The sequence below is a fragment of the Podarcis cretensis genome (genome assembly GCF_951804945.1).
Source record: "Podarcis cretensis genome assembly, chromosome: 11".
NCBI classification, from domain to species: domain Eukaryota; kingdom Metazoa; phylum Chordata; class Lepidosauria; order Squamata; family Lacertidae; genus Podarcis; species Podarcis cretensis.
The window spans coordinates 58,789,036-58,861,124 of record NC_137180.1 but is presented as its reverse complement, the minus strand read 5'-3'; positions in this window follow the sequence as shown (position 1 = coordinate 58,861,124).

Sequence of the window (72,089 nt, the reverse complement as noted above, 5' to 3'; positions counted from 1 at the left end):
GGGGAAACCCAACCAGATGGGCAGCGTATAAATAATATATTATTATTATTATTATTATTATCATCATCATCATCATCATCATCATCATCATCATAGTGCTGAAAAGGATTTTGGAGATCTCCTAGCCAAACTGTGTGCTCAGTGCAGAATCTTCACTGCAGGATGCAATCACAACATCCTTGCCTGTTGCTTTATTTCATATATACATTCATGGGGTCTCAACTGTTGTGACTGAGCAGGAGAAAGCCCTTGGGGTCATAGAGGATAACTCAATGAATAGAGTCACAAAAGTTGGGTGCCACCCCCACTCTCTGCCGAGTGGTAGCAAGATTCTAGGAGGGTGCGTGGTGCTCACCCAGCCTTTGTGCTCCTTTGGAGAATTGAAGATGTGTCATAGCTTTAAGAAATATGATTTATTCATTTATTTATACCTTCGATATGCATGGAGGGAGTCACAATCCTACAGCATGGTCATTTCAAGAGGGGCTTGTCCCCCACAGCAGTGCAGCCCTGGAGCCAAAGGCATCACTCCTAACCAGCCTTCAGCCAACCTGCCCAAGATGGATCCCAGTGTCTGATCTGAATCAGTTTGGGTTCCATGTTTTGCCCAAAGCTTGTGTACAGCCCTAGATAAACCGTCTTTCCCCTGGTTTCCCCCTCCCCACCAAAAAATGGAGAACAGCCCCATGACTTGGGCAGAGTTTCTAATTCTTAATTGCTCACAATGTTAGAAGTTTCTGTCTTCATTTTCCATCACAAGATTATGCACAAAAGCCTGCTAAATTATACAAAACCTATTATTAGAACCTTCTTTTCGATGTTATGAATGCAGGAAGTATGATCAAATCCTATCTTCTTCTCTCACATTCTCTTTTTTTTATCTGCTTAAATCTTTCACTACCTTGCTTTACAATTCCTCTATAATTACTGCTACTTTGTCATCTCTGAACGTTGAACAGAATACAAAATAGCTTTAACCCAACCCCTGCAAAGTAACTTGCATGCCTTGGGATGGAATTTAAAGCATGATCGACTCCCTTGATGGTGGTGGTGGTGGAGGTGGGGGCAAGTACACCCAATTCAAGATGGCCCACATTTCCCAGATTCGAAACCCTCCGATTCAGATGAACTGTTTTTAGGCAGGGATGTAAGACAGCAGCAATTTCCATTCTGACCTCCCTTCTGTCAGGTGTGCATGCAGGAGCCAAGCCCTATGACCAGTAGGACTTTGCAGGACTGGGGCCTTCCTAAGTTTGTTCTGAAGAGGCAAGGTGCGGCCTCACAGGTGAGGCCGATTGGTAACTCACAGCACCTGGTGGCAAGAGCCGAGAAGGTATATTAGGTCAGCATTTCCCTTCGGCTCTTTGCCACAACAACACGCTTCCTGTCTTGCTGTGTTTGGCTTCTTGCTTCCTGATCCTTGAACCTCGGCTTCTTGACACCTTGTTTCTTGATCCTTGGACCCCTGACTTCATCACTCCTTGCTTCTTGATCCTCGGACCCTTGGCTTCTTGACTCCCGGCTCTCTAACCTTCGGACTCTTGGCTTCCTGACTCTTGGCTTCTGGACCCCCGTTCCTGCTCCCACCCCACCATCTTGCCCCCTGGTCCTCATGTCCACTGCCGAGACTTCAATCGCCCATGAACAGAACCATGACACCTTCATCAGGAGGAAGGTGTGAGGTAAATGAAAACTGGAAAAGTTCATGGAGCTCTAGGCAAAAGACAAGGAGCAGAGCTTGAGACCAACTAGGGGAAGAACATAAGATAAGCCTGTTGGATCAGACCAATGGCCCATCAACACCAGGACCCTGCTCTCACAGCCAGATTCCTGTGGGAAGCCGTCAAACAAGAACTGAGCATAAGAGCACACAATTTGAGTCTGCATATAGTTGATAGCGATGTTGACTTTGCTACATCCATGTCCTCTCTTGGAGAAGCTTCAAGATGGTTTCTCCAAAGGGGTGGGATCATCATCACTTTCATCACTTTTAATTTGCATACCGTCTTTCGATCTTACAATACTCAAGGCGGTTTACAAGCTGAAGAAACAAAGAATGTACACCTTATAACAATACAAAAATGTAATAATAAAACATAACATTTAAAATAAGCAACCTACATCAAAAAAGTAACATTCAACAATCATTAGAATAGTATAGAATAATATCAGCGTATAAAAAATAAACAGAAATTCACTCTTAACAATTTCAATAACTAATTTCTAAACTACAATCAATAAAACAACGGCAAGCCACGGTGCATAAAATACAATACAAATTGAGAAGCAGAGACTAGAGGGTGGGGCAAGGTGGAAGAAGGCCTTGTCTGATGAAGTCTCTCCTCTCACAGTTCTTCCTCCAGGAACAGCTCCCTTATGAGGACTCCTTGGGTCGGAGGGTGGGGCAAGGCAGGTGGAAGGAGGCCTTGTCTGATAAAGTCTCTCCCCTCACAGGAATTTGAGGTATCATGGACCTCTCAAGGAGGGTTGTCCAGCCACCTGCCTGCACCTTGGTAATTTGGCTAGCTGGTTTGCAGATCTTCTATTGATATATTTAATAAATATGCCATTTCTTGGTTTCTCCCTTCATCCTCAGGAGCATGTTGGCAAAACTGATTCCAAGGCAGATATCTGATGGCCTACCCAGCAAGTCCCAGTTTCGGTTGTCATTGAAAGCACATTCATAAATGGATTGCAGCTGTGTTCACGCACCCACCATTCTAATTACAGCAGGGAAGCCCTTCTGTAATGAAAACCGAAATGAGATCAAAATCGTAATCAACAGCAGCAGCAAGAACAACACAGTTTGGGGGGTGAGGGTGGTTTGCAACATGCACATGGAGAGAGTGCCTGCAGCAGGCATTCAGATGAAATGTGAAAGTCGTTAACAAACGAGAAATCCATCTGAGCGCCTTATGGAACCATATATTGTAATGACATTACAATGTGGACAATGTGATCAGCCCAGTTCAAAGCAATTATGGTTTGAGCTGATGGGAAGGGGTTGGTGTGTTACGATGAAGTACAACAAACCTTGGGTGGTGATAAACGTTGTCAGGTCTGATCTGCCTTTCCAAACCAGTTGTACCACTTAGGCTATAGTCTCATTTGCATCTCCACACACCCTCCTGGAACTCATAACAGTAATTTCAGCTCTCCTAATGAAACGATGCAACATACTCAACGGAAATGAACTTTTTCACTCAGTTTATCTTCCTAAGTGTTATTTTCTCATCCCGTTTCCATCAACCTTGGCTGCTACATAATGAATTGCTATAATCTAAAGAGTGTTTTAACCTTCAGGGTAATACGGTGGTATATCTGGAAACATGATCATTGGCCACAATCACACTGGGCCACTGAGGTCTGTCTGACATTGTGCTCAACACACCACTGGCTTGAAATGAAATGTTTAGCAGTGAGACTTGGGCTGCAAGCACACAGTGTTGTATTCTAGAATCTGGGATGAGTGCTCGATTTTTGCTATGCAGCCCACGCACAATCTAGATCAGTGCTTTCCAAACCTTTTGGGGCCACTGCCCCCGTGGTTCCACAAACTCATCTCCTGTACTCCCTACCCTATAAAAAACATTATTCAGAATGGCAGTTTGTGTGAGCCACTAAGGGAGATAACAACACCACAAACCAAAACAGTAGCACTTAGTTGCACCTTTAGTCAAAATCCAGTTAAAACTATTCAGTTTAATTAATTCAACAAAATGGATGAATTTCATCCAGTGGCACCAGCTTTTCAAAGTCTGATAGTCATTTAGGTAAAAAGGTGAAGGTAAAGGACCCCCGGATGGTTAAGTCCAGTCAAAGGCGACTATGGGGTTGTGGCGCTCATCTCGCCTCAGGCCTAGGGAGCCGGCATTCGTCCACAGACAGCTTTCCAGGTCATGTGACCAGCATGACTAAGCCACTTCTGGTTCAACTGGATACTATGATGGAAGCCAGAGTGCATGGAAACACCGTTTACTTTCCTGCCACAGCGGTACCTATTTATCTACTTGCACAGGTTTGCTTTTGAACTGCTAGGTTGGCAGGAGCTGGGACAGAGCAATGGGAGCTCGCCCCATCATGGGCAATCGCCACTTCGGGAATGTGCAGGGAGAAAAAGTCACCTACCCACGGGAAGAGTTTTCAAATGTATATCAAGAAACCAGATCCAACCTTGTGGATGACAGGAACTAGAGTCAATCTAGATTGAAAGGAGAATGTTGAGGATGGCAATGAATGATTACAGGATGAGAAAAAAGAACATATTTTTGTGTTCCCAATGGGTTAGTGGGTATGCAGTCTAGGTATGTAGCAGTAAGTGTGTAAGTTAAGGAGCACTGGAAAGAATGGAGTGGTTTGAAGTCACAGTTTATAATTCTTATAAGGCCAGTACTATGTCCTTTTCAAGGACCTAATCCCACTGCTGGTACTGAAACAAGACTGAACTGCTAGACTAGTCACATACTCTCCAACATTTCTCCAATGAAAATAGGGATGTCCCATTCCATAATGATAGTTTTACTATTTATAACCCACACATCTCACTAGGTTGCCCCAGCCACTCTGGGTAGCTTCCAACATACAGTGGTACCTCTGGTTACATACTTAATTCATTCTGGAGGTCCGTTCTTAACCTGAAAATGTTCTTAACCTGAAGCACCACTATAGCTAATGGGGACTCCCGCTGCCGCCGCGCCGATTTCTGTTCTCATCCTGAAGCAAAGTTCTTAACCTGAAGCACTATTTCTGGGTTAGCGGAGTCTGTAACCTGAAGCGTATGTAACCTGAAGCGAGGTACCACTGTACATAAAAACATAATAAAACATTAAACATTTTAAAAATCCTATACAGGATTGCCTTCAGATGGCTCAAGAGTTGGATAACTCCATACCCTCCAACATTTCTCCAATGAAAATAAGGATATTCTACCATACCCTCCAACATCTCCCCAATGAAAATAGGGACATCCTAAAGAAAAGTGAGGCATACTGGGATCAAATCAGAAACTGGGATGGCTTCTCTAAATCAGGGACTTCCTTGGAAAATAGGGACATTTGTAGAGTTTGTAGTCAGGTTCTGCCAATGGCAAAGTGTGGGCTTCATCTTGTCCTATGCATCAGACAGCAAAAAGTCTTGATCAAGCCCTGGGAGAACAGTTTCAGATTTCTCCCTACAATTTTTGATGTGGAAGGGGTGTAGAAACAACAAGCTCTGTGACCAGAATGCAGAAGCAAAGTGCTTCTTCCTTCTGGCTGCAGTGGTGCATCTTATTTAGGACAGAATGAGGCCTGCAAATCTTGGGAACCTGCTCATGTGCAAGCTCATAATTATTTAGCTCTGTGACCAAAAAGAACGAAGAACCATAGGAGGCAATCTATTTTGTGGAAATGCTTGTTTGCAACGCCAGGAGGGGAACTGTGGGGGGTGGGGGGAGCCCGTTTGGCCTTGAAAACAATATTTCAGGGGCCATGAGGCATTTCGTTCACATCATATTGCAAGGGCACCACATGTTTCGACAGCCCCAGAGAGAGCTAATTTAGTCAGCATCACTCTAATGATATATGATTTAGACAGTTACTTTTTCTGCTTTTGGCCTCTGTGCGAACTCTCTGCCTTTCTGTCTCCCAACACACACACTTCTCCTCACTGTCACCTTAGATTTACTTGCGGGAAGATGTTGAGTCTGCAGCTAGTTGTGAGCCCTTTACAGATCTCAAATGTTACTCTAGCAGAAACTCCCCTCAGTTTTAGGTGCAAAATGTTTTGGGTTCTGTCGAATGCAGCCTTCTTCAGAAATTCTGGTCTTCAGGTGGAGATGGGAGAGAGGGGCTGCCCTTGTTGGCCCCCAAGGCTCCCAGCATGGTTTAGAATGCCACTCTGTGAGGTTCAGAACGACTTATGTTCTCTTTAAAAATGTCAGATGGTAGGGGAAGGGATGTGGCTCTGTGGTAGAACATCTGATGTAAGTGCAGAAGGTCTCAAGTTCAATCCCCAGAATGTCCAGGTCTGAGGCACCCATGTTACAAAGTGTACAGAAATGTATAAAGTAGGCTAAAATGTGCATGAAATGCATATAAAAGAGAAATAACGTAGCAGAGCCTATTGTTGTTGTTGTTGTTGTTGTTGTTGTTATCCTGCCCATCTGGCTGGGTTTCCCCAGCCACTCTGGGTGGCTTACAGCATATATGAAAACATAATAAAACATCAAACATTAAAGAACAGAGTATCTTATACAGACTATAAATAAACCAATAAATCAATAGAAACAGAAGAAGAAGAAGAAGAAGAAGAAGAAGAAGAAGAAGAAGAAGAAGAAGAAGAAGAAGAAGAAGAAGAAGCAAAATCACATATAAAATGTATAATAAGAGAAGTTCAGTTTTTTCATGAGGACTTTTTTTTTAAAAAACACTCATGTAAATGTAGAGAATTGAACACAAGACTGGGAAAAATGAGAAACAGAGAATCTGAAGTGGGCAGATTCTCCCATCCCAAACTAGGAGGTTGGGGCCCTTCCGGAAACCATTTTGCCCTCCTCAAAGCTCACGTTTTAGGCTCAAAATGTTTGCTGGAGAGCTGTCAGCTCATCCTTAGCAAATGGTTGTGTTTGTGTGCTCATAGTCAGCATCCTATCATAGGCTGACAGTTACGGATAGGTTTCTTGTTCATAACTGTCATCCTATGATCTGTTTGGCAATATGCCTAAGCAACTGGAGCTAGACTCAAAAAAGAATGTTCTCATAAATTGTCTAAGGGTGTTCTTTTCTGGGCTCCCTCTGAGACAATTTCATCACCCAACAAACAGGGTGGAGAATTTTGGGAAGATATTTTCACTTGCCACTCCATCTTCATGTTTCTTAATGTAGTATTGATGGTCTTTCCTCCCTCTTTATTGAAACATTATGCCAGAACAAGGAGTCCTTGATCCTTGTGGATGGAATTGCTGTGGATGGAATTGCAATAGAATTACCACTTTCCCATCCTGACCCTTCTATGCCCTCTCTACTAATATTCCACATGCTTGTATCAGTGCAACCACAGCACGACATCCCACCAAAGTGTTAACCAAGGCTGGATCTAGACACATAAAAAAAAGTTTCAGGAAAACGTGTTGTAAATTTCATAATGGGAAATCACATTGGCGAAAGATGGGACTCCACGGTGATATTTGGCGTCACAATGTTATAACCATAGCTGTCAACTTACAGATTTGAAAATAAGGGACCAACAGCCTCAAGAATAAGGGATCAGCAGCCAAAATAAGGGATTTTAGTCAACCAGCAGCCGAACGAAGCCTCAAGCGGTGGTTCCCATAGCACAGCAACCCAGCAAAGGGGATGCAGCAAGGAAAACCACCGCCACCTCTCTGCTGGGAAGCGCTGAGCAAAGGCCAGTCCCCAGGCAACGCGGCCAATTTGATCGGCACAAGGCATGCAAGCTCCACCCCCCCCAGTTGTTCTTAGACTCCTTATTGGGTGAACAACACAGCCAAGCAACACAGTTGGAGCCTCCCTCCTCCCTGGCCGGCAGGGAGGGAGGGAGAGGAGCTGCTTCCTTTGAAACCCGGGAAATTTAAGGGACATCATCAATAAGGGACAGCAGCAGGACATGGCGCTGGGATAAGGGACTGTCCCGCCAAATAAGGGATGCTTGACATCTATGGTTATAACGCATATAAAACACGTTTTCTTTACTAATGTAGCTGAGTCCCCCAGTTTGTACTGCAGTGCAGATCAGAGGATCAACCTCTAAGAGGACAGCAATGTTCAGCAAGCATTTTTTTTTAAAATGATGATGTGCCAATAAGGAAATGTCTTCGTTTGGTTTCATTCATGCATAGACTGGAGAAGTCCAGAAGCCACCATTTTCTCCCCAATCCCTGAAATTTCTGGTTTATATTACACGTGGCACCGCGCATGATCCAGTTGTAAGAAAACGCAGCAGCTGAAGTATAGCACGCCCTTGTCATCATCCGATTTATTGCACAATTACTGAGTGAGCCAAAACCAGTTCCCTAGAGACGTTCATGTAGCTATTAGGGGTTGGAGCCATCCCATACAGAAGGCTACCAAGTCCATCTCAGATGTGTTGTTCAGATGAATTAAGCCAACATTAAACTGAGAAAACGGGCAAAGTCCTCCCCTGTGAGTAACTGGCACAGCATGTAAGATATTAAAGAAGTTAGCAAATGACAGCCACGTCATTGTGAGAAGAGTCAATTCACTTGGCTAGAGATTGGAGCATGGGAGGGGAATTTCAGGCAGCTCTCCTGAAGAAATGTGGCCTTCCAGACCTCTCTATTTGGCTTTTGGGACCCTCTCCAGCCACATCCTTTCTCCCCAGACCACTCCCCTCATTGCCCCATTGCCCTTCATCCATATCCCAAGTGTTTTTGCCTGGCTGGAATGCGTCCTTAATCTCTGAGGATGCTGTTGCTTGCACAGATGGTGGATAGGGAGGGCGGCAAGAGCATGCCTAGAAACAATCCTACTGTGTCCTGGACCACAGGGAGGTTAGGCTGGCCTCAACCAGAGCCAGAGTTTTTTCAGCCATGGCCCCGATCTGGTGGAATGCTCTATCATGAGAGACTAGGGCCCTGCGGGACTTGACATCTTTCCGCAGGGACTGCAAGACAGAGCTGTTCTACCTGGCCTTTGGCCAAGGCACAGTCTGACCCCCTCCTTTGGTAATCCACATAGAACTCTAGCCGAATGGTTGTCATTGATTTGATTTCGAATTGATTTTAGAATGAATTGATTTTAGAATGTATTTCAATTAATTGATTGTGATTTTATGTAAACGGTGTTATTTTTACTGTTGTTAGCCGCTCTGAGCCCGGCTTTGGCTGGGGAGGGTGGGATATAAATAAAATTTTATTATTATTATTCTTAAAATGTGCATGTATCTCTCCACCCACTTTTACCTTTGGCCCCACCCACCACTGGCATGTAGCTCTAGGAAGGTTGCCCAGAATGGAACAACAACAACAATAACAACAACAACAAAAACAACTTATTATTATTTATACCCCACCCATCTGGCTGGGTTTCCCCAGCCACTCTGAGCGGCTCCCAACAGAATATAAAAAATAGAATCAAACATCAAAAACTTCCCTAAACAGGGCTGCCTTCACATGTTTTCTAAAAGTCAGTTAGTTGTTAATTCTAGTTAACAGAGCTTGACACAGACCAGTGGATGAGTACATCTGCAAAAACAGTGCTCCCCAAAGTGGATGGTACCACCCCATGGGGGCAGTGGAATTACCTGGGGGGGGGGTGAAAAGTAAAAAGGGGGCGGCAGTGGGGTGTTGGAGGTATAAATGACTATCAGGCTTTGGAAAGCTGGTATCATTGGATCGAGTTCATACACTTTGCTGAATTAATTATAAGCAATAGTTTGAACTGAATTTAGAATAAGTCTGCAATTATTTGTTACTGTTTTGAATTTAATTGTGATATCCTTGCTGGGACGTACAAGCCATTATTCTGAAGAATGCTTTTTATAGGGGCAGGGGATGGAACCAAGGGGTCAGCGTCCCAAAAAACTTTGGGAACCACTGTGCTAAATCCTAATCCCTTCCAGCAATACTGATCATAGAACCATAGAATTCTAGAGTTGGAACAACAACAACAACAACAACAATAATAATTTATTATTTATACTCCGCCCATCTGGCTGGGTTTCCCCAGCCACTCTGGGCAGCTTCCAACAGAATATTAAAATACAATAATCTATTAAACATTAAAAGCTTCCCTAAACAGGGATGTCTTCTAAAAGTCCGTGAAGGGACCATGAGGATCATCTAGTAACTAGTCCAATTCTCTACAATGCATGAATCTCTCACCCAATGTGTGGATCGAACCCATGACCATGTTATTAAGAGTTTCCTGTTCTACGAACCAAGCTATGAAAGACATCAGCGGCTGAGACTGCAGCTTTAAGAGTTCTATTGGTTTGTCCCTTCCTTCATTCACAATGCAGTAGAAGATTGTGTTTTAAATCTCACGCAGCATTTTAACAGGAGAGAGAGAGAGAGACAATTATGGGGAACTCATTACAGGAGCCGCACCAGGAAAAGCCAAACGACAGGAATCAAAATATGACCCTGCATGTTGAGAGTTCATTCACTGAAGACCGGAGAACTTAATATTTGAGAAAGCGAGACCATTGTGTCAGCACTGTCACTGATAGACAATTTATGTTCTTTTAAGCATTCTGGTGCGGTGGTGACACAAGTCGGCTAATTATAGAGTAATTATAAAGCAATGTGCTGAGAGACTTTGGGAGCGTGGGAGAAGATTAAGAGCAAGCCACAACTACCTACAGGGGAGGAGATTTCCAACAGCTGACAACCAGAGCCCAACAAAAGCGGAACTAGAAATAAGTCATTGTTAACTGAAAGCATTAATTAATTGCTGCCACAAGATACCTAGGCATGAGGTATGCCTGAGTTCAATCTCTCTAATCAAGACGGTGTATCATTTGGCAAAAATAGAATCTGAAAGGCCAGTGATGCCACCAATATTCATATTTTGGTAGGGTAATGGTAGAGCATCTTCTATGCCTTTAGAACGTTCCCGGTTCAATCCTGGCATCTCCAGGTACGTCTGGAAAAAGCTCATGTCTGTAAGCAGGAATATGCAGCTGTCCCATATGGGGATCAAACCTGCAACCTTGGTGTCAACAGCACCATGCTGTAACCAACTGAGCTATCTAGGAAGATCTGAGAAGTATGGAATGTTCCCCTTCTTTTTCTGCTAGCCTTTATGGGCTTTTTCCATGCCTGACTGCTGCCCAGCTTAGTCTTCTGGGAAAGCTCTGTAAGTCCCCTTCAAGCCAGATCAATGCTGGTTCTGGACATTATTAATAGCATCACACAGGACAGCTGTAAGACAGTCCTGACCTCTCTGAAATAAGCACAGTGCTTTTCTTTTAGGTCAAAAAGCAGTTTATATTTATTACAAAGTATTACTTGGTGCATAAACCAAGGCTGGTGCCTCGGTTAATTCCATGGGCAGTAAATCCCTTTCTCAGCCTCGCTTGCCTTCGCTGGGTTTCCCCCAGGTCTCCATTAGGTTTATGGCGCATTATAATCCAGCCCCACAGAGAATGCTGATAAACCTTTCCTTCCCCTCTAGCCTGCTTTCTGTCTTCTCTCAGAGACAGCACGTTCCCAGATGACTCCAGTCCTCATTGATCCAGGACTTCCTCACCCACCCCATTCCAGTTTTTAAATGGGATTCCATACTTTCTCCAGATGGCTTCCTTCGTTTAATTACCCACATCCTAAATACTTATCTAATGAGACCTACACACGGCACTGTGGCTCTGCCATAGCTGTGTAACAGATGGGCAGAGGTGGGCAGATTTCAGGACAGTGGGGAATGACCCATTAAGATGAATGGGGCAGTGCCCCACCAACCTCAATAGACCCTCACCCCCTACTTGGACAACCAGTCCATGTTGGCATTTGGACAGCACTTTATTAAATGTTCCTGATGTTTCCTTATCTGGTAATTTCCACATTGTATATGATCTTTCACATGACATACAAGCCACTTCTGGAAATCTAGTAGAGGTTTAGCACTCATTTCTATGTTAACTGCTTCCAGAAAAAATCCATTTGCAACCTTGTTAACCCAGAAAATCACAAGAGTTTTGCAATGTAATCCTCACCCCCCATTTTCATGTGATGAAATTTCATGGAATCATAGAATTGTGACACACACACCCTGGAGGTCATCTGTAATGCAGAAATCTCAGCCAAAGCATCCATGGCAGATGGCCTTCCAACCTCTGCTTAAAAACCTCCAACGGAGAGTCCACCACCGTCCAAGGGAGTCTATAGGTTTTCTGTATGTTTAGTCAGAGTCTCCTTTCTTGCAACTTGAAGCCATTGGTTTAAGTCTTACCCTCTAGAGCAGGAGGAAACAAGCTTGCTCCCTCTTCCATGTGACAGCCCTTGAGATATTTGAAGATGGCTCTCATATCTCCTCTGTCTCCTCTTTTCCAAGCTAAACATACCCAGCTCCTTCAACCATTCCTAACAAGGCTTGGTTTCCAGACCCTCGGTCAACTTTGTTGCCCTCCTCTGCACACATTCCAGCTTGTCAACATCCTTCTTAAATTGTGGTGCCCGGAACTGGACACAGTTGGGGCAGTATTCTGGCATACAGTTCTTTCCTGCTGTCAGGGAACTGCCATCGGAGAGTCAGGTGGTGGAAGGGCTCAAGGAGGCTAAGAGACCCTCGGATGCTGAGGAAGGAACCGGCAGGGGGAGAGGGAGAGTTCCTGCAGACACTCAGTCAGAGGAATGGCTCCAAGATACTTCCAGTGAGCACAGCGGGGAGGTCTCAGGACCTCCGCTGGGGACGCCTTCTCCGCGCAGGAAACTGTCACGCAGAGAATCCAGAAGGAGAGTTTCCGTAAAGGAACTCTTATGTTGGCGTAAATTCCGGAAGCGCCCACTGACGGATTCTGCCAGCGATTGAGGTAGCCATGCACCCATGGCTCCGCGGACTGGGAGAGTTTAGAAACTGATTGCAGAGCCTTGAGGGCTTAAACGCTTATGCACGAGTAGTCCCCTTATCCCATAACACCTGCCATTTTCATTAGGGAACAGAATCATGCATGCGCATAAAGAGTGGTGACATTTCCAATGACAGCTGCTGTTGCGCCACACCACACCCATTGGTGTGAACAAAAGTTAGCATTACCTGGTGGGTCCATAATGCGTCAGGTAATGTAGTGATAAAGAACATTCGGAACAGGGATAGAAACATAGCATTATAAACAGGAAAAGTAACAGAATAATCCTCACATCTGAATGAAGCCTTCATCTCCTTCATTTTAGTGCTATCCTTGTAGAACTTAGCAGAGAGGAGGATGGGAACAAAACTAGTTCCAATGGGCATCACCTGCTACTTCTTCTGGGTTAAGGTATCTACTCCTTTTCTGAACTACAACCCTAAACTCACCCAACTGGAGCTTTTTGCAAAAGTCCTATACTTGAATTAAATAATTCTGGGTCCAGGACAGTGGTCCCCTCACATCAAATCTTTGGGGCCTAAGCCCAGGGCCCCTTTGGGCAGAATGAGCAGGTAGGTTTCGAAATACTAATACGCAAGAAAGACCCAGAAATATGAAGATATACAATATTGTACTCCAGAGACATTCATAAAAGGGAATCAACAATGATACACATAGGACAATGAGCAATACACACAGGACGGAATGCCAATTATTAGTCTGCTACAACAAATGAGTCTTTTTCAAATATGTTTCCAGTAATTGTGAGTCCTTGGAGGGAAATATTTTCAACAAACCTCTTAGGGGAATGTATCCAAATTCTTCAAAAGAATCCATGGCTGATAAGGGATTTTTAAAATAATAATAATTATTATTGCCTGTGCAGCTTCCTTCCTTTTTAACAGGCTGTTCACCACGACATAAGTAGGGTAGTCTCCCATTATTCCCAGGAAGCTGCTCACCTCGTCAGGTAGAGCAGCAATGCTAGCTTCCCAGGAGTGGGGTCAGAGCCACTTATTAGAAGGGAGAGGGCCAAGTGTCAGGGAGGTGTCAGGAGTTCAGCCTACACTCAAGTAGGACCCTGGCAGAGACACATGCCTGACTGGCATGTTCTCTCCCTCTTGGTCAATCGTTCGGGAGCCTCAGAAGCTTTCTTCATCCCAAACATCACAGCGACCAATGCCAACTGGCACCAGCACACTTAGGGATCCACAGAGTTTGCGCACCTTGTGTGACAGATCTCAGCAACTCAGCATTTTGGCTAATCTACTTTATTTACCTATAAACACACACGGGGCACCGCAACATGGCTCCCTCTCTCTCTAGCATCAGACAGCAAAGAGAAAAAGAACAAAGGACAATAGTCCCACTTCATGGAACACAGTAACACTAACATCCTGTCTCCTGAGTGCTCACTAGAAGGACAGATTGTGAAGCTGAGGCTCCAATACTTTGGCCACCTCATGAGAAGAGAAGACTCCCTGGAAAAGACCCTGATGTTGGGAAAGATGGAGGGCACAAGGAGAAGGGGACGAGAGAGGACAAGATGGTTGGACAGTGTTCACGAAGCTACCACACTCTTGTGATGGGACCACAATCAAAGAAACATTTAAATATTTCAGTAAAGACGGATATGCAATCAGAGACAGTATCCACATCTCTCTTCAAGAGCATTGGCTATTCTTCTACAGTTCTCCATGACTTATTGTTGTGGGTAGTAATTTTCAACTCTGACAAATATTAAAGATCAGGAAAGAGAAAGGCTTCTATGTGTTGGTGAGATGAGAGTTTGTTTGCCTCAAATTACCTGGTAAAATCAAGCTCACACATTTGATTGATTTTGTATACATAATTGACGTACATATGTAAGACGCTCATTTATAATTATATTTGGGGAATGGTTTGTGTTCTTATGTAGCTGAATTGTTTTATACTTTCTGGATGTCCCACGATCATATTCTGAAGTAGTTGTGTTCTGTGTTATGAATCAAGCACTGCTAGGAATTGTGTCTGTTTGTTTTCCAATGTATTTTTTATGAATAAATAATTCAGTGTTGCGCAAGAAAAGTTTTATTCTAAAAGTGTGAGAGATATTGCTTGCATATGGCTCCCAGATGGTCTCCCGTTCTGGTAGCTGAAAGAGCCAGAACTTCAATTTTCCAACAGCATTGTCTATCTTCCAACTATCCCTAGGAACATATTAATATACTGCCTTATACTGAGTTAGATCATTCATCCTTCTAGCTCAATATTGACTACACCAGGATTGGCCCACGTGCTGCCCTCCAGATGTTGCTGAAATACAACTCCCATCAGCCTCAACGAGCATGGACAATGAACAAAGGTGATGGGAATTGTAGTCCAGCAGCATCTTCTGGAGGACATCACGTTGGCAACCCATGGTCCCCATTGACTGGCAGTGGCCCTCTGGGTCTCAGGCAAGAGCAGTGGCGGTTTATGCCTTATGGGACTGGTGAGGTGGAAGGTAGGGAGACCAACACTAAGTGGAACCAGAGCCACTGACAGGCAGAGATCCCTGCTGACTTCTAAGAGAGGAACACTGAGACTAAGGAGGACCATAAGAAGAGCCTGCTGGGTCCAGCAACCTGTTCTCTCAGTGGACAACCAGATGCCTGTGTGAAACCACAAGCAGGATCTGAGCACAAGAACAACTTTTCCCTCCTGTGGCTTCCAGCGATTGGCAATTAGAAGCATCCTGTCTCTGACCATGAAGGCAGAGCACAGCCATCACTCAGGGGTGCCATCTAATAATAATAATAATAATAATAATAATAATAATAATAATAATAATAATAATTTTTATTTATATCCCGCCCTCCCCAGCCAAAGCCGGGTTCAGGGCGGCTAACAACAATAAAATAATGCAACATTCTAAAATCATTTAATTATAAAATTAATTCAAATCAAATCGATAGCAACCATTGGGCTAGAGTTCTGTGAAGGTTGCCAAAGGAGGGAGTCAGGCTGTGCCCTGGCCAAAGGCCTGGTGGAACAGGTCTGTTTTGCAGGCCCTGTGGAAAGATGTCAAGTCCCGCAGGGCCCTAGTCTCTTGTGGCAGAGCGTTCCACCAGATCGGAGCCACAGCTGAAAAGCTCTGGCTCTGGTTGAGGCCAGCCTAACCTATCTGTGGCCTGGGACCTTCAAGATGTTTTTATTTGAAGACTGTAAGTTTCTCTGTGGGACATACCAGGAAAGGCGGTCCCATAGGTACGAGGGTCTTAGGCCGTATAGGGCTTTAAAGGTGGGCTCGAAGGTCCCTCAATTTTTCAAGGAGTATGCCAAGCCTCCTCAATATTCCACGGCGGCATGCTTGTGTCACTCGTTCATGCCAAACAATGTGCTCCCATCACATGCACCAGCAATGCGGTGTGAGCATGTGATGTGAACACATCAGGCGACGGCGCCCCCCTCAATCGTGGGAAAAGCCAGCACACCTACCATCATGGCTAGTAGCCGCTGATAGGCTTCTCCTCCTCCAAGAATTTGTTCAAACCTCTTCTGAAGTAATCCAATAAATTTATTGATATTATTAATTAATTAATTAATCGTTTATTATTTATATCCTGCCCATCTGGATGGGTTTCCCCAACCACTCTGAGCGGCTCCCAACAGAACATTAAAAACACAATACAAGATCAAACATTAACAACTTCCCTAAACAGGGCTGCTTCCAAATGTCTTCTAAAAGTCAGATAGTTATTTATTTCCTTGACATCTGGTGAGAGGGCGTTCCACAGGGCGAACACCACTACCGAGAATGCCCTCTGCCTGTTCCCTGTAGCTTCACTTCTCGCAGTGAGGGAACCGCCGGAAGACCCTCGGAGGTGGAGCTCAGTGTCCAGGCAGAATGATGGGATTGGAGATGCTCCTTCAAGTAGTCTTCACTATCACTTCCGGGTCGGCGCCATCGCCAAATGGCGGACTCCCTCTGAGCTCCGGAGGGAGTCGGCTGGGTAGGGGTCGGGTCCTGCCGTGCCGGCGACGCGGGGACCCTCAAAAACCATGGGCGGAGATGCCCATGGACTTGGTGACTCGGCGGGCACCGTTTGCACCCCCCCGACCCGCGAAGGAGCCTTTTTAAAGGAGCGGGTGACGGGGGGGGGGTGTGGTGCTGTGAGTCCAATGCTTCCCCTGCCCAGCGAAGCCGCATGCCATTCGGCGGAGAGCAACGACTTCTTCTTTGAAAATTTCAGATTTGGACTAAAAGGAACAACCCGTGAGTAAATTGATTGGACTTAAAAGGGAAATTTGATCTTTGAATTTGGAGCGAGCGGGGGGAGTGCAAAAAGGAAGTCCCCCCCCCCCCTGTTGTAGATGGCTCAACGCAAGGATTTGACAACTAAGATCGAGAGATGAACTTGTTTACCTGAAAAAAATTTTTAACTTCACGAAGGGAAATTACAATAATTGTGCTGGAGGAGAAGACTGATTTGTGGGAACTAAAATGCAACCCCCCCGGGAACCGGGAACGATCCGCTATGAGAGACTGGTGAAGAGACACAGAAACTTTGACAGCTGTCAAAGTAGCTGTCAAAGCAGAAAAATAAAAGAGAACTTTGTTACGATGGCTTTGCTGGTTAGATTTGTTACAATTTGGACATAAATTATTGGAAATAAAGGCAACAAGTTATTTGACTTTTGGGTCTGATTTTGAAAGAAATTAAGTTACCATATTCCCTCTAGAGGGAGGCTGGGACATTGCAACAGTAGCAGCAAGTGGAAAAATACTATGAATTTGAGCAGGATCTGTTATCTCTTGGGAAAGCTGCAAAAACGAAGCATTATTTTGTCTACAGAGGTTTCTATACTAAAGGAGACAATGGATTTATCTATTGAAGAAAGGAAGGGACTTGACGCAAGTTATGTTCCTGAATAACAAAAGCCTCTGTGGAGAACAAGAAGTTTCTGAATTAGAAGGTTTCTGCAGCAGAACAGGAAAAAGCAACCTGAGGAATAAGAGCTGGACCAAATTTGAAGCCGGAGTATTTGGAACATCCAGACTTTAAAAGGACCAAGAAATAGAATTTAAGTTAGACTCTTAAACATAGAGGTCTGGATGGAAGAACAATGACTTTTTCTGAGAGTTTTTTCGAGATTGGACTTTCTGAAATTAAAAGCTATCAAAAGACGGCAAAGTGGAGTTGAGATATAGACGTGGATACACCAGGCTGGCAGTAGACAATGGATGAACTTTGGGGATTGGAACTGGGGAATGGGGGGGGGGGGAGAGATTTGGAATCCAAAGGCTGTAAAATTATATATTATTTCTTTCTTTTCTTTTTTCATGTTTGTTGTTTGAAAATAGGGGAATTCGTGGAAGGGAAATGGGGTCAATCTTAGGGAATTATATAAAATATAAGGAGAAATGGTTCATTAAGATAAATAAGATAAACTAATTTGGAATAAATGGGTTATTTAAAATTACAAATAAGGTTTTAAAATTTGGGTAAGAATCTGTGGAATCAATTTAAGGGAAATGGAATACAAGAGGGGGAGGGGGGAAGTCTGGGAAAGATGCCACTGAAACCAAGTGTAAATCATATTTGTTTTTTCTTTTTTTCTTGCTATCTTTCCTTTTTATTCTGGAGAATTTTTAATAAATATTATTTTAAAAAAAACAAGTAGTCATCACTATCACCTGCAGGAGAAAGTTCCATAGTTTGATTATGCACTGTGTGAAGAAAGATGATGATGATGATGAAGAAGAAGAAGAAGAAGAAGAAGAAGAAGAAGAAGAAGAAGAAGAAGGATTTGATATCCCACTTTATCACTACCCTAAGGAGTCTCAAAGTGGCTAACATTCTCCTTTCCCTCCCTCCCCCACAACAAACACTCTGTGAGGTGAGTGAGGATGAGAGACTTCAGAGAAGTGTGACTGGCCCAAGGTCACCCAGCAGCTGCATGTGGAGGAGCGGGGAAGCAAACCCGGTTCACCGGATTACAAGTCCAAAGCTCTTAACCACTACACCACACTGGCTTTCTTTTACCTGCAGTAACCCAGTTCAGCAGTCAGCGCCACCCCTTTGGCTGTAAGAAGGCAGGCAGGTGGGGGCTATCTGAGGGCAGACTGAGGTTGGAGAACCAGTGCCCCATTCTCCCGAACTCTCCAGCCTACACTGAGGAGGGGCCTTTCCTGGACCTGCCTGGAGACGTCAGAGATTGATTCAGTCCTCCCAAGTCTTTTAATCCGAACCTACAGATGCATACGAATATATCTATTGCACTGCCACGGCCCTGTTCTATGAATCAGGCTGCTGCTTCCTCCAGCGGTAATAGATCTTCTTTACTACCCTTTTAAATAATGTCTCCTTTTCCCCCTTTTCCCTTTCTGCACAGATCCTGAACAGATAAGCGATGCTTGGAGTAAAATACCAGAATTTGCCACTCCAATAACTTGACTTATTTCCTCATTATTATACATCAGGACCCATGGAACCCTCAACCATTAATGGAGGACCTTTTATGACATGATAAAAATGGGAACAATGTGGGGAGATCACTTTGCCTTACTTTTCTGCCATGGAAATTGCTGATGAGCAAAAGCTCATTTGTCAAATGATATCACCTATCATGGGATTTTAACTAATATCATCTATTTATCTATATTGTTGTTTACAAGTGGAAACATGGGCTGGAGAGGGTGGGGAGAGGAAGAGTTATTATCCTGGCAGAATGTCTACAATGGGACATCCAGGGTAATAATCTGGACAATCAATGGCCTCCGGGGAATGATTTCTTGCAAAGCCGAGTCGACTACCCTGGAAGGTAAAAAACGTTTCTCTCCACTTTCTGCTGAGTTAGAAAGTTGTTACTTTGGAAGGCTGCCTCGTAAAATTTAAATATCATGAGCTTCCTTGACATTGTGATTCATGATGCAAATAATGGCACCATTAAAGGAGAGTGGAAGCAGTTAGCCCAGTCGCTTGCAAAAGCTGAGAATTAGAGTTCCTTGAAATATGACCGCCAGACTCCAATGCAAATGTATCCCCTTCACTCTGGCTGAGTGCAAATGGAGGACAGAGGAGATGAGAGAAGCCTTTGTTAGCAAATTATAAAGCATTACCAGGGCTACAGAGAGATAAACTTGACAAGGGGTGCGGGGATGGCTAATTCAGCAGGATTAAGAATGCTAATGCCATATTTCTCAGTTTGGAGCGGATTGTTAAAATATAGATATTTAAAAAGATCCCGGAGACCCATTACACCGGCTTGCCTGAGGCGGTGTGAGAAATGGAGATTACGCCAAGCTAGAAGTTTCTACCGAGGTCACCGTGTAAACAGTTAATGAAGCAGAGACACTCATGGGATTCATTGGCTGAACATTTTGAGATGTGTTCTCTATAAATGTTCAATTGGCAGTTGCAAAATTACCTTGGCGATGCTCTGAAAGGAACGATGGACATCTTATCCCCCTTCCCCGCATTAAACGGGGTGTTCAGAATTAATTCCTTCATTTTCGAAGGCAGTGTAATGGTTTGACTGGAGCTTCTAATAAGTGCTGGAAAGTTAAAAGGGAAGTTTTGTGTGGCAGGGATAGAGAATGGCTAGAGGTCAGAAACACCTCCACGCAATCTAGGAGTGTAGATAGGGGTTATTGCAACACTTCAGCCAGCATTTTTATCTCTAGATTTACCTTCTAATTAGCTAGCTTTAAAATGCACCCCTCAGTACCATCTGCAAAAAACCCAGTTTAGGTGAATTGCTTGGGCGTAAGCCAATTTGTGTGGGACGCGGGTGGCGCTGTGGGTTAAACCACAGAGCCTAGGACTTGCCGATCAGAAGGTTGGTGGTTCAAATCACCGCAACGGGGTGAGCTCCCATTGCTCTGTCCCTGCTCCTGCCAACCTAGCAGTTCGAAAGCACATCAAAGTGCAAGTAGATAAATAGGTACCGCTCCAGAGGGAAGGTAAAAGGTGTTTCCGTGCGCTGCTCTGGTTCGCCAGAAGTGGCTTAGTCATGCTGGCCACGTGACCCAGAAGATGTATGCCGCCTCCTTGGCCAATAAAGCGAGATGAGCGCCGCAACCCCAGAGTCGGCCACGACTGGACCTAATGGTCAGGGGTCCCTTTACCTTTAAGCCAATTTGTAACCTGTTCCTGCGATGTGAAGTTCTCTTGCTGGGCAGCCAAATGGCTGCAGACCCAGCACAGGGGCACACAACCCATCACCACAGGTGAGCCTTCTGTCCTCTACCCTGCCCTCCTGTACCTACAGCTATGATTAATTGGACTGCCCTCAATAGTCCAATTAAGTTCCTAAACTTCCCAGCCGTATCCCTTCTACCCCACAAGGAAGATGGATCCAATAGTTTTGCCCAGGACTAGCGAATGGTGATGCCTCACATCAAGCTCTGTTTCTTCTCTTCAAAGTGCCTTCCTTGCTAGAATGCGAAACATCATAATAATAATAATAATAATAATAATAATAATAATAATAATAATAATAATTTATTATTTATACCCTGCCCATCTGGCTGGGTCTAGACAGCATCTTAAAGAGCAGAGACATCACCTTGCCAACAAAGGTCCATATATGGTTTTCCCAGTAGTTATGTATGGAAGTGAGAGCTGGACCGTAAAGAAGGCTGATCACTGAAGAATTGATGCTTTTGAATTATGGTGCTGGAGGAGACTCTTGAGAGTCCCATGGACTGCAAGAAGATCAAACCTATCCATTCTTAAGGAAATCAGCCCTGAGTTCTCACTGGAAGGACAGAACCTGAAGCTGAGGCTCCAATACTTTGGCCACCTCATGAGAAGAGAAGACTCCCTGGAGAAGACCTGATGTTGGGAAAGACTGAGGGCACAAGGAGAAGGGGACGGCGGAGGATGAGATGGCTGGACAGTGTTTTCGAAGCTACCAGCATGAGTTTGACCAAACTGCAGGAGGCAGTGGAGTGCCTGGCATGCTCTGGTCCATGGGGTCATGAAGAGTCGGACACAACTAAACGACTAAACAACAACAACATCTGGCTGGGTTTCCCCAGCCACTCTGGGTGGCTTCCAACAAACATTATTATTATGTCAATTGGAACATCAGTCAAACTCGATTTCTCCAACCAATTGTCGTCCTGACGTTTTAGCCTCCCGCTCCCATCACCCCTGACCGTTGGCCCTGCTAAATGGGGCTGATGGGAGTTGTAGTGACCAACAGGTAACCTAGAAGAAGACCACAAGCAGAACCTGAGTAATCAGCACCCTCCCCACTTGTGGGTCCCAACAACTAGTATTCAGAGACATCCTACCTCTGACAGATGAAGTAGAACATAGCCATGGTAGCTAGTAGCTACTGATAGTCCTCTTCTCCATTAATTTGTCTAATCCTCTTTTACAGCCATCCAGATTGGTGGCTGGCCATCACTACATGCTGTAGTAGTGAATGTCGTAGCTTAACTATGCACTATGAAGAAGTACTCCTTATTGTATCTCACGGTATGCCCGGTGGAGGACCTTAAGGTCCATAAATAGCAACACCCTAGAGGTCCCGGGCCCTAAGGAAGTCAGATTGCCTCAACCAGAGCCAGGGCCTTTTCAACACTGGCTCTGGCCTGGTGGAACGCTCTGCCTCATGAGACCAGGGCCCTGCAGGATCTGATTTCTTTTTGTAGGGCCTGTAAGACAGAGTTGTTCCGCCTGGCCTTTGGCTTGGAATCAGCCTTCCCCTCTTTCCTTTTTCTTTTCTCCTTCTGTGATGGAACTCCTATTTGGGGACTTCCCTGGCTTTTTTCTGGTCTGCGTAGGACCAGTCTGGATAGTTGCCCTTGGTGAAGATTTGACATTTTCATCCCTAAAAAGTTTTTGATTTGAGTTTCTACTGAAATGAGGCTTCATTTTAATGTTGCATTTTAATATTGTTTTTAAGTTGTATTTTAATCATTTGTTTTTATACCTGGTGTTAGCCGCCCAGTCTTGGCTGAGGAGGGTGGGGTATAAATAAAATTTATTACTATTATTTATTATTGTCTGTCCTGAATCTTCCAACACTCAGCTTCACTGAATATTCCTGAGTTCCAGTATTAACCTTCTATTCCATTTCTTCCAAACCATGATAATGTTATATCCCACCACACACATACGTATTCTCTAAACTAGTAAGTCTCATGCAAGGTGTCATGCAAGTCTCATGCAAGGTGTCACACGACAGAGGTACTACCCTTCCTCCAATACTCCACATTTGGTCCCTAGCCTGCATTCATCTCTCACCTGTGTCTCCTAGAAGCTGTCAGCATGCGACAGTGGCCACACCCTGGGAAATGGCTTTGACTAGTTGACTGAAGCAGGTGAGAATAGCTGACAGTTATCAAACCCACAGTGACTTCCTTTCATGCAAAAACAGACTCTGGTGGATTGAACAGACAAGACCAATACTGGGGACAACGGTCAAGAAGGCAGTTTCTGTGTGTGCTTCAGAGAGACATGAGGAGCAGGTGGGGCTCATCAGCCTGGGAAAGTAGATCATCGAGGAGACTTTACCTGGTCCGTGCATTTCTGCACCTATTATTTGACTGGAGAATTGCATTGCAACATTAAGAGAAGTATGGATTTTGAAAGGTTTGCATAGTGTTTCAGTTTGCATAGTGCTTTGGTGAGTGAAATAGTTAGGATCATCTTTAAGAGTGAACTGGATCAAATTGATCTACTTCTAGCTTGCTGATTGTAGATGCCGAGATGACTGCCATTTTTGTCTCCTTTTGTCCAACTGAGCAGAGTAAGTGTATTTGCATTGATACATTCCAAACTATTGGGTCAACTCTATGAGACAGTCACATCTACCATTTTTTTGAAAGCAAAACGTAGAACTTCAAGCTGCTTCTGAGAAAACCAGTCCTCCTTCCATGGGCAAGAATGTGGACTCCACAAAGGACAACAAAATGAAAAACTGTGGATCCTAAATTTATCTTGACAGGTTAGCTAATGAAGGAAAACTGTTTACATGTTGTTGTTCTTCCAAGGCTTGGGTGATTAGATCCTATAAATTATGCAGGACACCATTAATAAATTTCATTAGGCATCGTATTAGGCTGTCCTCCAACCAAGTACCAGCATCTGATTAATTACACAGTGATCACTGAAGAGCTGACATAACTAAAGAATGGGGATTTGTGTGAAAGCCCCATCGGATCCAGTCTTCATTAAAGTGATGGCAGAAGTGTTCAGGATAACAAATCACTGTTGGATAGGACAGATCAGAAGTCATTAAAGTTTCAGCATTTTATGAATTTAATATTTTATTTGGGGAGGTGAATGCCAGAGACATTCATCTGGTAATGACACCTCAGGTTTTTCTACCCCTTCATCTGAGCAGATCTGCTGGTGGCAGTGCCATGGGGGAAATAACAACAAAAAAAAATCTTTTAATGAGACTTCCATGGCTTGAGAACAGAGTATTCAGCTCTCGTGTATCTTACAACCTCTTCAGTTTTTCGTTGATGGACTCGTCTTTCTTTGAAGGTGTACAACATGGGCTGGAAACTGGACCTGGCTGATGCAATGCATCACTCATGGACCTTTCCACAACTGCCATTCAGCTACCCGCAATCCCCAATTTTGACACAACCTCATCTTTGTCTCTCCCATGCCTCGTGTCAGATGTGACATCAAGTATAGGCCAGGTACACGCCTTACATTTTTGAACTCTGTCTTTTCAGGCATCTGAATGCACAGCTGACTGGACGTCCCACTGAGTGACAGCTGCACATTTTGGCATGTTTATAAATGAGTGTTCACATGCACATTGAAAGCAATGGACATCTGTACCTGCAGTTCGTGGAAACAAGGTGATCAGAGATACTCTGAAGAGGGTGTGTGTGTGTGTGTGTGTGTGTGTGTGTGTAAGCAAGACTACTGGGCATAAAAACTAAACCCTATGGAAATAAAAGAGAGAGGCATTGTATGTTCCCTAGGGTTATCTCATTCCTTCAGCAAACCTGATAGATGGGTTAGGCTGGGACAGAAAGTCTGACCCAAATCCACCTTATTCGTTTATTTGTTTTAATAATGTATATAACACTTAACACCATTGTTTCTAAGTGGTGTCAAAGTGGGGTGCAATGATTTCCCTGCTGAATTGCAGGAGCATGCCATCCATTTAGGCAAGGATTCTCCTGAACTGAACTTCTGATCTTGTTGTTTTTTAACTGTTTTAAACTGCTTTAATTGCCATGCTTTTTAACTGGGTTGTTTTATTGTATATTTTAATGTAAGGATGTTTTAATGCCCCGGTGAAATGTTTATTGTGGTTTTTTATGATGCAATTGGTTTTTATAACTTTAAGCCACTTACTAGAAGCCATTTTGGCAAATAAGCAGTATATAAATAAATATATAATTTGGAGACAGAATAGGATCAGTTAAAACTAACCGTTTAATCAGAAAAACTCACTTAAAACACCTGTTGAAGTTTTAAAAGTCTTCACCAGGTGCTAAAAGTTCAACTGGGAGTGGGCTTATCTTGTCTCTGCTCCAGGAGAGACAGTTCCTGAGTAGAAGGCTCCTGATGGAAATGAGTCATATGATCTGACCCACAGTGGGCCACTGACAGTAATTCTTCCAATGATATCAGTAATTGGGCAGAGATATTAGGAATCAGGCAGTCCTTAAAGTATCCTGGAGTGAAGTTTGTTAAGGGTCTTGTAAATTAATAAAAGAACTTTGAACTTGACCCAACAACATCTGTGGAACCAGTGAAAGCTGTATCAGAATTATGTTCTAATCAGATTCATGGCTGAGCAGGAATTCTTCAGCCTAGGTACCCTGGATCCAAATCCAAAATTCATTCCGCTCTGCTTCCATACATGAATTTGGAAAGGTACCTGTCTGTATCACAGATGAACAATTTTCTCTCATATGTTCTAACACCTGCTGCTTCTGAATGGGCAGTCCTCCTTGTGCTTTCATGTCTCTGTTGGGCCAATGTAATTTCCTGTTTTCAGGTTCTGCACTTTATGTACAAAGACGAGTTTGTGAAATTTATTTCCTCATGCTGACTGACCTAGTTCTTACAGCTTTCCTGGCCTGCATATGATGAAACTACATCCAAATTCCCTTCCTTTTTCTTTCTTGCATTCCAAGGTGTATTTTTTTTTATTTTATGTCTCTAAAAATGACATCTCAAAATGAAAAAGAGAGAAATTGCATTGCTAGGAGCAGAAAATAAACATATCCTTATACAAACAAAAATATAAGCCAGGATGGAAATGTTTAGAATTTAATAATTAAAAATATTGCTTGGTTTTAATTACTGTTCTATGATTTTGTCAGTAGAATTTAGAATTTTTTTATTACGGTCAGACACCAGCTTGTGAAACACAAATGGAACTACAATCCCAAAAGCAAAACAAACATTTAAAACAATATACAACAATGGAATTTAAGTTTAAAAATGTGGTAGGCATATAAACACATAAAAACTTTAAGATAGACTACCATAGAGAAATGACCCAGAGTCGCCCTTGGATCCGAGTTTGGTCAGTAGCAAGGGTAAAGGGTTAAGAGACGCGGGTGGCGTCTCTGGCTCCTGGAACCTTCGAAGGTCGGCGGTTCAAATCCCCACGATGGGGTGAGCTCCCGTTGCTCGGTCCCAGCCCCTGCCAACCTAGCAGTTCGAAAGCATGTTAAAGTGCAAGTAGATAAATAGGTACCACTCCGGCAGGAAGGTAAACAGCGTTTCTGTGCACTGCTCTGGTTCACATGCTGGCCACAAGACCCGGAAGCTGTATGCTGGCTACCTTGGCCAATAAAGCGAGATGAGCACCGCAACCCCAGAGTCGGTCATGACTGGACCTAATGGTCAGGGGTCCCTTTACCTTTACCTATAAGGGTAAAGAACCTCAGGTCCAGAGATTGGATGTGGCTCCTGGTCTCTCCCTCTGGCCCTCAACACTTTCCACAGACCACACCCCTCTTCCCAAGCCACATCCTTCACTGGTCCTGCTTTGCAGCATCCTCAAATGTTTTTGCCTGCCTGTAATTTGTCCTTGAACTCTAATAATGCCTGGATGGAGTTAAGAGAGGCATATGTGAGTATGTTTGGAAACCAGACTATTATACAAAGCTCAAATGTACATACATGGCTCTTCTCACTCTGTCTAGCATGTTGCTCCCAGAAGGTTTCCCAAAAGAAATGCAACAAAAAATGTTCCCCACCCCTGGACACCAGCCTCCATTTGCCTCTTGCATTTGCTGAAGTAAAAACGTAAGAAGACCCTTCCAGATCTGGCCAATGGCTCCTCTAGTCTATCATCCTGTGGTGAACCAGTTGCCTATGGGAAGCTTGCAAGCAGAACATTCTCCTCCTCCATAGTTTCCAGCAACTGCTAGTCATAAGCATTCTATCTCCAATTGTGTAGGCAAAGCATAGCCACCAACACTAGTGGTCTTGATGCTCCAGGATGCTCCAACAATAGCCTTCTGCTCCATGAAATGGTCTAAACCTCTTTTAAAGCCACCCAAGTTGGTGGCCATCACATTCTATGGAGTTCCATAGAAGCAGAACATCAGAACTAGGCATATTATTTCCAGCTCATTGAAATACGGGACTTCACCAACTTGCACGCCACCAGGCATCCACCGCCAGCTGTTGCCTGACCTACAATGTGTTGGTAGGCTGCAATCCACTCCAGAACTTTGGGGAAACTAGCTATGTGTGCTGGGCCCGGGGGTAACCCATGAAACGCAGTCCAGGACTGGTCCAGAATTTGAAGGTTCCACTAGGAGTCAGTCCGACAAGGTCAAGGCAGGACATGAGGTGGGAAACCAGGCAAGGACAGGTACAGGATCTCAGGCAGGATCTGGCATACAGCAATGTTGCTCCCACAACCTGGGGTGGGGTCCGACAGCCTTTTATCTCTGACGGAGTAACAGCTGGTCCAGATCCCCCACTGACTCACTTCCCTGTCTCGCCCGAAGGCAAACACTCCTCCTGCGAGTACTCAGTTCTCTCCTTCTCTCAGACCTTAGTCTCTGCAGCTCGGGAGACTTTGATGAGTTACTAGACCCAGGGGCCTCCTCAGCCTCCCCTGACCAAATCGGTAGCAAAGCAGCTGTAAGTGATGGCCCAGCTGAAGGTAATGAGGTAATCCCTGCATCTGGAGCCAGGGCAGGCTCAGGCCCCTGACTCAGCCCAGCTGGTGTTTGTTGCAGGGGAACCTGTGCAGACTGGGACTCTTCAGCATCAGGCCCCAGACTTGGTTCAGATGATGCCTGAGGCAAAGGATCTGGTGCAGACTGAGACTCCTCTGGTTCTGAGTCTGAGCCCAAGTCCAAGGCCATCATACTATGAGTGTTTGAAACTTTTTGTAAAAATAAAAAAATGCCATGCCTCCTGTTCACAGGGTTGCCATATCCCTGGGATTGATCTGAAGTGTCCAGGTTTGCTTTTCCCTGCAATAGATGGCAGGGGGAGGGCTTGAACCTCAGGTGGGCCAGAGAACATCTTCTCCACCCAAGCTCCTTAAGCAGGCGAAAAGGAATGAGCCCCTTACTTCAGCTGGACCTGAAACATCCCCTTTACCTAAGGTTTTGATCTTAATTTCCAACCAGTGACATATCTCCCCATTTGTTTTTTGAATTGCTTGTTTTAAATGACTGTGGTTAATGCTTAAAATGTCATGCTTAAGGATGTCACTCCGTGTGACATCACCAAAGACCATCCCTAGGTCTCTGATTTGGGCCCTGGAATCTCAAGGTCTGGGATGCTCAGAAACTGCCATGCTCATGACCCAGAAGCCTCCGACAAATGCTTTTCCAGAGTCCTACATCACTGCTTATCTTTTAGGATCTTGCAAATGAGGTTGGTAAACAGCACGGCCGATGTGTTGTGTCTAGCTCACTGTACAAATTCGAACATGTTTACGCTGCATCTCATTCCTTCTGAAACAAATGGCTTTATTTATATATAGTGTTGACAAGCCTACAAAGTATTTCATTTTGTACATCTCAGCTTTGTTGTTGTCAGGAAAAGAAAACCTTGCACAGTTGTAAGCTGACACACCTTCGCTATACAATTAGGCCCACAACTGAGCAACACACGGTTGCAAATTACCTAGGGGTGTTGACATGAGGGGGTGGCAGCCCCAGGAAATATCCATGGAGCCAAAAATAGCCCTTGGTGGGATCAGAGGGGCGGGAGGGCAACACCTTTGCTCTAGCACAGGTGTTGGGAAACCTTTTTTTAGCCTGCGGGCCATGTTTCTTCATGAGGAACTTTCTGAGGGCCGCATGCCAGTGATGGATGGGGTCAGAGGGCAAAGTGGGTGGAGCAACTGATGTGATTTTCACCTTTGTATGGTAGTGTACATTCCAGGTACAGTTCAGTGGGATGTTTATACAGTGAGAGATACGTTTCCATCGCCCCATCCTGGCATACAAAAGGAATCATCACAGTCCATGAACATATTTCACCTAGGGAAAATCACTCAAGGAAACCACAAAGCAGGGATATTGAGGGAAATGGCATGGCCTAGATCGGTGTTTCCCAAAGGAGGTGATACTGCCTCTTTAGGGGTTCTGGAACGATCCATGGAAGGACTAGTAGCCTCAGGTGCAATTGGAGGGCATTGAATAAAAATAGGGGGTTGGTGGAAGCATAAAGAAAGAAGAGAGAAGAAAAAAAATTGAAAAACCATTTGTACATGTTTCATCTGTTGTGTAATGATGTTTATTGCCAGGTTGGGCGCCATTGCAGTAAGGCAACAACGCCTCCCCTGGAGCTTTTAATAAATAATTTTATAATTTCAAGCTTCAAGGTGTCTTAATTACAACAACATCTTTCTTTACTTTGTTGTAGGATTTAGGTAGAAATAGAGGTACATAAAAGAATGCGGATTTGTCACTGTATCTTTGTTTGTTTCCAGGGGGTGCTGAGTAAAAAAAATTCTGAAAGGGGGGAGGTTGGCCAAATAAGTTTGGGCACCTCTGACCTAGAGAGTCTTGAGGACCATTGATAGCACAAGTGTTAAGTTGTGGGTGAACATAGCAGACGACACAGCAATTTCTCCAGAGCAGCTCTTTATTTGTAAGCTGGACAGAACTGAACAGCAAACAGCTCAGCCGGGCTGCTTTTATAGGCAGCCGGCTGTCAACACTGTAGCAACAACAACCCAGGGTTTCCTGCCTAAAATAACTGACGTGGACCTGAGTGAAAACTATCTACAGTATCCCCCTGCTGGCCCAGGGTGAGAACTTCAGTACATAACACCCCTCCCCACCGAGATAAGGCGTTAGTTACAATCGTAATGGTTTCCTTATATACAGCACTACACGTAATGGTTCAATTAGGCACAAAAGCATATCGGTTACATTTCCCATACTTAGACCAACAGTGATACATGTCCAACAACATAGTCCTTTAAATCAGTTGGGCGCTTGGAAACTCTGCCAGACCGCCGGGGACTGGTAGCCAAGTCTGGGGGGCCACACAATTCTTGCTGAGGCTGTTGTGCGACCCTAGGTGGTGTTGAAACCAAATCCCCTGGATCCGCTGCTGTGGGTGGAGCCTCCGCAAGTGGAGTGGTCTGAGTCTGTGGTAAGTCTGGCAGACCCTCTGAAGCGGCTTGGTTCGGCTCCACGCTGGCAGTTTGCGAGGGAGGTGTAGGTGGAGCCTCACCATCTGTAAATGTCTCTTCTGGAGCCACAAGCACAGTTGGGGGCACCACGGTAGTGTCCAAGTCCCCAACCCTGTGCCTAAGCTGGTCTATGTGCCGGCACCACAAGCGTCCGTCTTCGAGTGCCACCTGGTACGAGCGAGGTCCAGTGACCCCCACTACTGTGGCTGGCACCCAAGGAATGTCCCCCACATAGTTCCGGGCAAAGACCTGGTTTCCTGGAACAAATGACCATGGTGCGTTGGCACAGCCTGGGGGTTCGGCCACGGCAAAGTCAGGGTGCAGCCGGTCAAGCAGTGACCTGAGGCGGCGGCCCATAAGCAGTTCAGCAGGACTCCGACCTGTGGCTGCATGAGGGTGATGTGTTGCACGAACAAGTTTTTCGATGACGCGCTCGTGCCAGTCTCCCCGGTCCAGGCACGCCAGTGCCTCTTTTGCCGAGCGCACCATTCTCTCTGCTTGCCCGTTGCAGGATGGATGAAAGGGTGCCATTAGGGCATGGCGGATGCCCAGTCCCAAAAGATACCACTCAAACGTGCCTGACGTGAACTGCGGTCCGTTGTCGAAGACAAGGACATCAGGACACCCATGCGTTGCAAACAGGCCTCGCAGCACCCGGATGACAGCCTCGGTAGTGGTGGAGGGCATCAGGGCCACCTCCAGTCATTTGGAATAGGCGTCCACCACTACCATAAAGGTCCGGCCATGAAAGGGGCCAGCCAGATCGATGTGCACCCTCGACCAGGGTGTCTTTGGCGTCTCCCAGGTGTGTCCCTTAGCTGCCGGTGGTGCAGGCCTCGACTCTTGGCACGCTTGACAGGCGGACACCCAGGCAGTGATGGCATCGTCCATGTTAGGCCACCAGATGTAACACCGAGCCAACGCCTTCAGAGCCTCCAGGACGTGCTGACGGAGTCCCTGGGGAATCACGACGCGGTCTCCCCACAGCAGACAGCCGCGATGAGCCGAGACTTCATGTTGCCTGGTTGCGAAGGGCTGGAACTCTGAAGCAAAAGGCCCTTGTGGCCACCCCCTCCACACCCAGTTGAGCACCCAGCTGATGGTGCGATCCTGGGCAGATGTGGAGGCCACAGTGGCAGCCGATACAGGCGCTGCCGGAAGATCCTCAATCAGGAGGAGCAATGAAACTGGAGCCGGGTCTTCCACAAACGCTGGAAGAGGGCAACAGCTGAGGGCGTCGGCATGGCCCATCGATTTCCCCGGGCGATGGACGAGCTGGTAGTGGTAGGCAGCCAGGAAAACAGTCCATTGCAGCATGAGTGGCGAGAGGACCGGTGGAGTTGGACGATCACTGGCGAGGAGGCCCAGGAGTGGCTTGTGGTCAGTGATGAGGTCAAAAGTCATGGAAACTCTTCACTCCAGCCACAAGTGCCAGTGCCTCCTTGTCGAGCTGGCTGTAATTCCGTTCCATCGGAGATAGTGTCCTGGAAAAGTAGGTGAGCGGTGCTTCTCTTCCGTCTGGAAAACGGTGACTAAGGACAGCACCGATGCCAAAAGGTGAGGCGTCACAGGCAAGGACCAGCGGCCTGGATTCACTGTACTGTACCAGCACACGGTCCGATGAAAGGAGAGCCTTGACCGCGTTGAAGGCCGCCGTCTCCCGATGACCCCAGGACCAAGGTGTCTTTGTGCTGAGGAGTTGGTGAAGAGGCTCAGCCACCGTGGCTTTGTGGGGCAGGAACATGTAATAAAAGTTCAGCAGCCCCAGGAACGCCTGCAACTCCGTCTTGTTCTTTGGGATGGGGGCCTGCTGGATAGCGCAGATCGGGTCAAGGCCGGAGGTGTCGATAAGAACTCTAGGAACTCTACCTATGGAACGGCGATCTGGCCCTTCTCCCTCTTTACCTTGAGCCCGGCCTCTTGGAACCTGGTCAGCACGGAGGCGCTCGAACAGCTGCTAGTGTGAGTCTGCGGACACCAAGACGTCATCAAAATATGGTACCAGGCCCGGAATCCCTTGCAGGAGACGCTCCATAAGGCTTTGGAAGATGCCAGGAGCCACACTCACCCCGAACTGCAACCGGCGGCAACGGAATGCCCCTCGGTGGGTGACAATCGTCTGGGCTTCAACAGTGGCATCATCGACGGGCAGTTGTTGATAGGCTTGGACAAGGTCCAGCTTAGCGAAGACCTTACCCTCACCAGGGAATGCAGCAGGTGTTGGACAACAGGAACCGGATAAGCGTGCTGCTGAAGTGCCTTGTTGATTGTGCACTTGTAGTCAGCGCAGATTCTCACCGACCCATCTGGCTTGACAGGCGTGACGATGGGGGTTTCCCACTTGGCGTGGTCAACCGGCTCCAAAACTCCTTGGGCGATCAGCTTGTCCAGTTGTTCGTCCACCTTAGCCTTGAGAGCAAAGGGAACCCGGTGTGGCTTTAGCTTGATGGGGGCGACTTGTGGATCAAGGCTAAAGGAGATGGGCATACCTGTATATTGCCCCAAAGTGCCGTCAAAAACCTCGGCAAAGTCTTTGACCAGACCCTCAGTCTCTGCATTAGAGATGCAGTTGATGCCGGTGACTTCCAGGCCGAGGGCATCAAACTAGTCTAACCCTAGGAGGCTTGGCCGCTGACCTTCGACCACCACCAACCGGAGCAGGCCCGAAAAATCCTTGAAGGCGATCCGGAACTGGCCAACTCCTACCACAGGAATGTCGTTTCCCTGGTAGTCTCTCAGGTGTACGCGATGAGAGTTGAGTTGCCTTTTGGACACTCTGGGTACCAGTCTTTTGATGGTGCTCCAAGACACGATGGACAGGGCAGACCCGGTGTCGATCTCCATGTCACATGGAGCTCCTTCAATGAGCACCGTGACGTTCAGCTTGCGTGGCGTAGGTGAGTCGGTTTGGCCAATCGTGGTTCCAGACGGGCAGCGGCAGTTGGTGAGAGTGAAACAGCTTTCCTTGGCAGACTGGAGTGAAGACTTGGACTTGCGAGTCAGTGAAGGGGGGGTGTCAGACGGAGCCGATTGGCAGACCTTAGCAATGTGGCCCCTTCTGGAACACTTCCTACAGATGGCGTCTCTGAATCGACACTTGGCACGGGAATGGTTCCCTCCGCAGCCGGCACATTCCGGTTGGCCCTTGGACTTCTGTTGGAACTTCCTGCACTCCCGCTTTGTCTGGTGCACGTCATCGTCTTCACTGGAGGATGCCTCATCACTGCTGGCCTCTTCATGATGCACTGGAACTGGCTTCCTAGCAAGACACGGGCTGCTGGACTTGCGGATCTCCTGGGCGGAGCGTTCAGCAGCTTCTGAGGCCACAGCCTCCTCAATGGCTTTCTGTAGCGTGAGGTCTGGCTTGGCGAGGAGACGCCGTTGCATATGGATGTCCCGGACCCCACAGAGGATTCAATCCATCAGGGCATCGTCTAAGTCTCGGAACTCGCAGTGCATTGCAGCCTGTCGCAGGGCGGTGGTGTAGTTGTTGATTGACTCCCCCTCTGCCTGGTTCCGGTGATAGAACGCATGGCGGGCAGCAATCTTGGACGGCTTTGGTGTGTAGTGGTTGCAGAGCTTCTCTTGGATCGTGTCCCACGGTGTTGCCTGGACTGCTTCAGGTGCAACCAATGATCGGGCCGTCTCAAACACCTCAGGCCCACAGAGGCTGAGGAATAGGCCCCGCATACGCTCCTGTGATACTTGCGTCAGGTCGTTGGCTTGGAGGTAGCAGTCGAACCGAGCAAGGTAGGAGTCCCATGATTCAGAGGCTGGCGCAAACGGCGGTAGAGGCCATGATTCCGATGCCGGCGTGAAGGGCGATGGATGGAACACTGTGCTCTAGCCAGAACAGTCAGCTCTGAATTGGTTCTGTTCAGTGATTTCGCTCAGTGATTCAGCTCAGTGATTCAGCTCTGCTCAGAGGTGGCTGCATCTGGCTGTGCTCTGATGTCCATCGATCCCATCCTCGTCGCCAGTGTTAAGTTGTGGGCGAACATAGCAGACGACACATCGATTTCTCCAGAGCAGCTCTTTATTTGTACGCTGGACAGAACTGAACAGCAAACAGCTCAGCCGGCCTGCTTTTATAGGCAGCCGGCTGTCAACACTGTAGCAGCAACAACCCAGGGTTTCCCGCCTAAAATAACTGACGTGGACCTGAGTGAAAACTATCTACAGTATCCCCCTGCTGGCCCAGGGTGAGAATTTCAGTACATAACACCAAGGATGGAAGAATGAGGAAATCCCGACAAAAGAGCAGTGGCAAGAGAAATTGGTGAACTATGCAGAGCTGGCTAAACTAACAAATAAAATGTGAGATAAGGACAACTGTGACTTCAAAGAAGAATGGGAACTCTTTACAAATTACTTTAAAAGACAACAAAATGAATTGGACTCCTTGGCAGGTTTTGAATAAACACACACAAATTTATTGATTGTTAACATAGCAGATAGATAATATAAGGATTTATACAATTTTATAGTATGCAGAGGGACGCAGGTGGCGCTGTGGGTTAAAGCCTCAGCGCCTAGGGCTTGCCGATCGAAAGGTCAGCGGTTCGAATCCCTGCGGCGGGGTGCGCTCCCGCTGCTCGGTCCCAGCGCCTGCCAACCTAGCAGTTCGAAAGCACCTCCGAGTGCAAGTAGATAAATAGGGACCGCTTACCAGCGGGAAGGTAAACGGCGTTTCCGTGTGCGGCTCTGGCTCGCCAGAGCAGCGATGTCACGCTGGCCACGTGACCCAGAAGTGTCTCCGGACAGCGCTGGCCCCTGGCCTCTTAAGTGAGATGGGCGCACAACCCCAGAGTCTGTCAAGACTGGCCCGTACGGGCAGGGGTACCTTTACCTTTACCTTTTATAGTATGCAGAGAATAATAAGTGTTGAAAAATCAGAGAGAGGAGCTGAGGGAAGTCTCAATGGGGGAGGGCTTGATGGGGGAAAGGGGGGAATGATGAATATGAGATGTTTTGATATTTTGATATGTTGAAATTGTTAATAAGAAAACTTTAAAAAGAGAGAGTCTTGAGGACCAGCTAAAGAAGTCTTGGAGTCCCCTTGGCCTGAGGTTCCTCATCTACGTTCTAAGACAAGGGTGGGGCACCAGTGGTGCTCCACATGTTGGACTACATCTGCACGGTGCCATCTTGCAACCCTATCTCAAAGGCACACTGCCTCCAATGGTGAAAGTTTGAGATAGATGGAGGTGAATTCCTTGGAGATGCTTTGTTGATACGAAGACCTCTCTGGGATGTTCTGAATGTGGAAGAGGAAGTGGGCACACCTATCCACAGCTGCCTGCTTTAGTTTGTTTTTGCGTGTATGAAAAGCAACAAAAACTGAAACTGACATTTTTGAGAACGAGGGAGTCTGTGTGTGCTGAGCTATGACCTGTAAGCTGAAAGCATCTGGGGTTCCTCTCCGGGGATCTGATATGGGTCACTGGATTTGCTGCTTTGCAGGAGCTCTGTCCTCTCTCACCACACGTGCCTATGTTCAACTTGCAGAAACCAATTATTGCATAGACACCAGGAGTCTCCAGTGATCTCGTCCCTCGCCAGGAAAGCAAGCCCAGGTGAGCTCTGCCCTTGGAACTTCACACCATTTGAGGGAAGTGGAGCAGGGACATAACAACAGTCTGCTTTGCCTGTGGGAATTCTTCAAAGCACTCTCTCTCTCAGAAAGGCTAACAGAAATCTGAATCCCTCCGAAGAAAACGAGTGCTTGAATTGGATTTCTGAGTTTGTAGAGTACTATTTATTTCAGCTCTGGCATATGACTAGGGGCACCTGAAATGTCACACTGCCATATTCAATTCCCTTTGTTACGTCCTTAGGTCTTCCTGGATGTTTAGAGAGAGTGACAGTGCTTGGCCATTTGCCTTTTTCCCTGCATGCTTCAACTTGACAGCTGTTAACTGCAAGGAGGCTTTGATGGTGTTTTTCCTGTCCCTTTTGTTTTCGAGAACGCTTTCTTTCTCTCTTCTTCTTTTTAATACCAAAGCTCTCTTTCTGTCACCCCCTTGAATGCTCAGAGGGAGGCGGGAGCTCCACTCAAAGTTAATCGGCCCAAATTCTGATACTTTATTAATTCTCTGAGATTTTGCCTTCTTCCCAAAGCAAATAACCTAGAAAACTTGTAGAGTCCTTACTGAGAATATACCCACAATTTTAGGGCTTCCTCCTCTGATGGAATGACTGGGGAGCTCCATGTATATTCTTGTGTCGTCTCACCAGGTTTTGCCTAGAGCCAAATTGAAATCTGAAGTTTCCTCCTGGGGTGAAAGTGGAAGATCTTCAAGGGCAACCATAATCATAGAATCATAGAATCATAGAATCATAGAATCATAGAATCATAGAATCATAGAATCATAGAGTTGGAAGAGACCACAAGGGCCATCGAGTCCAACCCCCTGCCAAGCAGGAAACACCATCAGAGCACTCCTGACATATGGTTGTCAAGCCTCTGCTTAAAGACCTCCAAAGAAGGAGACTCCACCACACCCCTTGGCAGCAAATTCCACTGTTGAACAGCTCTTACTGTCAGGAAGTTCTTCCTAATGTTTAGGTGGAATCTTCTTTCTTGTAGTTTGGAACCATTGCTCCGTGTCCGCTTCTCTGGAGCAGCAGAAAACAACCTTTCTCCCTCCTCTATGTGACATCCTTTTATATATTTGAACATGGCTATCATATCAGCCCTTAACCTCCTCTTCTCCAGGCTAAACATGCCCAGCTCCTGTTCTTCATAAGGCATTGTTTCCAGGCCTTTGACCATTTTGGTTGCCCTCCTCTGGACACGTTCCAGTTTGTCCGTGTCCTTCTTGAACTGTGGTGCCCAGAACTGGACACAGTACTCCAGCTGAGGTCTGACCAGAGCAGAATACAGTGGCACTATTACTTTCCTTGATCTAGATGCTATACTCCTATTGATGCAGCCCAGAATTGCATTGGCTTTTTTAGCTGCTGCGTCACACTGTTGGCTCATGTCAAGTTTGTGGTCAACCAAGACTCCTAGATCCTTTTCACATGTACTGCTCTCAAGCCAGGTGTCACCCATCTTGTATTTGTGCCTCTCATTTTTTTTGCCCAAGTGCAATACTTTACATTTCTCCCTGTTAAAATTCATCTTGTTTGTTTTGGCCCAGTTCTCTAATCTGTCAAGGTCGTTTTGAAGTGTGATCCTGTCCTCTGGGGTGTTAGCCACCCCTCCCAGTTTGGTGTCATCTGCAAATTTGATCAGGATGCCCTTGAGTCCATCATCCAAGTCGTTGATAAAGATGTTGAATAAGACCGGGCCCAAGACAGAACCCTGTGGCACCCCACTAGTCACTCTTCTCCAGGATGAAGAGGAACCATTGATGAGCACCCTTTGGGTTCGGTCAGTCAGCCAGTTACAAATCCACTGAGTGGTAGCATAGTCAAGACCGCATTTTACCAGCTTCTTTACAAGAATATCATGGGGCACCTTGTCAAATGCCTTGCTGAAATCAAGGTAGGCTACATCCACTGTGTTCCCTTCATCTACCAGGCTTGTAATTCTGTCAAAAAACGAGATCAGGTTAGTCTGACACGACTTATTTTTCAGAAATCCATGCTGACTATTGGTGATCACAGTATTCCTTTCTAGGTGCTCACAGACTGTTTGCTTAATGATCTGCTCCAGAATCTTCCCTGGTATTGATGTCAGACTGACTGGGCGGTAATTATTTGGGTCCTCTCTTTTCCCCTTTTTGAAAATAGGGACATTTGCCCTCCTCCAGTCTGCCGGGACTGAAAGAAGTTCAGCAGGAACCCAGGAAGTTCGCGTAATGCCACCCCCCTACCCCCCCGGGGAAGGGGAGCGGACTTCCAAAAACCCCCATAGATGCACATAATTAAAATACTCAATAATATAACGCACATGATTAAAGTACATGATTGATTGAATAATTGTATCAAAACATGTTTGCATTCCCTATTCAGAAATCCTCCGGAAAAATAATCTCTCAAAGGATCTGTTGATGTCATTTTACCATTGCACTGTTGAGAGTGTATTAACTTATGGTTTTAAACGCAGTGTAAGGTAGTCTGTATGGGAGTATGTTGTATTTAATTATGGGGTATCAGAGTTTTTAGAGAGTTAACCAGGCTGGTATAGCTAGGATAGCAGGCTTATTGGTTTTTGAATGTCTGATATAGATTTTTTCAATTGCATTGTTCTGTATGGGCGAATGACAATAAAGATTATTGTATTGTATTGTATTGTATTGTATTGTATTGTATTGTATCGTAATGCCTGAATATACCTTCTTTTCTCCCTTATAAAGACTAAGAAGTAGCAAATAGCAGAAAGACTGACTGGCACAAGAAAAGCCTTCAAGTCCTCACCCCTTAAGGCTTCCATATACTTGAGAATGCCAAGCTGTTTTAACTTCCAGTGGTTCCCAGTTCAGTTCAATGAAACTACAATTCTGATGCACCACCAAAAGAAAGGGTAGCATCCAAATTGGTCCAGGAACATCCACATCTTAGGGATGAAGCCTCCAAGACTTCTCCTGTTGTCAGCCAGCTTTCCATGCCATCGTCACCCTGCTTCCCAGGAGAAACTTTCTCCTGGAGGTAAAGGTAAAGGGACCCCTGACCATTAGGTCCAGTCATGACCGACTCTGGGGTTGCGGCGCTCATCTTGCTTTATTGGCCGAGGGAGCCAGCGTACAGCTTCCGGGTCATGTGGCCAGCATGACTAAGTCGCTTCTGGCAAACCAGAGCAGCACACGGAAACGCCGTTTACCTTCCCGCCTGAGCAGTACCTATTTATCTACTTGCACTTTGACGTGCTTCCGAACTGCTAGGTTGGCAGGAGCAGGGACCGAGCAACGGGAGCTCACCCCGTCACGGGGATTCGAACCACCGACCTTCTGATCGGCAAATCCTAGGCTCTGTGGTTTAACCCACAGCGCCACCCGTTGGGAGCCAATTCACAAGGAAATGTGTCTGGCAGTGAACCCTTTATGAACCGAGGCAAAACTTCAAAAGAGGGTTTTGAACTCCCCCAGTTCCAAAATTCACCTAAATCCACTTGTTGCTGTCTTTATTCCTAGGATGCACTTCTGCTTTCCTCCCTAGCAGAGTGAAGGGGGACAAAAACAAGACGATTTTGGCTCACACCCGACTCTTTTTATTTTCTTTCTAGCAGAGCAATCAAGCTCTACATCATATCTCTGCTTGGCAAGCAACCTAGGGGATGAGTAGCAAGAAACTGTTCCTCCAAGCACGGGAGAGATGCCAATATAATTACTCTCATCTCAAGTCCCCCCCCCCCATGTGGCAGCTGTGGGAGACCAGAATGCAGATGCCAGTGATGGCGAAATGAAGAGGGGGAGGAAAGCTGGTGCCAAGGGCTTCTGTTGCTATGCCAGAGCCACAGAAGGCACCCAACTTTGTAACCATGAATGCAATTTTAATCTGAACACCTGATAGCTAGTATTCAGTCAAGCAGCGACTCCCTTTGGGCGGATCTAACAGCAACAGAAATATCCGATCACCTCCCTTTAATTGCTGGCAGCAGTCTCTGAATACTGGGTTGGAGGAGGCTGCTGAAACTGGGTTAACGTCCTTTTCAAATGTACTACTAGTAAGCCAGGTATCCCCCATCTTATATTTGTTTTTTGTTTTTTCAATTTTTAATATTTTTTTTTAATAAACAACAAAAAAGAAAAAAATTGCAATATAAAAAACAAACAAACATACAACATTTATCCTATCTATTATAATCCCACTTTTACTACCATTGTTAAATGACTTCCTTGGATCCCTTTAGCTGAGTTTCCATATGACTCATTGTAGCAGTTTTCAAATACTCGTTTCCAATAAAATTAACTTAATCAATTAACATCTTTCTTTCTTTTTTTTTTAAGTACTTTTTATTCAAGTTTTGAAAGTACACATGTCTATACAAATATACGCTATACAGATCATCATATCACCCAACTTACAAGCATACATATAGATATACAAAAAAGAAAGAAAGAAAGAAAGAAAAAAAACCCTTTGGACTTTAGTTAGTCCTGGACTTCCCTCCACCCTATTGGTAAGTATCAAATAATCCTACATTCACGTATTTTCTCTTAAATTTAAATATTAGTTATTCTCTGTTAGAGTTAATCGAAGCCCACCAGTGTCATCTACAATTTATTTTCAGTATATTTCCAGTATTTACTCCAATTTTTATGAAATATTTGCTCATCTTGGTCTCGTATTCTAGCCGTTAGTCTAGCAAGTTCGGCGTATTCCACCATTTTAACTTGCCAGTCACTTATATTAGGTATAATTTCCGTTTTCCAGTTTTGTGCCAGCATGATTCTTGCGGCTGTGGTGGCGTAGAGGAATATATTCTTATCTTCTTTTTTAATCTCTTTACCCAGCATTCCTAGCAGAAAGGCTTCAGGTTTTTTGGGAAAGGTATATTTAAGAATTTTTTTAAGTTCATTATATATTAGTTCCCAAAATTTTTTCACTTTGTTACATAGCCACCACATGTGGTAGAAATCACCTTCTGCTTCCCCACATTTCCAACATCGTTTGTTCTTTAACCTATAAATCTTAGCTAATTTCACCGGTGTATGATACCACCTATATATCATCTTCCACATATTTTCCCTCAATGCCATACACGCCGTAAACTTTATATTATTATTCCATAATTCTAACCACCTTTCAAAATCGATGTTATAGCCCACGTCTATCGCCCACTTTGTCATTGCCTCCTTCACCTCCTCATCTTTAGTGTACCACTCCAGTAGTATGTCATATATCCTGGACAGTGCTTTACTCTTTCCCTGTATTACCTCCACATTAAACCTAGATTTTTTTATCTTCAAATCCTAATTTCTTTTTATCTTCAGTTAGCAGACCATTCACCTGGTAATATTGTAACCAACTTGTAAAAAGAGATTTTATCTCCTCATAAGGTCTAAGTTTCAAACTGTGTTCCGATTTAGTTATAAGTTCTTCATAAGTGGCATTCTTCTCTTCCATATTAGTTTTCTTAATAGTCAACACCTCTATTGGAGAGATCCACCAAGGGGTTTTCCTTTCCAAGAGATTTTTGTTCCTCTCCCATACCTGGAATATTGGACCCCTAAAAATATGGTTTAGGAAGCCCCTGTGTGCCTTCACCTTTCCGTACCACAGGTACGAGTGCCACCCGAACCTATTATCGAAGCCCTCCAGATCTAATAATTCTCTATTTTCCAATCTTATCCAATCTTTTAGCCACAATAAACATGCCGCTTCATAGTATAAACTCAAATCTGGTAGGGAAAAGCCCCCTCTTTCCTTTTTATCTACTAATATTTTCATTTTAATTCGTGGTCTTTTTCCCTGCCAGATGTATTTCGCCAAGGTTCTCTGCCATTCTTGGCATTGCTTTAGACCTTTGAGCACCGGGATAGTTTGAAATAGAAACAACATTCTGGGTAGAACATTCATTTTTACAACTGCTATCCTTCCTTTCTTATCATGTTCACTTCTATCCATAGTGTTATGCAATTTAAAACATTTAACTCCTAAGCCAATTTGGTACTCACAAATAGTACTAATTATATTATCTTAGGATATTTAACTAAATAATCCTTAAATTTCTTCTATTCTTCTTGGTACTCCTCTTTCTTTTCGTGGATTCTTCTGGTCAGGTCGGCCAGCTCCAAAAAGTCCATCATCTTCATCTGCCATTCCTCCACCCATCTTATATTTATGCAGCTGGTTCTTCCTGCCCCGACAGTTGTCCCTATTGAAATTCATTTCATTATTTTGGGCCCAGTTCTCCAATCTGTTAAGGTCATGCCCTCTAAGTACCAGCATCCGGGGAACAAGAGTGGGATGTAGTGTTCAGTTGGGGTTTCTGTGGTTTGCCGGAAACACTTAGTTGACCACTATTGGGTCTGATTCAGTGGAGCCCTTCCTATGTGAGCCTGAGACAGTTGGTGTAATATCACAGCTAAGAGAGCTGGTTTGTGAGCTTGGAAATTGCCAGTTCAGATAGTCCTGTAACACAGACATACCCTGCAAAATGGGGGTGACAATAAAACTGATGCAATATGTTGGGAGGGCCATAGCTCAGTGGTAGCTCAGAAGGTCCCAGGTCAATCCCCTGAGGATGTTTCACCCCTCCCATTGCAAGAATCTACTGACAATGTTTCAGAAAGGAGGGGGCAGATTTTGTTCATCGCTTCTACCACTCTAGCCTGTGGGAGTCTGAGTGTTATCTGTATATAGATAAGGTGACTGCTCAAGCAGCTGTAACACTCATGCAGTCCAGCGTCTCCAATTAGTTTTTAGTTAGTTTATGCAGTAGCTGTAGAGAATAAAAGAAGTTATACTTCAGAGCTGTCATTTGTGTGGTTCATGCTCTGCTGTGCTCCACTGACTTTTGGAACCGAGTTTGGTGCTCACAGCTCTAAGTTGTGAGTCCACAGCACTTAGACCTGCTCCCTGCAGTGGAAGGTCTCTGGGAGTGCTTTTCCAGCTTGCCTGGCCCAGTCGGGGCTGAAGAGGTTGAGCCCAGTCGTTGGCAAAGCTTAAAGGCGAAGCTGACATCCCCAGCATTTCCAGCTGGGACTGGGAGAGAAGCCTGCTTGAAACCTTGGACAACCACTGATCATCAGTGTAGATCTGGTCTGGATGGACCAACAGTCTGACTTGGTCAAATTTTCTGTGTTCCTCTTGCTTTGCAAGATGGTTATTAGGATTACAGAGATAACACATGTGGAAATAAAAAAGTGCATTGAATTTATAGAGGCAAAAGCTTACATGGACCAGTCTCTGCTATCTGATGGATCAAGTTCAGTGCCGACCCCGATTTGCAATTCCTATATGCACCAGCACTGGCGATGTCCCCGCACTGCAGGGGGTTAGACTACATTACCCTTGGGGTCCCTTCCAATTCTACAGTTCTGTGGTCCTATGATCCCTGTTTCAGAGAGAACATTTTGAAAGGATTTTATTTATTAAGGATACACACCCAGGAAGAACATTGCCAGGTCTGGTCTTGTAGCACTGCATGGACAGAACACCTGCAAAAGAGGCATGGACTTGCCAAATTGACACTGTTACACGAACCACATAATAGAGGGTTGCCATATTCCCAAAAGGGAAACTCTGGAGAAAGTTGTTTTTTGTTTTGTTTTTTAAATAATTTTTATTGCATTTTTCACAAAAAAGAACAAAAAAGCAAATTTTCACAAACATTACAAAAAGAAAAATTTTCACAAACATTACAAAAGAAAAGAAAACATAGGCAAAAAAAAAAAGAAGGAAAAAAAGGAGATTTTAACATATAAAAACAAAAAAAATCCCTCACTTTCCAATTATAACCTTCAAAACCTTATTTTCCTTACTTCCACCCGCCTCCCGATCTTGTATTCTATTTAATAATTAGTTCAGCAAGCTCAATCTTTGTTCATTTTGATTCTTGATCCCTCCCTTTGTGCTCTTATTTAACTCAGTCACTAGAACCCCTTCTTTCCTTTTCAATGTCCTCAACATTCAAAAATTTTACAGTGTTTTTGTAGATAGACTTTAAACTTCTTCCAGTCCTCTTCCACCTGCTCTTCTCCTTGATCTCGAATTCTGCCGGTCATTTCAGCCAGTTCCATATAGTCTATTACTTGCATCTGCCATTCTTCCAGAGTGGGTAGATCTTGTGTCTTCCAATACTTTGCGATGAGTATTCTTGCTGCTGCTGTAGCGTACATAAAGAAAGTTCTATCCTTCTTTGGTACCAATTGGCCGACCATGCCCAGAAGAAAGGCCTCTGGTTTCTTCAAGAAGGTATACTTAAATACCTTTTTCAGTTCATTATAAATCATCTCCCAGAAAGCCTTGATCCTTGGGCACGTCCACCAAAGGTGAAAGAATGTCCCTTCAGTTTCTTTGCATTTCCAACATTTATTATCGGGCAAATGGTAGATTTTTGCAAGTTTGACTGGGGTCATGTACCACCTATATATCATTTTCATAATATTCTCTCTTAAGGCATTACATGCCGTGAATTTCATACCGGTGGTCCACAACTGTTCCCAGTCAACAAACATAATGTTATGACCAACGTCTTGTGCCCATTTTATCATAGCAGATTTTACCGTTTCATCCTCAGTATTCCACTTCAACAGCAAGTTATACATTCTCGACAATATCTTAGCATTGGGTTCTAACAATTCTGTTTCCAACTTTGATTTTTCCACCTGGAAACCAATTTTCCTGTCCAAATGATAGGCCTCTCTTATTTGAAAATAATGTAACCAGTCTCGCACCTTATCCTTAAGTTTCTCATAGCTTTGCAATTTTATTTTATCTCCCTCCTGCTCCAGAATTTCCCAATATTTTGGCCAGTTAGATTCCATATTAAGCTTTTTTAAGGCCTTTGCTTCCATAGGTGAGAGCCACCTAGGGGTTTTATTTTCCAATAAATCTTTGTATTTCATCCAGACATTAAACAATGCTTTCCTGACAATATGGTTTTTAAATGTCTTGTACACTTTAGCCTTACCGTACCACAAGTATGCATGCCACCCAAAAACGTTATCATATCCTTCCAAATCCAAAATATCCGTGTTTTCAAGAAGTAGCCAATCCTTCAACCAGCAAAAAGCTGCTGCTTCATAATATAACTTGAAGTCCGGCAGGGCAAACCCCCCTCTTTCCTTTGCGTCAGTAAGAATTTTGTATTTTATTCTGGGCTTTTTGCCCTGCCAGACAAATCTAGAAATTTCTTTTTGCCACTTCTCAAAACAGTCCATTTTGTCAATGATTTGTAGCGTCTGAAACAAAAACAACATTCTTGGCAATACATTCATTTTGATAACAGCAATTCTACCCAGTAAGGAAAGTTTCAAGTTTGTCCAAATTTCAAGATCTTTTTTCACTTCTGACCAACACTTCTCATAATTATCTTTAAATAAATTTACATTCTTCGAAGTCAAGTTCACCCCTAGATATTTCACTTTTTTCACAACTCTGGAGAAAGTTGTTGAGTTGGTTGGTTTTGCTCAAAGTTGTTGGCCCATTCCACATTTGCAAAAAAACAATTTTTTCCCCACTTTGGAACTCCCTGCCTACTGACGTCAAGCAAGCACTTTCACTGTACTCTTTTCAGCCCCTGCTAAAAGCATTTATGTTTAGACAGGCCTATCCAGGTACTGTACGTAGAATGTTGGCATGTGTTTTAATCAGGTTTTTAGTATATCATTGATTTTAGCATTGTTGGTTTTTTTTTTTAAAAAAGGGTTTTAACTAGTTGGTTTTAACTTTGTTTTACTGATAATTTCACAGTTTTGGTCTTTTTAAAAAAACAAACAAACACACACCTGAATTCAGTTTCTTTCCCACAATCAAAGTGGTATATAAATTTAATTAGTTAATTAATACACACACACCCCTTTTAAAGATTTGATGTGTTGAAATGTAATGGTGAATCCTTCTGTAAGGGTAAATGTAAAGGGACCCATGATCGTTAAGTCCAGTCACAGATGACTCTGGGGTTGCGGCACTCATCTCGCTTTACTGGCCGAGGGAGCCGGCGTTTGTCCACAGACAGGTTTTGGGTCATGTGGCCAGCATGACTAAGCCTCTTCTGGAGAACCAGAGCAGCACATGGAAACACCATTTACCTTCCCGCCAGAGCGGTACCTATTTATGTACTTGCACTTTGATGTGCTTTCAAATTGCTAGGTTGGCAGGAGCAGGGACCGAGCAACGGGAGCTCACCCCATCGTGGGGATTTGAACCGCCAACCTTCTGATCGGTGAACCCTAGGCTCAGTGGATTAGACCACAGCACCACCCATGTCCTTGAATCCTTCTGTAGACAGAAACTAGTTTACGCCATCATATTTGTTGTTGTTTAGTCATTTAGTCATGTCCGACTCTTCATGACCCTATGGACCAGAGCACGCCAGGCACTCCTGTCTTCCACTGCCTCCCGCAGTTTGGTCAAACTCATGCTGGTAGCTTCGAGAACACTGTCCAACCATCTTGTCCTCTGTCCTCCCCTTCTCCTTGTGCCCTCAATCCAACATCAGGTCTTCTCCAGGGAGTCTTCTCTTCTCATGAGGTGGCCAAAGTATTGGAGCCTCAGCTTCAGGATCTGTCCTTCCAGTGTGCACTCAGGGCTGATTTCCTTCAGAATGGATAGGTTTGATCTTCTTGCAGTTCATGGGACTCTCAAGAGTCTCCTCCAGCACCATAATTCAAAAGCATGAATTCTTCGGTGATCAGCCTTCTTTATGGTCCAGCTCTCACTTCCATACATTACTAGTAGGAAAACAATAGCTTTAACTATATGGACCTTTGTCGGCAAGGTGATGTCTCTACTTTTTAAGATGCTGTCTATGTTTGTCATCACTTTTCTCCCAAGAAGCAGGCGTCTTTGAATTTCGTGGCTGCTGTCACCATCTGCCATGATCATGGAACCCAAGAAAGTAAAATCTCTCACTGCCTCCATTTCTTCCCCTTCTAGGAGGTGATGGGACCAGTGGACATGATCTTCAGGGGTTTTTTATGTTGAGCTTCAGACCATTATTTTTCACTCTCCTCTTTCACCCTCATTAAAAGGTTCTTTAATTCCTCCTCACTTTCTGCCATCAAGGTTGTGTCATCTGCCTATTTGAGGTTGTTGATATTTTTTTCAGCAATCTTAATTTCGATTTGGGATTCATCCAGTCCAGCCTTTCACATGATGAATTCTGCATATAAGTTAAATAAGTTAAATATACAGCCTTGTTGTATTCCTTTCTCAATTTTGAACCAATCAGTTGTTCCATATCCAGTTCTAACTGTAGCTTCTTGTCCCACATAGAGATTTCTCAGGAGACAGATGATATAGCACAACATAAAAATGTTGGCTCAAAGCCAATTTTTAGCGATCACTAAAGCACCAGTCATTCCTTTCCCCCTTTTTTTCCCTTTTTGGAACTCCACCTCACATTGAGGATGGTGCCATTTAGAGGGTGTTTATGCCTCTCACAATGGGAGGAAAAAACCCCGACACTTAAGCACAGGGTGTCTTTGATCTGCTGGAAACAGGCCGCCATAATGGAGAGTGTTAGCTGTAATAAATAGATTCAAGTGCCTTCCATTCTCCTTAACTGTGTTATCATTTTGTTTCTCCACTCACAAAGAAGGTTTTCATCCTACAAGGCCAAAGTTCACCCTGTTATTGATGGCTCAAGTATTTACTCTTCACAATGATAGGAATGGAAACGTATTTTTCCCTCTCTCAGCAGGGGGGAGTTGCAGACAGTGGAGAAGGAGGAGGACATTTGGAAAGGTCTGTGTGAAATAACGACTCCGGTGAATGAAAACGTTTCTCCCTCTCCCCTTCTACCTCTTATTTTAAACACCTGGAAGGTATTTTGTGTGGGGGATGCTAGCCATGAATGCTGTAATATAGGCTGAAAGCAGTGTGGCTTATAGCAAGGGTAGGGAGCCTCAGACCCAGACACCAAATGTGGCCCTCGAGTGCTCTTTGCCTGGCCCTCAGAACACTCCCCAGGCCAAGCCCCTCAGCAGTTCTGTTTAATAGCCCTCTTCAGTGTTTTTGTCTCTCCAGAATGTTTCCTTGAACTCCCGACAAATGCTGATTGCTTGCCTAGACAGAGAATGGAGAAGGGTATTTGACTGTGTGTAGAAGGTATAGGGACGCGGGTGGCACTGTGGGTTAAACCACAGAGCCTAGGACTTGCCGATCAGAAGGTCAGCGATTCAAATCCCCACGATGGGGTGAGCTCCTGTTGTTCAGTCCTTGCTCCTGACAACCTAGCAGTTCGAAAGCACGTCAAAGTGCAAGTAGATAAATAGGTACCGCTCCGGCGGGAAGGTAAATGGCGTTTCTGTGTGCTGCTCTGGTTCACCAGAAGTGGCTTAGTCATGCTGGCCACATGACCCGGAAGCTGTACGCTGGCTCCCTCAGCCAATAAAGCGAGATGTGTGCTGCAACCCCAGAGTCAGCCACGACTGGACCTAATGGTCAGGGGTCCCTTTACCCTTTACCCTTTACCTTTAGAAGGTGTACCAAAGTAAAAATATACATTAATTGTGGGGTGTGTGGGGTGTTAGGGGAATTGTAGTACCTCTGTCAAAACAAAATAAAAAAATTCCTTCCAGTAGCACCTTAAAGACCAACTAAGTTAGTTCTAGGTATGAGCTTTCGTGTGCATGCACACTTCTTCAGATACACTGAAACAGAAGTCACCAGATCCTTCTATATAGTGAGAAGGTGGGGAGGGGTATTACTCAGAAGGGTGGTGGGAATGGGTGATTGGCAGATAGCTGTGATGAGCCTGTTGACGACTCTTAACGACTGCAATAGGTCTTACAGGAAAAAGCAAGGGGTGAGAAGGTGAAAAATGGCTTTGTCATGTATAATGAGATAAGAATCCAATGTCTTTGTTCTCTCCATTGTTTTAAGTTTGGTCTCTCCATGGTTTTAAGTTTGGTAATAAGTTGCAATTCAGCAGCTTCTCTTTCCAGTCTATTTCTGAAATTCCTTTGTAATAGAACAGCTAATTTGAGATCTTGTATAGAATGTCCTGGGAGATTGAAGTGTTTTCCTACTGGTTTCTCTGTCTTGTGATTCCTGATGTAGTACCTCTGGTGAGGGACATGTTGTGTTACATCTGGGGTAGTCTGTCCCCCTTAGGTCCCCACCCTGCACTCAGTTCTCACTTGTGGCTCCTAGAAGCTGTCAGCATGCAACAGCAGCCACACCCCAGGAATGGCTTCAGCTAGCTGGCTAAGCCTGGTGAGCATAGCCGATGGTTCTCAAACCCTCCACAAGTTAGGGACTTCCCCTGCATGCGAAGACAGGCTGCGGTAGATTGAGCAGGTGAGACCAATATTGGGTCCAATGATCAAGAAGGTGGTTTCTGCATATGCTGTAGAGGGAAGTGAGGGGCAGGTGGGGCTCGTCAACCTGGGAAGGTAGCCCATCTAGCAGAAGGAAAACTTCAATCCTATACCTCCACTGCCTTGTGGGATAGTCGTGAAGAAAAGTCATAAAACCTGCATACATCTGGAGTGGAGTCTCGCTCGAAAGCCTATGCCCCCACCGTGGAAGGACGTGATTATCCAGAATTGGCTTCCACAATCACTTACGGACTCACTGTGAAGACCATGTTTATGGGATCTTACTTGGCTATGAGTGATAGCCAAAGAAGAAGAAGAAGAAGAAGAAGAAGAAGAAGTCCCTAAGATGGTTGGATGGTTGGACTCACTGTTAAAACCATGTTTATGGGATCTTACTTGGCTATGAGTGACAGCCAAAGAAGAAGAAGAAGAAGAAGAAGAAGAAGAAGAAGAAGTCGTCCCCAAGATGGTTGGATGGCTGCCTTGTATGCCTCCTTCTGGCAACTCCTGAAACCAATATGGCACCAAACATATTGCTCTGCTTTCCTTTGGACCACATCAGTGAGGCTGAGAGAGCAGTCTTGTCATCTGGGCAGGCCAAGACCTCCATACACACTGCCCAGGCTTGCGCTCCAGGGAGGTCACTTCAGTGCAGATAATGCAATGGTTTGACCCCCTGGAGATGCACCCCATTGTCTCTCAAGACAGACGGATGCCAACAGCAATGGACTAAAGCTAGGCTGAAAACCAGAAGCCCTTCTTCCTGCTGCCTTTGGAGACAGAGCTTTTTCTGTGGTGGGGCCCAATAAGGGCTCTGGAAGGGTCTGTGAAGGAGTCTCAAGAGGGTTCAACATGAAATTCAAATGGTATCCCAACTGAAACCAAGAATATATTGTCCTTGAATACAGAATGGCAGAAGAAGCTTGTACCTTACCATTAGGGCCTCCTCACTCTCCACCTCAACTCTGTCTCCATATATTAGCTCTTGGCTTAGCTCAGCTCAGTTCCTTTTTCCACAGGAAAGCTCTTCTCAGTGTAGTTGGTTGCCGGATCCCAGGAAATGCCGGTGAATTTTGAAATAAAAGAATGAATCACGAACAGATGTGGAAATATGGAGAACTGAACATAAGATCTTTTCTTTTTTTCTTTTCTCAAGAGAAACTGAGAGAAACCAAAAAGGGCAGATTCACCCACACTTACTGTATTACCTGGGGAGCAGCCAAAGAGAGATTTCAACCAGGGGCTTCCAGAGTTATGGCTCATTGTCTTCAAGATGCCAACTCTGAAATACATATAATCCTTCCACAGCTCTTTGTGGTGGTGGTGGTGGTGGTGTGTGTGTGTTAAAGAAACAGTGAAAATTGAGAGTGATTGTTGAAAACGTTGACTGAATGAATGGTGGCTCCAGGTCTTTTCTTTGAAATTCGTTGCATGAGGAAATAACAAAACCATGTTCGGATGGAAGCCCACAATCCCCACATGCAAAACGTCTTTTCCATTTGTGTGTGGTTTGTGTGTGTATGTTCGCTTCCTACTTTCCCAGAGCTCTGCCTTCTCTTCATCAGCCTCTATTTCTCTGATCCATGATTGCAAATTAAGAACTCGAGTAACACAGATGTACCCTCCCCCCTTCTTCTTCTTTTTTTGTTTTTCCGTGTCTGAGGAGTGAGCCAGGCCTCTGACAGTTTTTCCCTCTGTGAAACGAGACCAAAGTAATCAGCGTGAATTTAACGTGGAAGGGTTATGAGTCATCTGTTGTAAATTTGGCCGTGTGGGTGTGTTTAAGGATGAGAGGGAGGAGGGGGGAAAGAAAGGAAACGTCTGAAAATTTTTAAAACTATAGAAAAGCAAAGGAAGATTAACGGAGCTCTGGAAGAGACCAAATAAGACTTCCACAAACTGATTTGCCTTTCTAACTGCGATTTAGGAGAGTGACACATAATTTGTTCCAAACATCGTCGATGCCTCTGACACAATGGAGTCTGACAGCTTGCATAACCTCCTCTTTCGGCTCTCATCTCATTTATTCCGTTTGAAGTTGAGTCCCGACAAGAGGGAAGCACAGAATTAATATTCCCTCGGATCCTCTCGGTCTCCAGAGGGACAGGCAACAGCTATTCGGGGAAACAATAAGCCCTTTAAACATGACAGGGGAACGAGGACCTTAGGTGGTAATGGAAAGTAACCATTATTAAATGAAGGAGGGGTTGGGGCAGAATCACACGACTTTGATTTGTTTCCCCACCACCCCTTAACAGAAAAAAACCCACAAAGATGAACATCTCTCTCCAGTTCAGCAGGCACATTTTTAAGGACCTTGGACAGCTTGCAGTTAAAATCTGTAGAGCAGCTCCCATCACCTCACACCCCTCCTACAATCTCCACATTTGGAGAGGGCATTGCTGTGAATTATATTGGTTTTGACTTTGACATGCTCCCCTTGTTTGATCCGTTTCCTTTTCCATTTAAGAAGGAGGGGCGGTTACAGTATCAGGAAAGGGAATTCCTATCACATCTGATAATGTGGAAGGTCAAATTTAATTATCTCAATTTGCATTTTAAATGCACGCAGTACTTTCCCCCCCTCCATGTCAGCCATGGGGATGGGTTGGAGGAGGGAAGGCACCATCAGAGCATCACAGTGACATTCGCTATGAGTGGGGGAGATTTTTATTATTATTATTTGCTGCTGTTGTTGCTTGCTGACAAAATATTAGCTTTTCCTTTGCCATTGATAGTGGGAGAAGGCTACTGAGCTGTAACCTATTAGCAGTCTCCTAGTTATTTATGATGGCTGGGTGGGGGGCGAGTTGGGAACTTGCTTGGAGATTTAGGTACAAGAAACGGATGGTTATTTCATAGAATCAAAGAAATGTAGAGTTGGAAGGGACCATGAAGGTCCTCTAGTCCAACCGCCTGGCAATGCAACAATCTTTTGCCCAACATGGGGCTCAAAACCGTGATTTATTTGTTGATTGATGGATGCAAATTGGATCAGCTAGAAGGTGATCGTTATTGGAACCACAGCATATGTCAAGGGGGGAATTTAACCTCCCCCCCTGCAGTGGTCTGTGAACAATCCTTCTTCTGGAGCCACTACAACAACAACAACAACAATAATAATTTATTATTTATACCCCACCCATCTGGCTGGGTTCTCCCAACCACTCTTGGCAGTTCCCAACAGAATATTAATAATAATGATGATAATGATGATAATAATGAAGCAATAAAACATCAAACATTAAAAACTTCCCTAAACAGGGCTGCCTTCAGGTGTCTTCTAAAAGTCAAATAGTTGTTCCATCAATCTGACATCTGGTGGGGGGGCGTTCCACAGGGCGGGCCCCACTACCGAGAAGGTCCTCTGCCTGGGTCCCTGTAACCTCACTTCTCGCAGTGAGGGAACCGCCAGAAGGCCCTTGGAGCTGGACCTCAGTGTCCAGGCTGAACTATGGGGGTGGGGACATTCCTTCAGGTTTACATTAGGAGGAAATCCCCCATTGGTACCCACTCCCAATTCACTATTAAAGCCCCTAGGTGTTCTTCTCATTTCCCTCATTGAGGAGTCAGATTGCTAGACTCTCCATAATTCTAGAGGTTAAAAGGTTGCATGAAGGGCTGTTTCTACTTCTCCCCTGTAAGGGTGGAGCTGGGACTATTGTCTACGCATTGTGTCTTCCATCTTGAATATAAGAATATAAGAAGAATTGTGCTGCATCAGGCCAAAGGCTCATCTAGTCCGCTTCATGCTCTCATGGTGGCCAACCAGATGTTCTGTTGAAAGCTCAAAAGCAGGACCTGAGCAAAACCGCCTCTCCTCACTTTACATTGCCCGCAATTGCCATCCAGTAAGGATGAATCATATATTGGTATATCGTCCAAAACCAGATTGAAGTCCATATCGTGATATCGTGATATGAAACTATATCGTGGTTTCATAATAATTGACCTGGCAATATGTTGCAAATCATGATGTGTGTTAGGGCTGGGCAATATTTTGCCCCAAACTGGTTTGAAGTCCATATTGTGATATTGGTTTCATAGTTTTTGGCCTGGCAATTTATCGTGAATCATGATGTATTTATATGCTGGCTGTGCAAAAAGGACAAGGTGGGGGAAACTGCGAAGCCAATGCTTCTCGCAATTCCTGGAGCCCCTGGTAACTCTGCCAGCTCAATTCTCCCTGCCTCTTGCTGGGGGGCAGCAAATCACAAGAGCAGCTGCTGGCAAAAAGCATGATGCGGGAAAATCCATGAAGCCAATGTCTCTCCATTGAACATCATGGCCACTGGTCCCATCACCTCCTGGCAAATAGAAAGGGAAGAAATGGAAGCAGTGAGAGATTTTACTTTCTTGGGCTCCATGATCACTGCAGATGGCGACAGCAGTCACAAAATTAAAAGACGCCTGCTTCTTGGGAGAAAAGCAATGCCAAACATAGACAGCATCTTAAAAAGTAGAGACATCACCTTGCCAACAAAGGTCCGTATAATAAAAGCTATGGTTTTCCCAGTAGTGATGTATGGAAGTGAGAGCTGGACCATAAAGAAGGCTGATCACCGAAGAATTGATGCTTTTGAATTATGGTGTTGGAGGAGACTCTTGAGAGTCCCATGGACTGCAAGAAGATCAAACCTATCCATTCTGAAGGAAATCAGCCCTGAGTTCTCACTGGAAGGACAGATCGTGAAGCTGAGGCTCCAATACTTTGGCCACCTCTTGAGAAGAGAAGACTCCCTGGAAAAGACCCTGATGTTGGGAAAGACTGAGGGCACAAGGAGAAGGGGACAGCAGAGGATGAGATGGCTGGACAGTGTTCTCGAAGCTACCAGCATGAGTTTGACCAAACTGTGGGAGGCAGTGGAGTGCCTGGCGTGCTCTGGTCCATGGGGTCATGAAGAGTTGGACACAACTAAACGACTAAACAACAACAACATCTGGCTGGGTTTCCCCAGCCACTCTGGGTGGCTTCCAACAAACATTATTGTTATTTCAATTGGAACATCAGTCATACTCGATTTCTGCAACCAATTGTCCTCCTGATGTTTTAGCCTCCCGCTCCCATCACCCCTGACCGTTGGCCCTGCTAAATGGGGCTGATGGGAGTTGTAGTGGCCAACAGGTAACCTAGAAGAAGACCACAAGCAGAACCTGAGTAATCAGCACCCTCCCCACTTGTGGGTCCCAACAACTGGTATTCAGAGACATCCTACCTCTGACAGATGAAGTAGAACATAGCCGTGGTAGCTAGTAGCTACTGATAGTCCTCTTCTCCATTAATTTGTCTAATCCTCTTTTACAGCCATCCAGATTGGTGGCTGGCCATCACTACATGCTGTAGTAGTGAATGTCGTAGCTTAACTATGCACTATGAAGAAGTACTCCTTATTGTATCTCATGGTATGCCCGGTGGAGGACCTTAAGGTCCATAAATAGCAACACCCTAGAGGTCCCAGGGCCCTAAGGAAGTCAGATTGCCTCAACCAGAGCCAGAAGACAGAAGTGCCTGGTGTGCTCTGGTCCATGGGGTCACGAAGAGTCAGACATGACTAAACGACTAAACAACAACAATGTCTCTCCATAGCTCCATCCTTATTTCAGACATCGTGATATACTGATATATCGTGATGCTTAGCTGGTGATATATCATGATGTTGAGAACTGGGTATCGCCCAGCCCAAAGCATACTGCCTCTTGCCGAAGTATCTGTCCGTTGGACGATAGATCAGCAAAGGGATTGTCTACAAATCCAGGCACATGGTTTATTTCAACTCTCTTTTCCATGCACGCATAAACAGCTATTTAACACACTTGTCATGGAAATGGGAAATTTCCAGCAGAAGAATATAGTTACTTAGCTGATTATATGCTGATAAAAATTAATGAAGTGCCCCAATAAAGGATGCATGCCATTACAGAATTATTAAAACCTTATAACTGCTCACTAATTAGCATTTGTAATGAAAATTAATGTGACTAAAAATATTACCCAGCAGCAAGAAAATGAGCAGTGACATAAAATAATAATAATCATAGCATTAATAACATCTATTTTATTAGATAAATTGAACTTTTGGGAAATGGAAGAAATGGAAGGATCGTTATTACCCAGACTAAACCCAGTGAAAAATTATTATGCCAACAGCGCAGAAACAAAGCGTGTTTCAGGTATTTCTGATTAGATGTGCCACTGGAAGTTGGAAGGACCACAACTGGGTGACACAACACCTGCTGTCCATGTGAAAGGTCTCAGCCTCCATTCCTGGAACCTCTGGAAAGCTCAAAGACTCATACCTTCATGTCCTGCCCCACGAAGTGCACCAAAAATATCTTCAATGCCCCTGTGCAACTATCATTTTTAAGAAGGGAAGGTTTTTCTATCTTCGGACAGAATATCCAGATCAAAGCTGCAGCCTCTTTCCTGATTGCATATGATTCCCTCAAACTGTCCCAGCCAACTCAGGTGCTTCTGCACTCGACAAGCTCAGCTTCCACCTCCGCAGCCTTCACAGCTAACACACCTGTAATGCGGCCACCTGGTCGTCTGCTGCTGTGATGGCCTGTGACTCGGGCTCGGTCTTGGAGCTGGAGGAGTCTCAGTCCGCACTGGATTCTCAGCCTCAGGCAGCATCTGAACTGAGTCTGGGGCCTGATTCTGAAGAGCCCCAATCTGCACAGGTTCCCCTGCAACAAGCACCTGCTGGGCCGAGTCAGGGGCCTGAGCCTGCCCTGGCTCCAGATGCGAGGGTTACCTTGTTGCCCCCTGCTGGGCAATCATGTGCAGCTGCTCCACTACCAGTTGGGTCAGGAGAGGCTGAGGTGGCCTCTAGGAGTATTAAGCCACCAACATCTCCCGAGCTGCAGAGACTCAGGTCTGAGAGAAGGAGAGACCTGAGCACTCGCAGGAGGAGTGCTCACCTTCAGACGAGACAGGGAGGTGAGTCACTGGGGTATCAGAACTGACCGTTACCCCATCAGAGATAAAAGGCTGCCGGACCCTGCCCCAGGTTGTGGGAGCAACATTGCTGCTTGCTGGAACCTACCTGAGACCTTGTGCCTGACCTAGCCCAGTTTCCTGCGTTGGCCCTGTTGGACTGACTCCTCATGGAACCCTTGGATTTGGGACCAGACCTGGACTGTGTGGCTCGGGTTAACCCTGGGCCCAGCACAGCTGCCACTTTTACCAGACATTATAAACTGGACCGGCTTTCTGCAGCTGAAGCAGCCTTTGACTGTATTGTACTCCATCAGGTATTATAATCAGTGAATCTGCAGACCTGGGACCCGCCTGTTTTCTGTTCATCCACTGCTGCATCCCACAAAGTAAATAGAACGATTGGTCTTACCTGAAGTGTAGATTTGCAAGTAGGGATGCTGGAGCCGATGGGCCCCACCCTGGAAGATTTTCAATGCACTGTTAGTGAAGATATAGTTGATTGATTGACTGTTAGTGAAGATATAGTTGATTGGAGAGCCAGTGTGGTGTAGTGGTTAAGAGCGGTAGTCTCGTAATCTGGGGAACCGGGTTCGCGTCTCCGCTCCTCCACATGCAGCTGCTGGGTGACCTTGGGCTAGTCACACTTCTCTGAAGTCTCTCAGCCCCACTCACCTCACAGAGTGTTTGTTGTGGGGGAGGAAGGGAAAGGAGAATGTTAGCCGCTTTGAGACTCCTTAAAGGGAGTGAAAGGTGGGATATCAAATCCAAACTCTTCTTCTTCTTCTTCTTCTTCTTCTTGATCATAATTTCCTTGCCTTTCAGATATCTAGTACATTTCTCCCTTTAGATTTTCAAGCCTTGGAGAGAGGAAGTAGGCAGACCTTTTATTTCAATGTCTCCATAGGTGTTTGCTGCTTGGCGAATCCAGAAAACAGAGGAGCCGAGCCTGCTTCACACAATGCTTTGCTCCTGCCTAGCATCACGTGACGAGGACATAACTCCTGCCAGTCATTGCAGACCATGATGCAGCACCTCTAGCCTGCTGGCCAAACATGGGCATCCAGGTCTCTCCATTTGGCCAGCGAGTCCATTCTCATTAAGCCACACCTGTCCACCTCACACCTGATGTCACACCTGACTTGGTACATGAGAAGAAGAAGAAGAGTTTGGATTTGATATCTCGCTTTATCGCTACCCGAGGGAGTCTCAAAGCACCTAACATTCTCCTTTCCCTTCCTCCCCCACAACAAACACTCTGTGTGAGGTGAGGGGCTGAGAGACTTCAGAGAAGTGTGACTAGCCCAAGGTCACCCAGCAGCTGAATGTGGAGGAGCGGAGACGCGAACCCAGTTCACCAGATTACGAGTCCACCGCTCTTAACCACTACACCACACTGGCTCTCACCACAAAGGCTAGAGGCAGGTGAGGGCAGAGCCTTAAAGCTTAAGCTCCGCATTGTCCATTGATCAAGGTGTTCTCCCACCCATCAGTAGGTGCACGCCTGCCTCTAGCCTTTCAACCAATGCCATCTCTGTGTCCTGTTATTTTCTGTGTCTATGAGAAACATACAGGCATTCCCATGGTCTGGAAACAGAATGCAAGATGCTTTGGAGCAACCTTGCTTACGCCACTCCTGATTTTTATCAGTTTCTTTTGTGGGATACATCTTCACTGTAGCAGTCAAATACAACATTTTCTGTTTCCTAGAGTGGACACACACAGATATTTTGCTCCAGACAGGGAGGACTTCTTGTCATACCTGCTCTGAAGCATTCTCCCCCTGTTTGACCAGGTCGATGGGCGTGACCCTAGCAGACCCTATAAAAGAGCTAGTCACGCAGCCATCTTCCTCTTTTGCTTTTTTAAAAACCCTTTTTTGCTCTTTTGCTGCTCTTCTGATCACTCGTAGCCAGTAGCACATGGCTCATCCTTATAGAGTATGGAAGCCAAAAGGTAGAAAATCTGAGGCCTAAGCTCAGACTTCTTTTCTCTACAACTGTAACTGCAACAAGATAAAGTCTGTCTTCAGGGCAATACCGTGAACTGAATGTAAGTAAACTTTACCATTACTTTTTTAAAAAAGACTGTCATGTCATTATTGTTTTTTGAGAGGGAACTAAAGGGGAAATTCTGGAAAAGACCCTGATGTTGGGAAAGATGGAAGGCACAAGGAGAAGGGGACGACAGAGGACAAGATGGTTGGACAGTGTTCTTGAAGCTACCAGCATGAGTTTGACCAAACTGCGGGAGGCAGTGGAAGACAGGAGGGCCTGGCGTGCTCTGGTCCATGGGTCACAAAGAGTCGGACACGACTAAATGACTGAACAACAAAGGGGAAATTTACCAGGAACAATCCAATCTGGACAAGCCAGACTCGATTTCTCAATTTATGTGATTCGCACGAATCCATCAACTTGCCTCCAGCAATGTTCAAAGGAATGTGCTCTGCTACTAGCTCACTAAGCATGAGTGAGGAAGGATAATATTTAATCAATATACCCTCTCCTACTATCCACAACATTCCCACATCTGTTAACTTTTGCAGCAGATGATTATTCTGGAGTAAGAAGTTTTAGAAACCTGTCAGCGGTGGGAAGTGTAGTTTTTACGTGTTTCTGGGCCCTTTGTAAGAACGCACAGGCTCCGGAGAAATAAAATCGTAAAGGTTCTTTGCTGTGGGAAACTCTGGTTGGCTTTAATTTTTAGAGTCTAACGAATTTCCAAGGAACTGCCCTCACCTTTGTATCTCCCCACTGCTGTTGCTCAAAAGCGAGATTGGGGAGAAAGGAACAGAATGGGAGAATCTTCAAACAAGACCGAGCTGAGCTGAGCTAAAATTTATAAGCTGAGCTAAAATGTAAAATGATTTCCTCTCAGCTCATAAATAAGCCCAGTACATTCGAAACTCAGCAACTTCATTATCCAGCACCTTGGGCTTTCTGTGAACAGGATGCAAATGGCTTTCAAAATCCTTGGAGCAAGAGCAGGAAAAAAGCAGAATAAATAGATGAAGTCTACAGACCAGCTTTTCTTTCGCTTTTTTGAGTGGGTAAGGTAGAAAAAAAAAACACCCCTGTGAATATTGGCTTGGCCTCTGTGGGGAAGGATCTCAGGTCCTTTGTGAGGCAGTGGACAAAACTTTAAAAGAGGGGTAGGGAGTGCAGGTGGCGCTGTGGGTTAAACCACAGAGTCTAGGACTTGCCAATCAGAAGGTCAGCGGTTTGAATCCCCATGACGGGGTGAGCTCCCATTGCTCGGTCCCTGCTCCTGCCCACCTAGCAGTTCGAAAGCACATCAGAGTGCAAGTAGATAAATAGGTACCGCTCTGGCGGGAAGGTAAACGGCATTTCCGTGCGCTGCTCTGGTTCACCAGAAGCGGCTTAGTCATGCTGGCCACATAACCCGGAAGCTGTACGCCGGCTCCCTCGGCCAATAAAGCAAGATGAGCGCCGCAACCCCAGAGTCGGTCACGACTGGACCTAATGGTCAGGAGTTAATTTACCTTTAGGGAGCCTGAGGTCCTGGAGTCCAATGTTGTATTCTAGGCATCTCTGTTCAGCCCATCCCTGAGCCGTAGCCCCTACTGGCCCTGCTCCATGCACCTCCTCAACTGATATGGGGTGAAATGTGTCCTTGCACTGTGATAATGTTTGGATAGAAAGGCAGAGGCGTGCATGTGCATGTGTGGAAACCTCTTGGTTTTGCATGGCTGGAACATTGCCTATTATTCACAGCTGAGAGTCATCTCCATTGATCCACCAATGCTTTGCATACCACTAGCACGGAGCCCGCAAAGAGCTGTGCATTAAATAATGAAGCCCTTGAGCTAAAAAGGTTCCCAGCTAACCATTCCAGAAGGATGTGTTCTTAACAGCTTGCACAGACCTGGCAACATATTCAGCCTGGATAGCTCAGTTGGTTAGAGTGTGTTGCTGAGGTTCGATTCCCATATGAGACGGCTACAGATTCTTGCATTGCAGAGGTTTGGACTAGATGACCCTCGTTGTCCCTTCCAACTCAGTGATTCTAAGAAAGGTTTTAGCACAGAAGGCACTCACTGAATCTCTGTTGGAAGAGTATTCTACAGGATTGGGCCAATGACATGAAAGGCTCAGTTTCTCTGTTGGCCTCAGGTCCTATTTGCAGACTTCCCACAAGCATCTGGTTGTCCACTGTTAGAGCAGGATGCTAGATTAGATGGGCCATTGGCTTGATCCAGCAGTCTTGCCTTACGTCCTTATGTCCTTATGCCTTGCCTTGCCATGCCATGCCATCTTCCAATTGTGCCGTCCATTGCCCAGATCTTGTCTTTCTGCGAAGATCTCCATGTGTGCTTGGACTTCTAGTTCAATCTGCAAACGAATCCTGTAGACAATTCCTTCACCTCGGCCTCACAAACCCCCCCAACCCCCCCAGCAGAGCCCAGCAAGCACCCACAAACTTCCCCTGATGGTTCTGTGAACCTAATTAAGGAGTTTCTCACTTCTCTTTGGGCTTCGTCCATGAAAAGAAACACAACAAGCTGAACCTGCATTTCCAGGTCAAGTGAGACCAGCTGTTGCATTCCAGAAGCTAGTTTATTTCATTTGAATTGGCTCTCTGGTTGGATTGGAAAGATCCCCCCCCCCAACAAAAAAATAAAATAATCACATGTCAAAGCATTCTGACAACAATAACAATGACCTGAGTCAAATCAGCAGGAGGGGAAAATGAAGTGTAAACCAAATTGTATCTGAAGGAAATGGAGAGGGGGCTCGCGGCTGTGTTCCAAGCAAAGTTCAAAGCTAACACAAGTGTTGATATAGCAACATGATGATCATGCTGGAGGGGAGGGGGATAATAGGTGGAGGGGGTTTTGTGGAGAGGAAATCCCACCATTTCATTTCTTTCTCGAACAGATGGCCCTTAACTAGCTTGTTGCTCATTGAAATGAATCATACGAAGCAATTTCCACTCCCCCTTCCAACAACTGTTGTTCTAGCGTAGCCACACTGTTGTGGTTCTGCATAGCACATTAACAGGGAGGTTATATCGCCCATGAGGCAGGTATATCATGGATCACGTAATTTATCTGACCTCTAGGTAGGGATGGGGGAGACACTGGATTCAGTTCACGCATAAAGGTGAAATGGCCTCATTTGCACCGTCAGAAACAATACGAGGAGCGAAACAGTGCCAGCCTTGGAAATTCGCGCTTCTCTTAAGTTTGCAGTGCCTTTCTCCAGCCACATAAGCTGTGCAAAAATGCATGTGCTAGGGTGAAGTGTGCAGAAAAAATGCAAATATTTGTGGAAACAACATACAAATATGCATGTTAGAGGGGGGTTGCTTTGCAAAAATGGGTGGGTTAAGCAAAATTTGCACAAAAAATGCCTATAAATTTTCAAAATAAATTGATGGAAATGTGAAGAACTAAATAAAAATGAAAAACTCAGAGAAACCAAAATAGTTTATAGACATCTGAAGGCAGGCCTGTTTAGGGAAGCTTTTAATGTTTGATGGACTATTGTATTTTAGTATTTTGTTGGAAGCTGCCCAGAGTGGCTGGGGAAGCCCAGCCAGATGGGTGGGGTATAAATAATAAATTATTATTATTAGTCAGATTTGCCCATCCGTACCTCTGGACAGCACAAGGCTTTAATTAGCAACATACTGAGCAATGACAATTCATGCTCATGTTCCATCTCTGGGTCCTTTTCACTCAAAACACCGATACAGTGTGCAAAGACTGTGTCACTTCTGTGACTGAGCATGAATGAAATCCCACTTCTAGTCCTGTCTAACTCTGCACATTTCCACTGTGTAATACTGGGGTGGGTGGGTGGTGAGGGACACAGAAAGGTAGTTTTATTTCATACCTCTGATCCTGCCTCAACGCCGAGAAATGCCACAGAACCAAGTTTCCTGCTGCGGTTTATCAGTGCCTTGCTGATAGATGGTTATATGCAAGTCTGCCGCAAAGCAGAAAATTGGCAACGGGAGGCCTCTACTGGGAAGGCGGATTTGCTTTAGACTCACAACTCCTGCTGACATTAATGGAAGCCTCGTGTCTGAATCCTCCCTATGCACTGACAAATTTACATCTATGTCACCAGTGGAGAACATGGAAAGCCAGGCTGGAGGCAAATCAAGGAACGAGGCTTAAATCAAGCAGTAACATCGCCACCACGAAATTAAAAGACGCCTGCTTCTTGGGAGAAGGGCAATGACAGGCCTAGACAGCATCTTGAGAAGTAGAGACATCACCTTGCCAACAAAGGTCCGTATAGTTAAAGCTATGGTTTTCCCAGTAGTGATGTATGGAAGTGAGAGCTGGACCATAAAGAAGGCTGATCGCCGAAGAATTGATGCTTTTGAATTATGGTGCTGGAGGAGACTCTTGAGAGTCCCATGGACTGCAAGAAGATCAAACCTCTCCATACTGAAGGAAATCAGCCCTGAGTGCTCACTGGAAGGACAGATTGTGAAGCTGAGGCTCCAGTACTTTGGCCACCTCATGAGAAGAGAAGACTCCCTGGAGAAGACCCTGATGTTGGGAAAGATGGAGGGCACAAGGAGAAGGGGGCGACAGAGGACGAGATGGTTGGATAGTGTTTTCGAGGTTACCAGCATGAGTCTGACCAAGCTGCGGGGGGCAGTGGAGGACAGGAGTGCCTGGCGTTCTCTGGTCCATGGGGTCACGAAGAGTCGGACACGACTAAACGACTAAACAACAACAACAACAACATCGCCACCGCTGCTGGTCTTCAGTTTGGGAGCAGACCATTCTGAGAATACAGGACGAGTCTTGAAGGATCACTTTAGCTGCAAGAACATCTCCTCCAGCTTTCAAAGGAGGAAATTAGGAGTACACACAAGAATGGGGGAGCAATTCAATTTGGTTTGGATTTAAAGGCAAACCAACCTAACGCACGCTTCCCGCTACTGTACACAGAATGAAACCGAGGTCACGGTGGTTTTATAAAAAAACAAAAACAAATAAACACGCAAACTGGTTCTTTTCAACACAGAAGCTAGGACCTAAAAGCTAACACAACAGAGCCTTTCTTTGCTGTGAGAACCCTTCTAGCCATTATTTATAATTACCACTTCCCCTCTCTCAGGCTGCCTCCATCCATGCTTTATTCAAACTTCTGCTGTTGTTTCAAACCACGATTTCCCTCTCAGTTCCCTCCATCCTTACCTTACACAAACTTCCCCCCTATCAGCCACTGCTGTGGTGCAAACTGCCATCTCTTTTGCTCCCCACCCCCACCCTGACTTCATGCAAATCCAGGATTGTGGTGCTGCACTACAAATCCTCCAATGGGGGTTGTGTGACGACAGCCTTCCATTTGTATTTATATATATGGGAAAATATGCATGGGGAAATTTTGCAACACCGGTCAGAGGCAGCCTGAGCACCTCCAAGGAGCTCTATACAACCAACCATTCTCTCACGGAACTTTGTGATTGCTTGTGGAATGGCGCCAAATTGCTGCCATTCCAGTTTCGGTTGGAATAAATCGACAAAAACAAAAGGAAAGCACATGAACCATGAAGAGAAGGGCTGTGGCTCAGCTGGTACATGCACACACACACACACACACACACACACACACAGACAGAAACATTATTATTATTATTATTATTATTATTATTATTATTATTATTATTATCATTATCTGGTAGCACTGTGGTCTAAACCATAGAGCCTAGGGCTTGCCGATCGGAAGGTCAGCAGTTCAAATCCCCGCGACGGGGTGAGCTCCCGTTGCTCAGTCCCAGCTCCTGCCCACCTAGCAGTTTGAAAGTTCATCAAGTGCAAGTAGATAAATAGGTACCACTCTGGCAGGAAGGTGAACGGTGTTTCCATGCGCTGCTCTGGTTCGCCAGAAGCGGCTTAGTCATGCTGGCCACAGCTGTCTGTGGACAAACACCAGCTCCCTTGGCTTATAGAGCGAGATGAGCACGCAACCCCAGACTCATTTACCTTTACCGATTATTATTATTATTATTATTATTATTATTATTATTATTATTATTATTATCAATTTAAAGCACAAGGCTTGGCCCTTGGTAAAAAATCAGTAAAGTGATTCATACGTGCATCTGCAACCTGCATAGAACCTGGAAAGGTGTAATGGGAGTGCCCATTAATACAACTGCTGAAATGCAACAGCTCTCAAATCACGCTGTATGGTGTTTAAATCAACATACTGCTTTTTATGTGGATCAAAAAACATCGGAAGATTCCAGGGGAGAAAGACAACTGTTTCAATATTTGGGGCTGTTTTGATCATAAATATGAGTAGCAGGTGTTTGTTCATTAATGCAAGGCAGCACATGTGTATCCCTGGAGCAGATCACACACCCCAAAAGCTGGTGAGAAGCATACACTGCTCTTGATCTCTTGATCAGCCTTCCACTTTTCTCTCCCTGCACCCCTCCCCCTGACTACTTCACGCAGCATGACTCACACATTCACAAGCTATGTTGTGTGACTATATGTGCTCCTTGCTTGTGCATGCATGTAGGCCCATTTGAAACATGTAGAACCTTACTGAAGGTAATGGGGCCCTTTGTATGTCCAGCTGTCCTTTGTCAACAACAAATTGTTGCTGTTTTTTTGTGTTGAATATATGCTATATGGTAATTTATGGACCTAATAGGTATCTAAAGCCATTTGCACATAACAAAATACGTATTTTATAATAAAATGCATATTTTATGTAGGCACCCTATATATAGAAATGAGGAAACCAGTGATATTTTAGGGAGCAGGCTAGCAGGCAGGGCCCATTACTTACACCATAGGAGCCTACGCAACACAAAACACTGTTGCTGTATGTAGGTTTTATTTTATTTGTTTTTTATCTTATATTTTGAAAATGTACATCCAGTTTTTCCCCCTTTAAATCTTTTTGGGGTCCCCAAAGAGAGTGGGGCCCTAAGCTATAGTTTGTTTAGCTCATACGTAAATCCTGTACTGACCTCAGTAAATGTTGTGCAGAGTCATGGTCCCACCAAACTTGCAATATAAGCATCCCCCTTGGTTGTCTTATTCATTTTATTTATTAATAATAAAAAACCCATTTGTATACAGCTATTCATAGCAATAAAAGCACCTAGGCTCTGTGGTTTAACCCGCAGCACCACCCGTGATGTAACGTTGCATTATTTAGGAGAGTTGATAGATAATTTGTTGTTGTTTTTTAAGAGAGAAAGGCAAAGTCACTTTTTAAGGTCCCATTTTCCAGCTCAAGTCTCAGGGCAGGTCTGACATCACACTGTTATATTAGAAAGATGCAACCCCCATTTCCTGGTCTGCATTTCTGACTTCCTGAGGGCCAATGGCTGGGTCCCTCTCCCTTTCAATGGTATCAGGGAATTCCAGGCCACAACCAAAGCACGCAACTGGAAGGCACCAAACAATGAACTGTCCACTGATGGATGATCCAGTCCACCAATGGCGCTTTCTCATAAATCACAATGAGAAATGGACTGAACGCCCCCGGTTCATAAATTCAAGGGAAACGTCAGCTCTTGTGGCAGCGAGGCGGCACTTGCGATGCAAACATGGAGGGCAGCGCATGCGGTAGTTAAACACGTTAGCATTTTAACAAACTGAGACACTTCAACTGGCCTATTTATCAGTTCATGCTATTTAGAAACGTGGCTGCCATATGTTGTCCATTGAAAGCCAACGCTAAGCACCACATTTATAAAAGGGTAATTTATGACTCATAAGCGGCTCTGCTATTAGAGTCATTCTGCCACTCTGAATGGAATTGATAGCAGTTTTCGAGCTATGATTTCCACCCCCCACCCCCCCACCCCTCCCTCTCATCTCCCTTCATTTTGGGGATATTGTTTATATTCAAGGCTTTAGTGTCTCTCAGAGAGGATGATGCCATTTAAAAACGATGAACGTCTCCAGGAAATAAAAAGGTTATTTTTGTAGATTCTTGGCAGCGCTAATTGCTCTCTGTTTGTGAGGATGGGAGAACTTTGAAGACTAAATTGCTGAACATATGCCAAGCATGCCAAACAGGGCTGTGTACATATGCGGCGTTGGGTGATAGAGACTGTCAGGAGGAATTTAGTGCCGAACTGAGGAAAAAGTGGAGGGCAATTTCACAAAAATGAAAGATGAAAATTCAGCAGTCGCTGGGGTGCAATTTGCTGAGGGGTTGCTGAGAAAGAGTAGACACTTGATTGGCCTAGCTAACCCATGTGAGCAAGACAGGAAGCATTGCCCTCACTCTCGTGGCCCTTAGTGACATCAACACATAGCTGAATCTGATTTGTGACAAACTTGGGCTGTGAGTATCGCCCCAATCCCTCACCGATCCAATCAGGGATCCCAGCCAGCACTTGGGACTATCCACATTCTGACCTGGAATATCTCAGACCCAACCTCACACAGATCAGTCAATTTGGGGACCAGTCCTAATATTTAATTGGGGCATTAAACTCTATTATGTTTGAGGTCAGGAGGGGGGCATTTTGCCAAATGGCAAACTAGAACATGTGCAGAACAGGATGATAAAGGGTCTGGAAACCAAGTCTTTTGAGGAACAGTTCGGGGAGAAAAGAAGACTATCTGAAGGGTTGTCACATGGAAGATGGAGCAAGCTTGTTTTCAGCTGCTTCATTTTTTAAATTTATTTCTTAAAATTTTGGCATCAAAAGCCATTTATATTTGTAGACTTGCTGCTACTCACAATGCATACAAAATACACATAAAGTATATGGTTTCAGTGTATTATGCGTGTTCATCTGTGTGTGAGGTCTCATAGTAGTTTACAGGCTTAGGAATTACTGATGCAGCATGGAATAAATGCATGCAGAAGTGATAACAACACAAAGAATATATACATATTGAGACATGTCAGAAGCCAAGTCACAGTTTCTCTGTATTTCTGTAGGTTTTGTGCTTAGCAAATGCTAGAATCTTTTTTTAAAAGTATATCTTTATTGAAAATAAATACAGACAAACGAACAAAGAAACAAACATACACTCAAACAAACAAATAATGAAGAAGTCAAACAAACAACCACAATATAAGAAACAGCAAAATGAGTATAACTAATTCGTATAACTATAAATGATATAAATGATGTTTTCGGCTGCTTCAAAGGGTAGGATCTGAAACGATGGATTCAAATGACAAGAAAGGAGTTTTCGACTAAATATTAGGAAGAGCTTTCTGATGATATGAGCTGTTCAGCTATAGAATGGTCTACCCTGGCAGGTAGTGGACTCTCCTTCATTGGAGGTTTTTAAAGAGATGTTGGCTGACCATCTGTCAGGGTTTCTTTATCTGGGATTCCTACATTGTAGTCGGTTGGACTGGACGATCCACAGGGTCCCTTTCAACTCTTCCAACAATTCTATGATTCCAACCTGCATCCATCTTGCAATTGGAAGGCATTTTCAGCTTAACCTAGCAACTTGTGGTTTTCCCAGTAGTGATGTATGGAAGTGAGAGCTGGACCATAAAGAAGGCTGATCGCCGAAGAATGGATGCTTTTGAATTCTGGTGCTGGAGGAGACTCTTGAGAGTCCCATGAACTGCAAGAAGATCAAACCTATCCATTCGGAAGGAAATCAGCCCTGAGTGCTCACTGGAAGGACAGATCCTGAAGCTGAGGCTCCAGTATTTTGGCCACCTCATGAGAAGAGAAGACTCCCTTGAAAAGACCCTGATGATGGGAAAGATTGAGGGCACAAGGAGAAGGGGATGACAGAGGACGAGATAGTTGGACAGTGTTCTCGAAGCTACCAGCATGAGTTTGACCAAACTGCGGGAGGCAGTGGAAGACAGGAGTGCCAGGCGTTCTCTGGTCCATGGGATCACGAAGAGTCGGACACGACTAAACGACTAAACAAAGCAATTGTGGAGCATGCTTCACCTTTCATTCTTACATGCAGGATCCTACAGGCACAGCTGTGGTCTCCTTGCTTGCTTTTCTGCTGCCCTTCAAACCCACCGTTTATTATTTTTTTTAATCCTCCATTTTATATCTGCTGTAGATTTAGGGCCCCATTCTAATGAATGCAAATACATTACAGTTTCAGGTCAGTAAAAAATCACTCCTTAGCAGTTAACTAGACCCTCTGCAACAGTAGAGAGCATTTTAAATTAGTGCTTGGAGAAAAGTAGGACATTGGAATTTAGGAGAGAGAGAGAGAGAGAGAGAGAGAGAGAGAGAGAGATGGGATTTCAGCCACTTTTGGTGCAAGTTCATGAATGGAGGAGGGAGTTTAAAATCTGTGTGTCTTTGGTTACTTAAGTTTGCAACATGTGTTCTGCATCATGTTTTGTAGACTCTGGACATCTGGGATAAACATCTGGATTCACTATTTACAGTCAGCAGGGAATACAGGATAGAGTGTTGGATTTGGACAGGCTTGGGTTTAGAAAAGGGATGGGGAACATTTGACCTTCCGGATGTTGCTGGACTCCAACTTCCATCATGATGGGCAATCCTGGCTGGGACTGATGGGAAATGGAATCCAATGACATCTGGAGGGCTTGTTTTGGTTTAAAATATTCCTTAGTCAATGAAGCCCACTGGTAACCATAGATCAGTTGCTACTTCTCAACACACTTTACCTTACAGGCATGGATGTAGCCAGGGGGGCAGCTGCCACTCCTAAATCAAGTAAATAAATAAAATGCTTAACTAAATGACAAACCTAGACAGTATCTTAAAAAGCAGAGACATCACCCTGCCAACAAAGGTCCGTATAGTTAAAGCCATGGTTTTCCCAGCAGTGATGTATGGAAGTGAGAGCTGGACCACAAAGAAGGCTGATTGCCAAAGAATTGATGCTTTTGAATTATGGTGCTGGAGGAGACTCTTGAGAGTCCCATGGACTGCAAGGAGATCAAACCTCTCCATTCTGAAGGAAATCAGCCCTGAGTGCTCACTGGAAGGACAGACCGTGAAGCTGAGGCTCCAATACTTTGGCCACCTCATGAGAAGAGAAGACTCCCTGGAAAAGACCCTGATATTGCGAAAGATTGAGGGCACAAGGAGAAGGGTACGGCAGAGGACGAGATGGTTGGACAGTGTTCTTGAAGCTACCAGCATGAGTTTGACCAAACTGTGGGAGGCAGTGGAAGACAGGAGGGCCTGGCGTGCTCTGGTCCCTGGGGTCACGAAGAGTCAGACACGACTAAATGACTAAACAACAACAACAAAAAGTAGAAATTGTAGGAAGATTTTGACAGATTTTTTTTGAGCACATGGGGTCGAAAGATAGCAGTTTTAAACAACTGTTGTTGAGACATTTCATTCCGAATCTGCTAGACAGAGCCAGACAGAGGATGATGACAGGTGGGTGTTCTGCCCCCCACCCAGCATAAATCCTGGCTACACCCATGTTTCCAGGGCTGTTGAGCGGGTTACTTGGAGCAACGCTATGTTCATCGCTCTTGCCTTTTTGAGAGAAGCAAAGGATATGAATTGTAAGCAATTAAAATAAACAGGTGACTGGACTTTCACAGGAAGATACAAACTGTTTTTCTTTACAAGGAAACGACAACTTGTTCAACACAGGTGGAAACTCTGAGCCTGATTATCTCCTTACTTTTAAAATTTACATGTCCACATATGCATGAAATGATGTGTACATTCCAGCTATTTATGTAATTGAGTATAATAATTCAGTTAATCTATACATCGTGTATCGTGTATCGTGTATCGTGTATCGAAAGGGGACTCATCAAGTACAGCAAAAGGCCGTGAACATCCTGTGTCATCTACTGTATCCACCCCAAGTTGTTGGATTGATACAAGATATACACTTGTCCTCACCAATATCTCACCAATATTCACCATAATGATCAGGTGAATAAGGCTGAAAATGCTTTATTGTTCCTAGAGCAAGGTTCAGAATTGGACAGCAGTTTTCAGACACAGCAGTGCCTGACCAGTGAAAGTAGCCAGCATTTCGGAGTATGGAAAGGCAATAAACTCCAGATTCTACCAAGCCTGGCAGACTGTGTTTTGGAAAGAAGGCTCTATTTTAAAAAAATAATCAGAGCTATCAAGGTCTCGAAATATCTTGCAAGCATACTTTTGCAATTCAAATTGAATACATTAGGGCATAATTCAGATATACATCCATATGGATGCTGTCCTTTGCGTTCAGTTGAAATATGCATTCTGATGATGTGCCTCCCTGCTCTTCAACTAGTGCTGTGCTGAAAATTAATCTTGCATTTTTAAAAACATTCTCCATCAACTAATGAGAAAAGAAATTGAATTTGAAAATGATCAAAGGGGTGAGAAAATTCTGGTGAAATTCTCGTGGGTGGTGTGTGGGGTCTGTGTTGTGCTTGTGTTACCCTTGAGGTGTCCAATAGGTGTGTGTCTTTTGTTCCACAAAGCATCTTGTCAGTGGTTTGCATTCTGCAGCCTTCCTGGATGGCCACACTTCAGTCAAAGCCTTGAGGAAGATATTGCGACTCAGGGGGCTTTCTCGAATCAGGAAGTCCAGGCAGCAGAGAGGCTGCAGAGCACTGAGAAATGTTTCCTGCAAGGAAAAGTGCAATGCCCTTGGGCCACCTCACAAAGGTAAAGGTAAAGGTAAAGGTAAAGGGCCCCTGGATGGTTAAGTCCAGTCAAAGGCAACTATGGGGTTGCCACGCTCATCTCGCTTTCAGGCCAAGGGAGCCGGCGTTTGTCCACAGACAGCTTTCCGGGTCATGTGGCCAGCAGGACTAAACCACTTCTGGAACACCATGATGGAAACCAAAGCGCACGGAAACACCGTTTACCCTCCTGTCACAGTGGTACCTATTTATCTACTTGCACTGGCGTGCTTTCGAACTGCTAGGTTGACAGGAGCTGGGACAGAGCAACGGGAGCTCACACTGTTGTGCAGATTCAAACCACCAAGCTTCTGATCGGCAAGCCTAAGAAGCTCGGTATTCTCAAAACAGCACAGCCACTGAAATGCTAAAAAAATTCCTGAGGTGCACAGAAACTGAGGAAGAAGAAATGAAGCTTTGTGTTCTTAACGTGGTGACCACTGACATGAATGGTTTTCAAAGAGGATTATGAACTGACCCAGATCCTGTGATCATCCTCTGAGGACCTTCTTTGTGTGCCCCCTCCACGAGAGGTCTAGAGGGTGGAGCAGGGCAGCAGGCTTTTTCTGCAGTGCTCTCCACTTGTGGAATACTCTCCCCAGAGAGGCCCACCTGCTACCTTTGCTACATATATTTAGGTGTCAGGTAAAAACTTGCCCCTTCTCCCAGGCCTTTGGCTAGTTAAACAACCTCCAGCCTTTTAAACTTAGGGGAATCTTGTTTTGTTTGTTTGTTTGTATTTTTGTGTTTTTATATTGTAAACCACCCTGTGATCCTAGGATTAAGGGTGGTAAATAAATGTCAATAAGAAGAAGAAGAAGAAGAAGAAGAAGAAGAAGAAGAAGAAGAAGAAGAAGAAGAAGAAGAAGAAGAAAGCAGCTACTAGTCATGATCGCTATGTTCTTCCTCCACTATCAGAGATAGTAATGTTCCTGAATAACATTTTCTGGGAATCACATTTGGGTACTCATTGTGCTGGGCCCGGGGGTTAGCCCAAGCAACGAGGTCGAGGTCCGGTCCCGAATCCAAGGATTCCGCGAGGAGTCAGTCCAACAGGGCCAAGGCAGGACACAAGGCAGGAAACCAGGCTAGGTCAGGCACAGGGTCTCAGACAGGTTCCAGCAAACAGCAATGTTGCTCCCACAACCTGGGGCAGGGTCTGACAGCCTTTTATCTTTGTCGGGGTAACGGCCAGTCCTGATCCCCCGGCGACTCACCTCCCTGTTTCACCCGAAGGCGAGCACTCCTCCTGCAAGTACTCAGGTCTCTCCTTCTCTCAGACCTGAGTGTCTGCAGCTTGGAAGACGTCGGTGAGTTGCTAGACCCAGGGGCCGCCTAAGCCTCTCCTGACCCAACTGGTAGTAGAGCAGCTGTAAGTGATGGCCCAGCTGAAGGCGACAAGGTCATCCCTGCATCTGGAGCCAGGGCAGGCTCAGGCCCCTGACTCGGACCAGCTGGTGCATGTTGCAGGGGAACATGTGCAGACAGGGGCTCTTCAGAATCAGGCCCCAGACTCGGTTCAGATGCTGCCTGAGGCAGAGGATCCGGTGCAGACTGAGACTCCTCCGGCTC